We start from the raw sequence: 72089 nt of genomic DNA on the forward strand, positions 1-72089 counted from the left end.
TAGATCTAGAGCTTCAAAAGCCCAAAAACCAAAAACAGGAGAAAAATAGCTGAAAACTCAAAAAATACTGCGCTATTAAGATTTCAGATTCGATTGCAAGTTGTAGGGTTGAATTTAGCATTAGTTAGCTTAAAATTTGATCGCTGAGGTTTGTTAAAGGTTTCTGGAGCTATTTCAAGTTGGATTTGGGTTTGCTCGAGTCAATTTTTGGTCTGTTTTACTGGTTGTTTTTCATTGCTGGGATTTCGAGTTGAATTGCTGTTGTGACTTGCTATTCGCTCCTGTTAGCCTGTCAACTGCAGCTAATCACTCCTTCTCTTTGCTTTGCTTCATTTTCAGGTACTTGCTTGATCTCCAATAGCCAAAGGCTAAGGATACCTGTGATTGAAGTTTTAACTTAAAAGGGAAAGCTGATCTGAGTGTGCGATTGTTTACTGTCCTGTTTACTCATATGTATTGTGATAAGTAGAGTGATCTTCATATTTCATTCCTACATGTGTTTGTTTAGATTAAGCTTCTCACCTGTCTAAGTTTTTCAGTCAAGCATGGCTCTCTCATATGTAATTAAGTTAGGACTGCTCTGTTATGGGTTGATCTAGTTCGTATTCACAGTTTAGTTCATGAACTGTAGTTGAAGAATTCCTTTATTGACTGTTTCTGCTTTGTGAGAATTTTTAATTCCATGTTCAACTGTGAATTTATTAAAAACGCATTTCATATCTGAACTAAAAGAAACGTTGAATCTCCTTTAATCCCATTATGTCAAGTACCATTTTGTTTAGTTGAATATGAATAGAGTTTGTCAATTCAGTCGTTTAGCTGCTTGGTGATTATAATCCTGTTGGACCTTTAGCCATTGGAATATCTCTGCATTGTGATAATTTTGAACGTGAAAGAAGCCATCGAAAATAGCATAAGGCAGTAGGTTATACCTGCAATGATAATGAGGGGACCAAATATTTAAACCAGGCTGTTAGGAGGCCCAAACTTGATAATTGAACATATTGCAGAGACTTGGGCCTATAGAAATTAATCTCCTGTACAACTAAACCTTGGGCTAGTTCCTAAAAATCCAATGCAGGTCACCCTCTCACAAACTGCTATCGTCGCAGACTTGGGCCAAAGTTCAAGGCCCAAACGTGCTAGAGTCTAAAATTACTTTAAGACCATTAAGACTAATTTGTAAAAATGGGTTCTCGAGTTAAGTAGCGGGGTCAAATTAAGAGGTCTATCCCTCTTGTTTGAATCCGGACTTGAACTTGAAGCCCGAATTTTATAATATTAATTAACTAAGATTCTTTAGAGACCAAATTACGTAGAAATTTATAGCTTGTTCTAGGATGACCCTTAAATAAATGAGGTGTGCTCGCCAAACAAAATGCATACATTGCGGGGCCCAGATTAAATGCTTTATTAAAAATATTGTAGAAATTCGGGACATGCCATTTAGCGAATTTTCATGGCTTCCCGCAAAGTTAATAAGACGCTAGCCACTTTAGGCGCGCTTTTAATAATCTACCTTCTTAAACACGGGTGTGCATTTCATGCGACCCAAATCCAAATCCCAAAACCTTGAATAAGAGGTGTCAAGGATCCGGGTGCATTTCATGTGACGTGATCCAAAAACACGCTCATAAACGGCATTCACTTTCATAAAAATTAATTAAAGGCGGTTAAACAATTGTAAAAATTGCAATATAGGATAACGTGTATTAAAATTAGACTTTAGCCGAATATAACAGTTGAGCGACCGTGCTAGAACCACGAAACTCGGGAGTGCCTAACCCCTTCTCCCGGGTTAACAGAATTCCTTACCCGGATTTCTGGTTCGCGACTGTTAAACAGAGTCAACCCCTTTCCTCGATTCAGGATTCAAACCGGTGACTTGGGACACCATAAATCTCCCAAGTGGCGACTCTGAATCTCTTAATAAACGGATCCCGTTTCAATTGTCCTTTAACTGGAAAAACTCCTTTATTATATCCCTTCACGGGGTGTAGTAAGTAAAAAAGGAGGTGTGACAAATGTAATGCCAAAAGGTCGGTTTATTTCTTACCTTAAGGCCGCAATGATGATCAAGAAGGGGTGTATCTATCAATTAGTCCGGGTTACGGACACCGATGCCGAGGCACCTAGCCTTGAGTCCATGCAAGTTATGAATGAATTTCGGGATGTCTTTATAGATGAGCTCCCTGGATCCCACCAGACAGGGAGATTGATTTTGGAATTAATGTGATGCCAGGCACGCAACCTATAACAATTCCACCGTACAGAATGGCACCGGCAGAATTGAAAGAGCTAAAAGAACAATTGAAGGATTTTCTAGAGAAGGGTTTCATCCGGCCGGGTGTGTCACTATGGGGCGTACCGGTTTTATTTGTAAGGAAGAAAGATGGGTCGCTACGGATGTGTATTGACTACCGGCAACTTAACAAAGTCACAATCAAAAATAAATACCCTCTACCAAGGATAGATGATTTGTTTGATAAATTGCAAGGTGCTAAGTGTTTTTCAAAAATTGACTTGTGGTACCGGTATCATCAATTGACGATAAGAGAGCAGGATATTCCAAAAACCGCTTTTAGGACACGGTATGGGCACTTTGAGATTCTGGTGATGTCTTTTGGGCTAACAAATGCCCCGGTAGCTTTCATGGATCTTATGAACCGAGTCTTCAAGCCTTTTCTAGACTCCTTTGTGATAGTGTTCATTGACGATATTCTTGTGTATTCCCTAAGTTGGGAGGACCATGATGACAATCTCAGGGCTATTCTGCAGACTCTTCAACAACACCAATTCTATGCAAAATTTTTGGAATGTGAATTTTGGCTTGAATCTGTCACGTTCTTAGGTCCTATCGTCTCCAGGGGAGGAATTATGGTTGATCCTCAAAAGATTGCAGCAGTGAAGAATTGGCCTAGACCTACCACTCCAAAAGAGATTCGTAGTTTCTTGGGTTTGGCCAGGTACTGCGGAAGATTTGTGGAGGGATTTTCTACTCTTGCCTCTCCATTGACTAAATTGACGCAAAAAGCAGTTAAGTTCCAGTGGTCCGATGCTTGTGAAATGAGCTTCCAGGAATTGAAATCAAGATTGACTACAGCACCAGTATTAACCCTGCCAGAGGGTACAGAGGGATTTGTGGTGTATTGCGATGCTTGAAGGATCGGGCTTGGGTGTGTGCTAATGCAACACTGCAAGGTTATAGCCTACGCTTCTAGGCAACTCAAGAATCATGAAAAGAACTATCCAACCCATGACTTACAGCTTGCAGTAGTGGTGTTTGCACTAAAGTTTTGGCGACATTATTTTTATGGGGTCCATGTGGATGTATTTATGGACCACAAGAGCCTTCAATATATTTTCAAACAAAAGGAGTTGAATCTGAGACAGAGGAGATGGCTCGAGTTACTCATGGACTATGACATTGATATTCTCTGTCACCCGGGGAAGGCCAATGTTGTGGCAAATGCTCTTCGTCGGAAATCTATGGGAAGTTTTGCTCATTTGAAGGCGTATCAGAGGTCGTTGGCCAGGGAGGTTCACCAGTTGGCTAGTTTAGGAGTTCGTCCTGTGGACTCTAGCGAAGGGGGAGTGATCGTGCAGAATAGGGTTGGATCATCGCTTGTGGCAGAAGTGAAAGAGAAACAATTCAACGATCCGTTGTTATCACAACTGAAAGAGGGGATTCATAAACACAAAACCACAACTTTTTCCTTTGGCATGGATGATGGTACCCTACGGTACCAAGGCCGCCTATGTAGATATTGATGGTCTTTGGGAAAGGATCATGGCAGAAGCTCACACTTCCAGGTATTCCGTGCACCCAGGTTCTACAAAAATGTATCATGATCTCAAGGAAGTTTATTGGTGGAACAACATGAAAAGGGATGTGGCGGACTTTCTGGCAAAATGTTTGAACTATCAGTAAGTGAAAGCCGAACATCAAAGGCCCGGTGGATTGGCCCAAAACATATAAATTCCAATGTGGAAATGGGAAATGATCAACATGTATTTTGTGTAGGGTTACCGCGCACTCCGAGCAAGTTCGACTCAATTTTGGTAATCGTGGATCGACTCACGAAATCAGTGCACTTCTTGCCAGTCAAATCTACGCACACAGCGGAACAATATGCTCAGTTGTATATCAAAGAAATAGTCAGATTGCATGGCACTCCAGTCTAAATCATTTCGGATCAAGGGGCTCAGTTCACGGCCAACTTTTGGAAGAAATTTCAGCAAGGCTTGGGTACGGAGGTAAATCTTAGTACGGCTTTTAACCCTTAGACCGACGGGCAAGCGGAGCGGACTATTCAGACGCTCGAGTATATGTTGCTTGCTTGTGTTCCGTTTTGGCTATATGTCTCCTATGGGGCCATGGTTGGTGACGTTATGAATTATGTCATGTCTATGGATTGTGTATATGCTGTTAGGATATGTTTCTGGGGCTCTCTGACAGGTGGATAGGCCTAGTTACAATGGAAACTCTGGCAAAATTTTATGAAATTTAGGGTGAAATTTAGGGAGTTAGCCAAATTTGGGGCTGTTGATATTTTTTATGATGTGAAAAAGCTGAAGTTGCATAAGGTTGCTAATGAGCGAACCTTGATCCCCATTCGAGGAAGAATGATCCTAAGTGGGGGAGGATGTAAGGCCCCGTGAAATTTATACTCAAAAACCCGAAATCTCGTAGTGCCAAGTTAGGAATATGTGTTAGATCGTTCTGTGCATTAAAAAGTTAAGGAAAAATGCTTTTCAGAAAAGCGCATTTCACCGATCCATTATGCGGTCGCATAATAGCTATGCGGACCGCATAGTTGCCGCAGAGTAAGGGAGGATGTTGGTTAGTTTTGAGGTCAACTATGCGGCCAATTATGCGATCGCATAATCAATATGCGGGCCGCATAGTCATCGCATAACCTCCTTGGAATTTTGCGAGGGGCAGTTCTACGGTGCATTATGTGACCGCAGAACAGGTATGCAGACCACATTTTTGTCGCATACCCAGGTAGAATGTTCAAGTTTTTCAGTCCCTTTTGCGGGCCGCATATCAGTTATGCGGTCGCATATGTGATCACAGATTGTGTCGCTGCTCCTATTTTCTATGTTTAAAAACCCGACCCCATCTCATTAAAAATACCCTATTAGACTCCTTTACGCTATTTTAACTGCATTTAGAGTGAGAGATGGAGTTCTAGAGGGAGAAACTAATTCTCACCAAGTCACTACAATCCTTGCCCAAATCTTTGAAGATTATCAAGTAAAATTCCTAGGCCTTCATTCTAAAAGGTAAGAACTTGTGTCCTAACCTTGATTTCGAAATTCCCATTAAAATAAGTGATTAACAAGTGGGTTCATGGGTATAAGGATTGATTATCTTGCATGCATGAATGATAATAGGGTATGGGGAGATTGTGAGCTAAAAATGTAACAAATGGGGTGTAGGATGATAGAACCTCTCACAAAAAGATATTAAAATCACAATGCACACTTAGTGCTTGATAATATAATCAAATGAGCTAGAATCTTAATCATCTCTCTAATTTTTGGTTCAACTTGTAATTCTCATAAAATAGATCGAAGTTGCTAAGAGTTCCGAAATTTTGTATAAATGTAAGGAAAGCTCTATTGAGGTATGTATGGCTAAAACCCCCTCTTCATAGAAATTGAGCTCCTTTGGTGTCCATGCAAATGTTGTAAGACCGAAATTTGATTGATGTATTGATTGTTATTTCACATGAATCGGTGTTGCAAATATATACGTGAAAGGTGTGTCTCAATGTGTTCAATATACTATTCTTGGTAATTTAAGGATGTATGAAGAATGTGAACCATGTGTTGAAATGCCTAGACTTCAAGTCAAGTTTATACTGAGATTGTTATGCCAAACTATGTGAAATCTTCTCTATGCTTACAACTTGAATTGCTCTTGTATGTGCCTGTTATCCTAAATTGCAAGGTTAACATTGAAAGTGAAAGTGATGTGAAATGTGGGGAAAAAGAGCTTAGTTACGAAATGTGGCCTAGTGCCAAGTATGATGTGATAATTGTGGCCCCAAGAGCCTATGAATTGATATATGTGAAATAAAGATTGAAATGAGATGATTAATGAAAAAGGAACAACGTCTTGGTAAGACGGCATAGCCGATCGGGCCATGATCGGACGCCATGTCGCACACATGGTGGTATTGTGCTGATATTGATTCTGGAAAGTGAGAATTAGATTGTGATTGAGATACATGTCTCAAATGAGGCAACCTAGCCGATCGGGTCGTGATCGGACTCCGCGCATGAAAGAGGTGGTATTCTGAATGATGATGAATAGTATTAAATGCCCCAACCTAAATCTATGGAAATTATGTGAAAGTTATATGATCCTTTTATTTGACGATGTGGTGATCGTTTAAAGCTTTTGATTGATCCTTATGAATTCTTTATTCTTGTATGATAGTTCTTTCCAATGAGATGGTGTTTAGTTATACATACTAGTACTATTCCATGGTACTAACGTCCCTTTTGCCGGGGGCGCTACATCTTCGAATGGATGTAGGTGGCTCCATAGTAGAAAGTGTTGATCGTAGGTAGCGGAGAATCCTCCACTCTGCAACCTTGGTGAGCCCCTTTTCTTCCAGAGGTTATGCAGTATATATTTAGTTATAAATTTCCACTTTTTGAGGTATAGCCGGGGCTTTGTTGCCTGGTTTTATTAAATGTTCTTGACAAAACAGACATTTAATTATGTTAGTTAATTCATAATGCTGACAAATTAAGTTTTTGTTTTAGAGACAACCCTTAGTAGATAATATTAGTTCCCAATTTGGTTAACCAAAATTAAACCACATAAAAAGAAAGAAGAAAGGATGAACTGGGAAATTAAAACAACGCAGGAAGGGAAAAATGAAGGCACTTACTGAACTCACGCCCGATTTTATTTGACTTCCCAATTTGAATCACAAAGAGACATTAATCGACTGTTCTTTGTCAAGAACAGGCGAATAACATCGCCTTATGATAGAACCGACTCGAAACACTCCTAGACACTGGAGAGACGTCCTTGCATGAACGAGTTCTGCCTGTGACCTTTTGGGGTTGAAGATTGGATCTGACATTTGAGATGTTTCAACTGGATTTGACGAAGAACTGGGTTGAGATATGGGGAGAAAGGGTTACGATGAGTCCATGGTGTGATTTGGGTGGTGATTGAAGCTTTTTGTTTGGTAAAAAATGGCGGAACTCCGGGGCTGGTTAGGGTTGAATGAGGTAGATGGGGGAGGGTGAGAGACCGAATGGGGTTGTTTGTGTCTTAGGTTTAATATGGATTCTCGGACATCTTTATTTAATTAAGGTCGAACTTTGAGGGCCGTTGGATGATGAAGGATGAACGACTGGGATTGACTCACACTTTGAAGAACTCAAAAGGACGTAGTACTCCTATTACACTACGTCGTTTCGTGTGTCCTGGAGACTAGGGCCTTGGACCGGGTGGGGAATCGACTTGGGCCTGGGGATCATGGGTGGGAACATTTGGGTCCAAGCAATCAATTGAAATTGGCCCAACTACAAAATCTGATCTCTCTTTCTTTATTTTAATTTCCTTTTCCAAACTCTTTTTTTTTTCCGATTTTAAGACTAAAAATACATCTAAATTAATTCCTAAGACTCGATTAACCCTGAAACTAATTAAACGCATATGATAATCATCACAACTAATCAAATTAAAAGTAAAACTACTAGAATCAAGCATTAACTCCAAAAGTGCAAATTTTAACCATTTTTTTTATTCTCTTTTATGAACGACCTAATTACTAAGTAATTCTTAAAAATGCAAAATTAACTCTCAAATGCATATGCAAAACACTTTTTTTTTTGTATATGTTTTTCACTAATTTGAAATGCACAAACAAAAATGCAAACAATTAACGGAACATGCCACGAAATTCACAAAACAGCAAATAATAAAGAGACAATATTTTGTTTTTTTTATTGAAATTATGGGAGTAATTCATATAGGGCAAAAATCACGTGCTCACAGCTGCCCCTCTTTGCTCGAAAACACGAAGAGTTTGCGGGCAAAGATAAGTGAGCAAATACGAGCGATTTTTGCCTGTTTTGAAACTCCGTATGAAGCATTTTTTAAAAGTTCGACCGCACCCTGCTTCTGAGGTTGCCTACATATCCTTGGCTAAAAAGGAATCAGGTCAGTGTAGTTCGGGAAGGTTTGGTAGCTGGGACTACGATGAGTTGTGATTTCGTTGCTGTTGCTGTTGCTGCTGCTACTGCTCGCTGACTTCCTTATGACACCATGTCGAAATAAAAAGAAACTAGACTAAGCTATGAGCTATGAATTACAAAAGATCCTATCTATATCTTCAAGCTTGATCTTGTATTTCTTGTTGCCTTTTTGTATTGTATTCTTCCTGGCGACATTCTTTTGTTGCTACCTTGAATTGTGATACGAGATGTTTTGCCCTTTCTCCAGGTGGCTGCCTGACTGCTGACTACACTTTGAGATGTTTTCCTTTCTCCGCGTGATGCTTGACCGCTGAACTCGAATGTATTCCCTGCTCTCCAGGCAGGTTCCTGATTGCTGTATTGAACAGTATTCCTCTGTTCTTCAGGCGGGCTCCTGATTGCTGAAACTTGAAATGTATGCCTCTGTTCTCCAGGCGGGCTCCTGACTGCTAAAACTTGAAATGTGTGCCTCTGTTCTCCAGGCGGGCTCCTGACTTCTGAAACTTGAAAAGTATTCCCTTGTTCTCCAGGTGGGCTCCTGACTGCAACAAAATAAACAAACAAAGAAAATTTTCTACCCCAGTTTGGTAACTGGGTATAGCATTTTATCAAATATTAAAAATTAAAATCTAAAATTTGAATTGTACTTCCCTTGTTCTCCAGGTGGGCGCCTGATTGCTGAAGCTTGAAAAGTATTCCCTTGTTCTCCAGGTGGGCTCCTGATTGCTACAAAAATTCCCTTGTTCTCCAGGTGGGCTCCTGACTGCAACAAAATAAACAACAAAGAAAATTTCTCCCCATTTGGTGACCTAAGTTATATCTTCTAAAGGTATTACCCCTACTACATTTGTTATCTAATAGGTCTTAACTACTCCCCAATATCCAGGAGGGCCCTGACAACTTCTAGTTTAAAAAAACGTTACGGTCCCATTATTCAGGAGGGTCCTGACAACTCCTAATTAAATCCTATCTTAAATACGCAACTTTGAAACCAACTTATGTTCCTTGGGGTACATTTATGCTAAATTATGCTAATCATGATTGTTTTGAGATTTAAACTAAGTTCCATTTTCCAGGAGGGTCCTGAGAACTCCTAATTGGATCCTACTTCAAACATGCGACTTTGAAACCACTTATATTCCCTGAGGTATCTTTATGCTAAATTATGCTACTCATGATTGCTTAAAAAAAACTGGGTCCCATTTTCCAGGAGGGTCCTGAGAACTCCTAATTGGATCCTACTTCAAACATGCGACTTTGAAACCACTTATATTCCCTGAGGTATCTTTATGCTAAATTATGCTACTCATGATTGTTTAAAAAAAATTGGGTCCCATTTTCCAGGAGGGTCCTGAGAATTTATGGTCAAACCTGTTTTGTGCTTGCTTTTTCCCTAAGGAGGGTTTCTCCGAAACCAACGAAAACTTTCTGCCCCTGTTTCAATCAAAGAAAAATCTTGTCAATTTAAAAATGTGGTGGTTGGTTTGTGGCCTTGATTTTGAGGAGAAATGATTTAGGGTTAGGGGATTGGGGTTGGCCTCCGAGGGTTATGATTGAGATATGGAATATGGGTCGTTTGATCATTTAATCAACGACCCTGATAAATCGAGGATTTATGTTTAAGGAAATCAATTTGGGGAATATACGGGAACCGTTGGATCTTTGTGATCCAACGGCGAAGATAATATATGATAACAGGTCAAAATTAAAAGAGAACATAGGGATAATTGTGGAGCATCAATGGTTTGGATCAATGTCTCAGATCGTTTGCGTTTGTATTGTAAGTGGGATTAGAGAGTGACGTGGCGTGCTCTGATTGGTTTAGGCATAGGGACGCAGATCGCCAAGATGGAAAGAGAGGGGTGTCTGGACTGGGTCAATTCCGAATGGGCATGTGCGTTGGGCTATAATTGATTTAGGAAATAGCCACTTTGTATTTTAATTAGGAATTGCAAATGTAGCCTTTTAGTTTTTACCTACTACTAATTATTATAATTAATTATTTATAAAATACTTTGTCTCCTAAGTTATAACACTAATTTTTAACATACTAATCTAATTAATAACAATTTGGTAAATAATTCATTATATTAATTATAAAGCCTAGATGGTGTATTTTAGAAATTGCCTTTAATGATATTAAAAGTAATAATGTTTACCTTGAAAATGGTAATTGCAATTAAACTTTATTTTGTGGTTCTAAAAATACGTGATTTATTTTAATGCTAGGCTAACGGACATAAGGTGCGTTAGGGAACCTAAAGCAAATAAATCATAAAATCGGTTTACATTACCAGAGATTGGGTAAGGCTCGAAATAACCTTGAGGGGAAGGTGTTAGGATTAGGAGAATTAGTCTTACAAGCAAACAAAGCAATTTAGACAAGTAGATATTTTGTTTAAAACAAGGAGTAAAGGGGGTCCTAAGTTTTTTATCCTATAGGATCATTTTTGTGCAATAATTGGCAATCGTCCCCAAGTCGGGGTGCTACACATAGTAATAGCGCAGAGTTCATCGTATCCTTTACTACCCAATTACCCTTCCCTTAGTAGTTATATAAGCGATTATAATAAACGTACTCTATGCGTGCATTACCCGTCCCTTACTTATGGTCCTGGAGGTGTTTAAGACTTCTAATTAAGGTGGATCTAGACCTTCCTATAGTGCTTAAAGGAGAAAAATGTAATCGAAAAACAAAACACATAGGATTGTCAGATAAAGGGAACAGTTAAAAGCTCACATTTACCTCCATAAATAAGCAGGCAATTGCAAGTCTCAAATAACAGTATTTCAGGTACTTTAAAAGTCCTATAGCAGGATATCTAGGTGAGCACAAAGCAGAACATATGCAGTGTTTTTATTAAGGCGAGGCAGAAGGTACTTAATCAATTTGCCTACTGATTTTAGGACTTGCTGAATCTGGGCATTTCACAAACAGTCATATAAAGCACAATTTTATAATTATAAGATTTTAGTCGCCCTACGGGCTTGCCTAGGCGAGCATTAGAGATGTCCTATGAACATGATATCTAATCGTTAATCAAAACTGCAATAAACCAGTAAACAATTTTAAGCAGCCAGTTTGGTTCATTAGGTCCTATAGGCATGCTGTCTAGGTCTAGAAACTGATTTTAAACTTATAGACATGGTATCTAGATGCGGGAATTGATTTAAACCTTATAGGCATGATGTCTAGGTGTAGAAACTGATTTAAAACTATAGACATGGCATCTAAATGCAGAAATTGGTTTGAAAACCTTATAGACATGGTATCTAATTGCAAAAGTTGATTCGAACCATATTTGCACGCAGAAACTGATTTAAACCTTATTTGCATGATATATAGAATGCAGGACTGATTTTAAACTTATAGACATGGTATCTAAATGCACGGAAGTAAACAAACATCGCAGCAACCTATGGGCATAGTTTCCATAAGCACGAACTGATTTTAAACTCCATAGACATAGTATCTACCCATTCCCAACAAAATACATAAAAGAATCCCTCATAGTTTTAGTAATATCCCCAATATTTGTGTACAAAGTAATTATTATTACAAACCAAACATAAATAATGAATTACAGCTAAAACTATAGGGAGCCTGAGTAAGCCCAAACACTAAACTTGAAAAGCCAGGCCTTCAACTAAGTGTGCCAATATTCTCATAGTGCGCCCAATGGTATCCTGGTGTGTCAAAGTTCCCAAGGACCTCGGGGACCCCGAGCAATGGTCACACTAGAAAATCTTTAAGGAAACATTTTGGTAAGCAGTTTCTGGAGAGCCAGCCCCAGTGTGTCAATGTTCAGAGGAGTCTCATGGACTCCTAGGCAATGCTCACACTGGAGGGGCAGGACCCTAGGTGTTCTAAGAGTAGGAGTTGAAAGCAGTGTATTAAAATAGGAGACAATTTTGTTTTTAGAAATATAGTTTGGGTTTCAGAAGTGCATAGAAGTATATTATCAGATCACAAGAATAACAAGCATCACACACTTAGCAGGAGGAGCTCAGCCCTGAACTCCATCAATGAACAACAGATAAGACAAAGTTTCACATGGCCTTAATCCATTAGCTATTACTAGGTGATCATACAAGCAGATGTTGGCCATAAGGCGGCATACTGGGATCAGATAATCATACAGGAAGGCAATAAGGTTGAGAACATAGAAGTCATTAATCAATCAGGAATTTGTTAGGGATGAGTACTTAAAACAGGACAAGAAGAACATGGTAGTTGAGAAATAAATAGGCATAGGTCATATAAGCAAACATATAAGCATGATAAAAGTAAGACACACATAGGTTTATTTAAATATATGTAGACATGCTGAACACATAGGTTATACAGAAGTACACATGTTGATTACAAGGAAACACATAGGTTTAATAGCAGTAAACATGCTGATTAGGAACAATAAACATAAAACACAAAGATCTAATGAGGTAAAGTGGACATGCTGATAACAGGGCACATAGTTAAGTTGAATAGCAGTAAACATGCTAAGTAGGGAAACACATAGGTTTAGTTAAACAGAAGAAAGACATGCTGATTATAAGGAAACACATAGGTTTAATTGAATAGCAATAGTGGTGTAACGACCCGGCCGGTCAATTGCTGGCTTAAGTGTTGAAAAATGGTCCGTAGTCGGAACAGTGTGAAGACGACCTCGGAATGGAAATCCGATGGTTCCGTTAGCTCCGTTAGGTGATTCCAGGGTTGGGAGCGTGTTTGGAATGTATTTTGGAAGTCCGCAGCTCATTTAGGCTTGAAATGCCGAAGTTTGTATTTTTGAAGTTCCGTCCGATAGTGAGTTTTTGATCCGTGGGTCGGAACGGAATTTCGAAAGTTGCACTAGCTCTGTCATGTCATTTGGGATGTGTGTGCAAAATTTCAGGTCATTCGGACGTGTTTTGGTTAGGTTTTCGATCGAAATCGTATTTGGAAGAAATTTGAAGTTCTTAGGCTTGAATCTTGATTAAATCGGTTTCCGGTGTTGTTTTAGGTGTTTTAAGGATTGGTACAAGTTCGAATAAGGTATTAGGTGGTATTGGTGCTTTTGGTTGAGGTCCCGGGGGCCTCGGGATGATTTCGATTGGTTAACGGAGAAAATTTCTAAGTGTTGCAGCAGCTGGCTTCTGGTATTTGCTCTGCGGCCTGGGAACCGCAGAAGCGGAACCGCAGACGGCCTTGGACGCGCAGGTGGAGAAGGCGTTTTGAGTGGGTTTTGAAGAGAAAATAATTGGGTAACGTTTCTTTGATCCCTTTTTGTTATATTTCATCATTATATAGTTAAATACATCATTTTATCTATTTTCGCGCCCTAGCTTTAATTTTAATAGCGGAATCAGTTGTTGCAATATTATTTACGGTATGTAATCGAATTGAATAGATTTGGTCCATTTGGAGTCGGATACTCGTGGCAAAGGCGTGGTTTCTATTGATATCGAGCCGGTTCGAGGTAAGTGGCTTGTCTAACCTTGTGTGGGGGACCTTTCCCCTTAGAATTTTACTTGATAATTGAGTGCCTTGTGCGTGAGGTGACGAGCGCGTACTTGAGCCGATTGATGAAATCCCGTTTTTTTTTTACTTAAGCTATGGAAACTTAGTTCTTATCCTTATTTGCTTTGTTCTACTTGGAATTATGACTTATGCTAGATTAGGAAAAGCATGTTTAGCTGATTTGACTGCCTACTTGCTTAAATTATTTTGACTGCACTACATGAAACATGCTAGGCTAGTTCTATCTGTGTTTGTTTTTCGTACCTTATTCCTTGGTTTGTTTCTGGCTGTGATTGCGCATTTACATTGGGACTACGGATGTGGGATTCCAGTGGCTTCCCCTTGTTTGTTTACTTTGGGACTACGGGTTCGATTCCCGGGAGATCCCCCTGCACTTTACTTTGGGACTACGGGACGGTATCCCGGTAGATCCCCCTGCACATTGATGATTGGACTACAGGACGGTATCCCAGGAGATCCTCTGGTATTGGTACGTGAGTTGGACTACGGGACGGTATCCCGGGAGATCCACTGGACAGTTGAGGAAAGGGCTACAGGACGGTATCCTGGGAGACCCTCATTGGTATCTTCACACTGAGCTGTGTTTACTCTGTATTTTACTCTATCTTTGTAGTTAGTATTGCCTCGTTGACTTGCCTTATTACACCGCTGTATTTATTATTTCTGTCAGATTTACACACTGTTAATTATTGCTATTGTTATATTTTTGCCTCAGTAGGGCCCTGACCTTCCTCGTCACTTCCCAATCGAGGTTAGGCTTGGCACTTACTGAGTACCGCTGTGGTGTACTCATGCCCTTCCTACGCATGTATTTCATGTGCAGATCATCCAGGTACCTCTACTCAGGCGCACTATCAGTGAGGCAGGAAGATTTCGGAGACATCGAGGTAGATCTGCTGCGTCTGCAGACCGACGAGTCCCCCTCTTACTCTATCTTTAGTACTTAGTTTTCTCTCTTTCGGTTGTTAGATATTCTGGAGTTTTGGAGCCGTACTATATACTTCTGTAGCCAGTGTTGCCCGTGACTTTCCGGGTTTTGGGAATTGTCTTAGATTTGTGTTATCGAGTTGTACAAGTCGAGCGGTATTCAGTACAGTTTCCCTTAGATATTTAATTTGATTTTCTCTATTTTTCCGCGATTATTATGTTTCCGCAATAATAGGCTTACCTGGTCTTGGGGACCAGGTGCCGTCATGACATGTTCACGGTTGGTGAACTAAGGTCGTGACAAGTGTAGCCATACCAGTTAAGAGATAGAAATAGAAGAGTGAAGCAAACAGTGTCCGAAGGTCTAGCCGTGGCTTCCAGCCGGCTAGACAGTGCAACAAACAAAGAGTAGAAAAATTGTGATACAGTAAGAGAGCAAGAACTTTTGTGTGTCTTTCGATGTCTGTGTGCGTGTGTGTTAAATAAAAAGAATGAGGCTTATATATCATTGGTAGAGTAGAGTAAATAAGGTAAAGCAGTTTAAAGGTTTGCAAATAAGGCAAAGAAATAATCAGTCAATCAATTTAGGCATGATAGGACTAATCAGTAGGCAAAAATCATGGGATTATATAAAAAATAACTCAGAATTGAGGTCCAAATAAGGTAAGTGGTGTGTCTGATAGTCAATTAGAGCCAGAACACAAAAACCTGGCAGACAACAGTCAATTAGTCACGTAAATAAGGTAACACAAGTAAATTAGTGACCAATCCGGGGTTGGTAAATCAATCAGCCAAAAATTAAGCTTAGAAGGAACAATTAAGGCAAGTAGTACTAGTTAGGAGTCCCAAAATAAAGAAAGTAAATAAAATTACAGGAAGTAATCACCTCAATAAATAAAGCAAATTTCAAAATCCTAGGCTGTTTAGGTAATCAATCAATTATTCCGGAATATCGTCCAAATATTGAGGCGAGTAATGAAATAATAAACCAAACTAAAAACTAGAACACAATCATGAAAGAATCAGTGGAAAAAGATAATCAAACACATAGGATTTTTTAGAAAAGTTCCGCAGAAACAGACAAAGTGAAACCCTAGTTCTCAGAGAACATTAGGGTCGATTAATAATGAGAAAAACAGAAGATCTTCAAGGAAAATACCATGGAATCGAAATTATTTCATGTTCAAAGAGATCTGAACAACAAATAACAAGGAAGCAAAACCCTAATGTAGAGGGATACTAAAATCGATTAATCAATAAAGAGAACAAAAGATTTTTGAAAAGAAAACTACTGGATAAACTCAAAACCACTCTAGATCTACAAAGATCTAGACAGATTCATGTTGAAAAGATTCGGGTTTTGAGAAAAAGGGGCGAGGTAAAGGAAAATATAACCATAACCACAAAACCAACGATACTCATAGCATTGATGAACACAAGGCGCTGTCCATAAGGAATCGAAGAGGCTAGGTCGATTCTGAGTAGAACCTCTTCGAGGTTTCCTTAACAAAACAACAAGAATCGAACAACCAACATAAGGCATGGAAGGGGATTTATTAATAAAATAGATTTAAAAATAGCTAATTAAATGATAAAAAATGATTTTTATGCATGAAGGTGATTTAAAATAATTACTTAATATTATAAAAATGTAAAAAGTTATTTTTTGTATAGGTAATGTAATTATGCATAAGGATGGCCTATTATTGTAAAATGTGCAATTATTGTCTTAAAATGCAACTGTAACTGTAGAAAATACGATTATAAATATTTGAACACTTATACGAGTATAAATGATGAATTTAGATGACTAAATCATTGTAAAGTAATATGATGGATAATTATTGAATGTTTATATAATTAAAATGCAGAAATAAATTGATCTGAGGCCTTTAAAATTGTAGAAAAAATTGTAAAAACACTTTTGCATGTTTGTAAATGCATGTACAATATTTTGAAAGTATGTATGCATGTTTAAAAACATCTAAGGAATTTGAAAGTCGGGAGCCGATGGTCTCTGGTTGCCTACATCTGGACCCGGTGGTGAATGAAACCGATGGAGTTGTTATGGAAATGGTAGCCAGTTTCCGCAAAGGTTCTTTTGTGAAGGGTAATGTCGGATGGAGTAATGATTGTGTGTCTGGAGTGTAATGGATGTATTATAGGGCAGATATCTGAATGGTCACAGAGTAAGGTGGGTATTTGATCGGAATCAATTGTAATGGCAAAGTGAAAAGGGTATGAGCGGAAACCGGAGCGAATGTTTCTCCTTTTTGAAGAATGGTTACCCCCTGGATTACCTGCAAAACTCAAAATACTATGCATGCAAGTATATAGATTACTTCGAGAATTAAAACGCGATGCAAATTCCCTTTGGACTATGAAGGTTGTCTTTGGACGGTGAGGATGATGTTCTTAGACCATGACATCCTAGGCCATGAATTATAAGGCAGGAGATTCGCAGGCCATGAAATGATGTTCTCGGGCCATGAGGATAGTGCCTCTAAACCATGACACCTTTGAATAATGATGTGCAAGTATTGAGAGATCCTCAGGCCATGGCATGACGTCTTTAGGCTCTGAGGATGATGCCTTCGGACTATGACGCCTTTGGACAGGTTGGCTATATGTCAGCCCATGAAGTGTGGAGATATGATACTGAAAGTGATAACAAGACAAAGCTTAGTCTTGTGCGGAGTTTGGGGGCAGAGCTTAGCCCGAGGGAAGAAGATAGTGCCAAGTCTAGGATAGAGAAACATTTATGCAGGGAGGGACAATGCTTAGCCTTATGCAAATACAAAGGCAGGGCTTAGCCTCATGCAAGATTTGAGACAGGGCTTAGTCTCATGCAAAGAGAAGGGTGCTTAGCCTTATGCAAGAAGGGAGGAAGGGCTTAGCCTCGTGCATGATTTGAGACAGGGCTTAGTCTCATGCAAAGAGAAGGTAGTGCTTAGCCTTATGCAGGAAGGGAGGCATGGCTTAGCCTCGTGCAAGATTTCAGACAGGGCTTAGTCTCATGCAAAAAGGAGGGAGTGCTTAGCCTTATGCAAGAAGGGAGGCAGGGCTTAGCCTCATGCAAGATTTGAGACAGGGCTTAGTCTCATGCAAAGAGGAGGCAGTGCTTAGCCATATGCAAGAAGGGGGGCAGGGCTTAGCCTCATGCAGAGAGAAGGCAATGCTTAGCCTTATGTAAGAAGGGAGGCAGGGCTTAGCCTCATGCAAGTTTTGAGACAAGGCTTAGTCTCATGCAAAGAAAAGGCAGTGCTTCGCCTTATGCAAATGTGGAGGCAGGGCTTAGCCTCATGCGGAGAGAAGGCAATGCTTAGCCTTATGCAGTGAGCAAGTAGCAAATAGCAGTAGAAAATGTCTTAGGTGGAGAGACATTTACTTCTGGTGGCTTGATTGGTAGTGATTTTGATATGTGTACATTTGCGAATACTCTTCCCTGTTCGAGTTACCTTGGGTAACACTTGGCTGCTATAGGAATAAAGTTTTCGAAAATATGCAATTATTGGTGAAATAGAGTTATTTTAGTTTATTAAACATAGTGATTTTTAATATCAAGTAAATTAGATGAACTAATGACCGTAACACATTTCAGAGACTTTGCAGCTTTCTTGTATTAGAATTTTGAGGGTCCTCCTTAAAATTCTGCCTAGTTTGGTAAATGATCCTTCGGCCGTTTTACGTGCGATGAAACTTGCTGAACCTTCTCCGCAATTTTGAGAATCCTTCTCAAAATTCTGCCCCAGTTTCTTAACCAATTTATGACTATTTGGCATATGATAGCATTATCTTGACTTGCTCCGGAATTTTGACGGTCCTCCTCATAATTTTTCCTAGTTTTTGGTGCTAGGGGACAATGAAGATTTTATTACGATATGACCGAACCCACAGGGCTGCCTATGTATCCCCTCTTAAACGGGAATCAGGTCAAGCGTAGTTCAATTACATCATATGAAGGAATGTAAACAATCTAAACATAGTATCTCTTGATTGCGTCTGAATTGATTTGTTTTGGCAAGACTTCTCCGTCCATTTCTGCAAGCATGAGTGCTCCTCCTATTAGCACCTGGTGAACCATGTAAGGACCTTTCCAGTTAGGAGAGAATTTTCCTTTGGCTTCATCTTGATGCGGGAAGATCTTCTTCAGCACCAATTGTCCCGATGCGGATTGTCTTGGTTTGACCCTTTTGTTGAAAGCTCTGGACATTCTGTTCTGATAAAGCTGACCGTGACATACTGCGTTCATTCTTTTTCCGTCTATGAGGGTTCATTGCTCATAGCGACTCCTTATCCATTCTGCGTTGCTGAGTTCGGCTTCCTGTATGATCCTTAAAGATGGAATTTCTACCTCGGCTGGAATGACAACTTTGGTACCATAAACCAGTAAATAGGGGGTTGCCTCGGTTGATGTGCGGTACCCCAATAGGGTGAAGAGTAACTTCTCGTGCCACTGTTTGTGATTTCCTACCATCTTCCTCAGTATCTTCTTGATGTTCTTGTTGGCAGCTTCCACAGCTCCATTCATTTGAGGTCTGTATGATGTAGAGTTTTTGTGCTTGATTTTAAAGGTTTCACACATGGCTTTCCTCAGGTCACTATTGAGATTGGCGGAATTATCAGTGATAATGGACTCAGGAACTCCGAATCGGCAAACAATATGATCCTTCACAAAATCCGCGACAACTTTCTTGGTTACAGCTTTGTAAAATGCAACCTCTACCCATTTTTTGAAATAGTCGATGACCACCCAAATGAACTGGTGCCTGTTTGAAGTAGTAGGCTCGATCGGACCGATGATATACATTCCCCAATTAGCAAAAGGCCAAGGGGCACTTGTTGCATTGAGCTCGTTTGGTGGTACCTTTATCATGTCTGCATGTACCTGGCACTGGTGGCATTTCTGTACATACCGGATGCAATCCGTTTCCATGGTCATCCAAAAGTATCCGGCTCTAAGTATTTTCTTGGCTAGGACAAATCCATTCATATGTGGGCCACAAGTTCCGGCATGTACCTCCTTGAGCAGTCTAGAAGCTTCCTTTGTGTCAACACACCTTAACAGCCCCGGATCGAGAGTTCTTCTATTTAGGGTCCTTCCGCTTTGGAAGAAGTGATTGGACAGCCTCAGCAATGTGCATTTTTTCGTATGGTTTGCCTGCTCTAGATATTCTCCTCTCGCCAAATATTCTTTTATGTCGTGGAACCAAGGTTTTCCATCCATTTCTTCTTCAACATGAGCATAGTAAGCTGGCTGGTTATGGATTTTCACTGGGATGGGATCGATGAAATTCTTGTCTGGATGTTGTATCATTGATGACAAGGTGGCCAGTGCATCTGCGAACTCATTTTGAATTCTGGGCACATGTTTGAATTCTATCTTTGTGAATCTCTTCTTTAGTTCATGCACATGATACAAGTATGGCAGTGTCTTGGTGTTTTTCGTAGCCCATTCACCTTGAACCTGTTGTACCAGAAGATCTGAATCACCAATTACCAGCAGCTCTTGTATATTCATATCGATGGCCAGATTGAGCCCCATGATGCAAGCCTCGTATTCTTCCATGTTGTTGGTGCATGGATACCTAAGCTTCGTGGATACAAGGTAATGTTGACCTGTTTCGGATACCAAAACTGCTCCGATGCCCACTTGAAGTTTGCAGCCCCATCGAACAACATTCTCTAACCGTCGTAAGCTTCAACAATGTCCTGTCCTACGAATGATACTTCTTCATCAAGAAAATACATTCTCAAGGGTTCGTATTCTCCCCCCACTGGATTTTCGGCAAGATGGTCTACCAATGCTTGTCCTTTGACCGGTTTCTAAGTTACATAGACGATATCAAACTCACTTAATAGTATCTACTACTTGGCTAACTTCCCGGTTGGCATGGGCTTCTGAAAGATGTATTTCAGAGGGTCCATCCTGGATAGGACGTATGTGTTATAGGCACAAAAGTAATGCCTCAATCTTTGAGTTGTCCAGGTCAAAGCAAAGCAAGTGCATTCTAGCAGGAAGTATCATGCTTCATAAGGTGTGAACTTCTTACTCAAGTAGTATATGGCTTGTTCCTTTCTTCCTGTCTCGTCATGTTGTCCCAAAACACATCCGGAAGCTCCATCTAATACAGATAGATAGAGTAGCAAAGGTCTCCCAGGTTTCAAAAGCCTTCTGACAATCTTCTGTCCAACACGTTTCAGCGTCTTTCCTCAACATTTTGAAGATGGGTTCACATATAATGGTGGACTGTGCTATGAAGCGACTGATGCAGTTTAGACGTCCTAGGAAGCTCATCACGTCCTTCTTGCTCTTTGGTGGTGGTAATTTTTGAATAGCCTTAACTTTTGATGGTTCCAACTCGATTCCTCGGCGGCTGATAATGAATCCCAACAACTTTCCTGCAGGAACCCCGAATGCACATTTTGCGGGGTTCAGCTTTAGATTATACCTCCTTAACCTGTCAAAGAACATTCTCAAGTCTGCTATGTGATCCGCGACCCTCTTGGATTTGATGATGTCGTCGTCAACATACACCTCTATTTCCATATGTATCATATCATGGAAGATGGTTGTCTTGGCTCTCATGTAAGTAGCCCCAGTGTTCTTTAGACCAAATGGTATCATCTTGTAGCAGTATACCCCCCACGGTGTGATGAAATCAGTTTTCTCTGCGTCTTTTTCATCCATCCAGATATGGTGATAACCCGCGAAGCAATCTACAAAAGATTGGAGTTCATGCTTGGCGCAATTGTCGATCAGGATATGTATATTTGGCAGTGGAAATCGTCCTTGGGCTTCGGGGCACAATGTTGGCTAGCCAGGTTGGGTACTCAACTACCTTGAGGACCTTAGCTTTGATTTGCTTAGGGACTTCCTCCTTGATTTTCAGGCTCATATCTGGTTTGAACTTTCGGAGTTTCTGCTTTACTGGCAGACACACTGGATTGGTAGGCAACTTGTGAGCCACTATGGATGTGCTCATACCGGTCATGTCATCATATGATCATGCAAAGATATCCTCGTATTCCTTTAAGAAACGAATGTACTCCTCCTTCTCTGACAGTGATAAGTGAATGCTTACGCAAGTTTCCTTGACGGTTTCGGCGTCTCCCAAATTTATTGCTTCGGTCTCATCCAGGTTGGACTTAGGTTTATTCTCAAAGTTCTCAACCTCCTTGACAATTTCCTCAGGTATTTCATCCTCTTCTTCTGAGTCACTATCCTTATGTTGCGTTGTCTCATTACATGTCACAGTCATCGGTTCATCAGGAAAAGTAATAATAACGCTGTAGAAAGAAAATGTGAAAGATAATAATGAATAATAAATAGCAATGCATTGATTAAATTTTGAAAATATCCAAAACAAGTACGGCTCGATGAATCGAGCAATTATTTTGAAACAAAACGCATCTTTAAAACAAAATTACTGAAAACATCTGAAATGCCTAGCATGGCTGCAGAAATAAAATTACCAATCTCCACGGTCTGAATGGCGAGGCCTTCTTCCTCTTCCTCCTCAATTATCGCACTATAATCCATATCCTTGTCCTCTAGGAACAAATTCCTCATCCTAGGTAAGCCTTCTTCCTCTGCAGTTCCCCATATTGTATCAGCCTGGTGAAAAGTCTGACCCAGATGTGGCACTGGTTGCTCGAGAGGGTAATAAGGATCGCGCCATGGAGGCGACCAATCATTGTATTCCTGCCATGTGTATGGGTATCCCAGCCCGAAGGTTGTGCCATGACGTTTCAACTTTACCTTCTTAGTAATGCTCTGGAGTTCCTTCCCAAGCCCTTTGCCGGGTTCATACCCAGACCACTCTAGTATGCTTTCTATTTTGTTACTCCACCATTTGTCTTTCTCAACTGCATTGACATGTTCAATGTGGTGATAAGTTTCCCCTCCTATCCTTCTTCTATTCTCAATAACCGGGATAGTTTGTCTAGTTTAAATAGGGTTACTCCCATCTCCATCAATGACTACCTCCTGGTGGTTCCACTCGATCTTTACGGCCTGGTATAGTGTGAAAGCCACAGCCTCAGCGGCATGTATCCAAGGTCGACCCAATAGAAGATTATATGTAGCTGATATGTCAAGCACTTTGAATTCAACATTGAACCAAGTTGGCCCCATCTGCAAGCAATGGTTAATATCCCCAATCGTGGCCCTTTGAGACCCATGAAAGGCTTTCACGTTTATACTTCCTGCCCGTATCTCGTGGTAATCTTTGCCCAGTCTATTCAGAGTAGTTAAAGGACAAATGTTGAGACTCGATCCATTAGGACCCTAACAATGAATTTGTCTTTGAACTGTATCATGATATGCAGTGCCCAGTTGTGGCTTAACCCTTCAGGCGGTAGTTCATCCTTATGGAAGGTGATCTTATGACTTTCCAGCACTTGCCCTACCATGTTGGCCATTTCTTCACTGGTGATGTTGTTGGGCACGTAAGCTTCATTTAACATCTTCATTAAAGCACTCCTACATTTTTTTTTGAAGTTTGCATTAGAGATGATCGGAATGAGATTCCCTCGCCTGTACTTTCTTCCAGAACAGGTGGGTGTATAGTTCCTTCCCGTTCTAGTCATTCCTTGTGCGGCATCAGATTCTTCCATCTTTGATTTTCCCTTTCGCCTGGCTTCCGCAACATAGTCCCACGGTATGGCATTGGAAATGAAAGGAGGTGTGGTTGCTACTGTCACTATGAAAGGTGTGGCCACTTCTACATCAAATGGAATAGGTATGGCTGCAAGTGGTGCTACCTCTACCTCAAATGGAAGCGATGCAGTTACCTCAACTTCGATTGACGGCTGTATCTGTACCATAACAGGAGTGAGTGTGACTGCATGCTTAAAGTCATCACCTTCCCGAATAAGCCCGGTTGACCCCTCAGGATCCCATTCTTCATCTGTCCCTATCACATGTACCCCATCACCCCTATGATCTGGAAGAGGATTGTTGCGAACGTTGGGCGCAGCTTCCTTTTCCTGTATGACTTTGTTATCGATCAACGTCTGGATCTTATCTTTCAATGTACGACACTCGTCAATGGTGTGCCCCTTCATACCGAAATGTTATGCACAGGTTTTGATTAGGTTGACCTATTGAGATGAGTTCTCCATTGCCACAACATGAATAGGGGTGACATAACCAGCGGCCTTCAATCTTTCGTACAACTGGTCGATGGGTTTAGCAATAGCGGTGTATTGTCTGGGTGGTTTGCGACCAAAGTTAGGTCGAGGTTTCTGATAATTTGGACGAGTCGGAGGTGAATGACAGTAGGCTAGCTGGGTTTTATAAGTATGGTAGGCGGTGGCAGGTTGACAATATCTGGGAGATGAGGGTTGGTATATGGGTGGAGGTGTTTGGTATGTGAGCGGGGACTTTGGGACTTGAGCCACCACTACTGCCCCCACATCATTCTTCTTTGATATGCCACCCGTTTGTAATGCTTTGTTCGTGGCCTGCAGTGCCTCGAAATCTATCACCATCCCGCTTTTGGTACCCTCTTCAATCCTTTCTCCGAGTTTGATGATATTGGAGAACTTGGGATTCTCAATGGCCATTAGCCTTTCACAATACTGTGGGTCCTGTGCCCTGACGAAGAACTTATTCATCTGTTCCTCATCTAATGTTGGTCTTACCTTGGCTGCTTCTGACCTCCACCGAGTAGCATACTCGTGGAAAGTCTCAGTTGGCTTCTTATTTAGGTTCTACATATAGAAGACGTCTGGTGCATTCTCCGTATTGAACCTAAATCGGTCCATAATTTCTGATGCCATGCTCACCCAATTGGCTTAGTTCATAGGGTTCTAGCTTATGTACCAGGACAGGGCATCTCCGGTAAGACTTCTCATGAAGAGCTTTATTCGGATCCTTTCATTTTTTCCGCCCCCCACGAACTTGTCACAGTAAGTTCTCAGATGAACCTTGGGATCACCCGTTCCGTCAAACATTTGAACTTGGGAGGTTGTAACCCTCGGACAGTTCCACGTCTGGTGGTATGCATAAATCCTCGTAATTCAAACCTTCTATCCCTTTACCTCCTTCAACACCCTGAAATCGACTTGTCAATTTCTTGAGCTCCTCGGCCATGTTCTTGATGAGCAGGTCCTTCTCAGCGGATTCTGGTGTATATGAGATTGTTAGAGTGGAGTGAGGCATGGTTTCCATGTAAGGCCCCGGAATATTTCGCTAAGTAACCTGGGATCTCGTGGTGCCACGTAGGCTTATTATAATATTTTTTTTATATGCTATTGACATGGTGTACATCAATTGGATTTGGTAAATATGTGTTATAAGTCTTATGGTAAGTAATTTGGGGTCCAAGGAAAGACCTAAGTCTAAGAAAAATTGGAAAAGTTCATAATAGGCTAAAATTCCAAATGAGCTTGTACTAGTCCATACTTTGAACGATCATATCTAAATATGTATAAGGTTTTATGTGATGAATAACCTATCAAATGAAAGTTCTTCAAGTCTAGTTTCCAACGCTTCAAACCATTCGTCATTTGGACATTCCTACGCAAAGTTATGATCAAATTAGCAAAGGCTGGAAAATGCGATCCTGTGTCAAATCTGCGACCGCAAAACCTGTCGCATTTCTGACTTTGCGGTCGCATTTCTGTCGCAGACTGGGCCAGTGTCACCCAGTTTTGGGCGCCGATTTTGCGGTGCATTCTGCGGCCAGCATTCTCGTTTTGCGGTCGGTTCTGCTATAGCAGACCCGACATCGGAGGGTTAATTTTCTAATTTTTATAACCCGACCCCATTTCAATATATAGGCTTTGGGGTTCATTTTGGGGTCATTTCTTACTGATTTTAGAGAGAGATGAGAGCATATAGAGAGAGAAAGGAGAAGTCTAGCTTCATAATCATCCAAACCTTGCATCAACCTTCAAGAATCAAAGAGTCCATTCATAAGTTCTTCATCCAAGAGGTAAGATTCTATACATTAGGCTTTAATTTTGAGTTTGGGGTATGAGATGGGGTATGGAGCTATGATTGGGTGTAATACCATTATGTATACATGCACCATGACCTTTCTAATTCAATTTTGTTATGTCTCATATTAGATTGGAATTGCTAGAATTTCCGGAACGTTGTAGTAAATTAAGGAAAGCTTAAACGAGGTATGTATGGCTAAAACCTCGTCTTTTAGAAATTGAGCTCTATCGATGCTTGTGTAAATGTGGTAAGACTGAACTGTGGATTCTTGCTTTGATTGATACTTTACATGAATTGGTGTTGTGACCCTATATTTGTGAAAGATGCATTCCAATGTGATCAATGCGCTATTTTTGATAACTTGAAAGGTGCAAGGAATATGAATCATGTATTGAAATGCTTAGACAATAAATTGAGATTGAAGAATGTGAAGTATATGCTAAATGGCCTAGATTTCAAATCAAGTTTAAATTGTGATTAATGTGTCGAATCATGAGGATTCCTCTCTATGCTTACAACTTGAATTTCTCATGTGTACTTGACATCTTGAATTGAGTAGCTTGTTGTTGAGATTGATATTGATGCGAAATATGTGGAAAGAATATGAAATGTTGGAAAGAAGAGATTGAGTTATGAAATGTGGCCAAGTGCCAAGTATGATGTGATAATTGAGGCCCCAAGTGCCTATGAGTTGATATATGTGAAATAAAGATTGAAATGAGATGATTAATGAGAAAGGAACAACGCCTAGGTAAGGCGGCCTAGCCGATCGGGCCGTGGTCGGACACCATGCCGCACACATGGTGCTATTGTGCCGATATTGAATTCCGGAAATTGAGAATGATATTGTGATTGAGGTACATGTCTCAAATGAGGCAACCTAGCCGATCGGGTCGTGATCGGACTCCGCCCAAGAAAGCGGTGGTATTATGAATGATGATGAACAATATCAAGTTCCCCAAACTAAGTTATGGAAATTATGTGAAAGATTATATGGTTCGTTTATTTGATGATATGGTGATTGTTAAAGCTTTTGATTGACCTTTTTGATTTCTTTATTCTTGTTTGATAGTTCTTTCTAACTAGATGGTGTTTAGTTATACATACTAGTGCTATTCGATGGCACTAACGTCCCTTTTGCAGGGGGCACTACGTCTTTAAATTGATGTAGGTGTTCCTATAGCAGGCAGTGTTGGTCGCAGCTAGTGCCGCATCATCCTTTCAGCTGACTTGGTGAGCCCCACTTCATTTCGGGGATCTGTTTCATCTATTTGTCTTGTACGTTATATTTGAGGTATAGCCAGAGCCTTGTTACCGGCATTTCCATTTTACATTACTCTGAGTTATGTTTAGAGGCTCAATATGTAGAAACATTGATGTTTGGCAAAGATTTATAAAACTTGTAATATTTTGATAATTATGACTTAAGTTGCTAATGGAAATGAAATGAAAGTTGTTAATAAAATACTTACTAAATATGATTAATGGAGTCCATCTCCTATTAAATCATGAGGTTGGTTGGGTAGAATGAAACCTAACAGGCTTTCTCAGTCGGGTTTACACAGTTGAGCGCCGGTCGCGCTCCTCGGATTTTGGGGTTGATACCATAATCGCGAATTTGAAGCATGTAAGGAGGGATTGATCCCACCATTGAGTCCGAGGATTCAAGGACTTGTTAGGAGAATGTATTGAGTGTGGATGGATTGGTAAAACATATCGCTAAGAGGGGAGTGTCCTTGTCCCTATTGATGTCTCTGCACCACCAGATCATGTAGTATACCAGTATGTTACCTACGTACGTTAGGGATGTGGAGTCGGGGAGTATCGATTAAGCTATTGCCCTACCAACCTAAAGTCATTAAGGGAGTCAAATGAAAATTTCTACTCATTGTATATGTACATCCATATTGAAGAGTTCTCATAAACATGGTCTTAACAAGGTGTTGAATAACAAAACATTGCGTGTATCGACTCTTTGAACGAGATGCACTTTCGTGAATCTACTCTATTGTGAATTCTCTCATTTACATTCTTGTGGAATTAAGTTCTATGATTATGCCCTTGAATTGAGTTATAACTCTAAGATTGATACTTCCCACTTACTCTTCCTAAATTCTCACCAAGGGACTATATCCGATGAATTTTTTACAGAATCTTTTTATTTAATGGGACAAAATCTACTCGCTTGTGCCTATACATGCACCATCGTAAAATTTACCTATGTGGTGTCAAGTTCCATGCAAAGCATCCCAGCGTTGCGATCCTTCTCGAGTCACTCTTTTACTCAGTTGTGTATATGGCTTATATGGTTTGAACAGTCAATCTACTCTTTTGTGAATATCATCATGAAATCTTCTCACTGCCTAGTAACATAAGAGCATACCTTAACACCTATCACATGAGTGCATGTCAATCGAAGTGGTCACCATGTGCATAAAGTTTCTCTGAAAAATTGGGATCCTCACATCCCCATCATAGGAAAATATTGTGTTGCCATAACTTTCGTATCCACTTGGGACATCCCGCAGTAAGTAGCTCACTTTGTCCTAGTATTGTGGTTGCTCGTGGCATGGTCGTATATTGCAATTGGGAGTTAATATAGCAGAAGCATGTCCAGCTCATAACAAATGTTTACTTTCTCTTTACACCTCCATAACATGTGTTCATTGTGTTCTTTAGTTAGTGAATCCATTGTGCCAATTTCCCCACACTTGTTCGATAACCATGAGAGAACATATCCTTCCATGAGTCATGGTAGCACTTCCTTTCTCGTAAGGACCCCTACTAGGCTCTCCGTCAAGACCAAGCACACCTTTGGGGGTTATTATATTCTTTTATATTTAATTAGCATCTGGGTAGTTCTCAAGTTGAAATCCATGAAGAACTCATTATGAACATCTGCAAACCCTCCATGATTATTCTATACTATCTCATTGGGTTCTCATATCACTTCAAGTTCATCAAGGGTTGATAGCATGCCGCTATTATTGAAATTGAATGATCTCTTTCCGATAATGGATTTTCTACACTTGTGCTAGTCTAACGATCTGCTTATCAGTCTAACTCTCGCCGTTAGTTTTTGGGTTGACAAAGGAGAAATACACCTAGTAACACATTCATATGTCAAAGCCTTTCTCTCCATTAAGTCCTATAGCATCTCCCAATGTGGTTTGCAATAGCTGGTTGTGTAGAAGTGTGTTGTAGTGCTTCATTATGAAGTAGAGCTGCTAAACATAATTGGGTTTTAGAAATTCTGGAGTTATACATCACGTGACTTCATGCAGAGCCGTAATGGTTTTAAGTACTTTCTCGTCATTGTTAATGATTTTCTAGGACCACGAAGGCATATCTATTGGGTTTCAAAAAGTAATGATTTTTCCTTAAGGCTCAAGATTTAATTGCCATGATTTCAAACCACAGTGTATGTCCTTTTCAAAAGTCTTAAATGGGTCGAATTGAATGGGTTACGTGGCCTCCTTCTCACTCGACTTCTAGAATAATTGACTATATCATTTTCATGTGAGGGGAGTTTTGCTACCCTTGGTATTCCATCTCCTTGGGTGGATAGGAGTGTCATTTGTCTTTCTCCCCGGAGCATCATGTTAACCATTAGAACGCCTCTAACCAATACATGATTTCATCCCAACATTTAGATGTCCGAGCTATGTGGTTTTACTCGTGAAAGGGGTGAGATTAGATGCCTTCAGAATTTTTGCACATATCATGGGCATATTGATTTGAAAGACAAGTGTCCGTATCTTTAGTTCTCTCATATATGATCAACTATCAGGAAGTGTTAAACAGTCCGAAATGTGATAATCTCATAATTGTTCAACTTCTTTTCATCCTCATGGGCTTACGACATAGATTCCTTTTGTCAGCTAATGTCAGGAGTGTAATTCCACTTCATGTATTTTGAATCCCATATTGCATTCAAGTTACCAGAGCATGAATTGATTTTCCCTTCACCCTAGGGAACGACTGGGTCATGTACTTGAATAGTCCTCCTTAATGATTCCTATTGCCAATGTACTACTTACCCCTATGCCTTATTTGTGTAATAATTGACGCCGTCACAGTGATTAACCATGTCAGCATTGTTAGTTGTAACTTTCGTGTCCCTTAGCATATAACCTCAGAAAGTACTCTACTCAGCGCATTAATGGATTCCTGAATAACTCCAGCCTGATCTTGAACTCTGTTGTTCCTCATTGTATTAGATCCATTGGGTATTGTAAGTTCAGACGAGTCAAAGATGAAGCTTCAGAGTGTGATCACATGTATATTTGATAGGTAATTTTATGGTTAGTGTATGATAGCACATCTTAGAGTAATTGTTGAAGGTCATCAAGGGTTTAGTCTAAGTGTTCGCCTAGAGGTTTTGAGTTTGGAGGATGAGCAGGCTACTCTCAGTATCTTCCCGTGAAGATGTTACGTGAGTTGATAATAAAGGTTGCATAAGTGTATTCCACATTAGGCCGCACTAGGAGTATGAAGTGTCCGCATAGTTGTTCGCCATATATTTTGTGGATTCACATGTCTATGTCTAAGAAAGTATGCGGAGATCAATTGTGTATCATTCCGGTTGAAATTATTGAAGGTGAAGGCATGGTTTCCATGTAAGGCCCCGGAAAATTTCGCTAAGTAACCTGGGATCTCGTGGTGCCACGTAGGCTTATTATAATATTTTTATATGCTATTGACATGGTGTACATCAATTGGATTTGGTAAATATGTGTATAAGTCTTATGGTAAGTAATTTGGGGTCCAAGGAAAGGCCTAAGTCTAAGAAAACTTGGAAAAGTTCATAATAGGCTAAAATTCCAAATGAGCTTGCACTAGTCCATACTTTGAACGATCATATCTAAATATGTATAAGGTTTTATGTGATGAATAACCTATCAAATGAAATTTCTTTGAGTCTAGTTTCCAACGCTTCAAACCGTTCGTCATTTGGACATTCCTACGCAAAGTTATGATCAAATTACCAAAGGCTGGAAAATGCAATCCTGTGTCAAATCTGCGACCGCAAAACCTGTCGCATTTCTGACTTTGCGGTCGCATTTTTGTCGCAGACTGGGCCAGTGTAGCCCAGTTTTGGGTGCCGATTTTGCGGTGCATTATGCGGCCAGCATTCTCGTTTTGAGTCCGTTCTGCTATAGCAGACCCAACATCGGAGGGTTAATTTTCTAATTTTTATAACCCGACCCCATTTCAATGTATAGGCTTTGGGGTTCATTTTGGGGTCATTTCTTACTGATTGTTCTTCATCCAAGAGGTAAGATTGTATACATTAGGCTTTAATTTCGAGTTTAGGGTATGAGATGGGGTATGGAGGTATGATTCTTGGGTGTAATACCATTATTCAAATTAGGTTGTGGAAGATTTTTAACTAATTAAAGATTAGATTGAAACTAAGATGCTCAACTAGTATTTGATAAAATGCTCAAATGAGCTGAAACCATGAATACCTTTCTAATTTGTGTTCAATTTTGTTATTTCTCATATTAGATTGGAATTGCTAGAATTTTCGGAACGTTGTAGTAAATTAAGGAAAGCTTAAACGAGGTATGTAAGTTTTGTGGTTATGCCTTTCGATAAGATGGTGTAAGTAATTGGAAATGAACCAGGTATGTGATTGTGAATATGCTATGTGGTAAGAATTGTGAAACAACTGATGGAAGGAAATAGTAATTGATGCAATCGGAATAGCTGTGGTAATAACATGTATGGCTTGTCGTGGAAAATTATCGTTGTACATAAAATGCATATGAGTTGTTGAGTATGATGGAAATGGTATTGATGGTTATGGAGATTCGTTGTGAATTGTTGTTGTTATTCCTTGAGAATTGTTGTTGTTGTTCTTTGTGAATTTTGTTGTTGTTGTGTTGTTGGTGGGAGGTGATTGTCCGGTGGGATCGGGTTGCGTGCCGCAACACAAAATTATAAATTGTGGGTTGGGGTAATAAGGGTGGCCGAGGTAATAAGGGTGGCCGAGGTAATAAGGGTGGAAAGTGATCGAAATCACTATTGAAATGAAAAATATGAGAAAGTTGTGAAATCATTGATGTGAAAATGTTGAAGGGGAAATAGAGAGATTGTAAAATTGTTTGGCTTGATTGTTTCCTTTCATGTGTATTTGATTGTTGATTCCATTACTACTTGTTACTTGTGTGTTGTTTGAGTTTGCTTAGGGCAAGGTTTTTTGTTCATACATACCAGTACAATTCAAATGTACTGACGTCCCTTTTGCTGGGGGCGCTACATTCGTGTTATGATTGTAGGTGGATCCATCGCAGGTATTCCAGTCCACCGACAGTAGCTCCCCTCCACTTTCCGTCAGCTGTATTTGTGAGCCCCTTTCCTCTCGGGGCCCTGCGTGGCTCATGCCGCTTTTATTCCGGAGTCATGTTTTGGGTAATTGTGTAAGGCATAGCCGGAGCCTTGTTACCGGCAAGTATTGTATTATCCTTTGTATCCTTAGAGGCTCCGTAGACAGTAAATTTGGGTTACGAACTTATGTAAATATGTATTTTATATGTTGGGCGATGTAAGTTGTAAACCTCATTAAGTAACCATGTATGATATGTATGTTTTGTAAAAAAAGGTGTTTTAATTATAAATGGCTAATTCCTTGATTAATGAGCAATGAAAATACGGGGTAACACGTGGGATAGGAAAGGCACCCAGGTCCGCTTGACTGGGGCTACTCGGTCGGGCGCAGGTCATGTCCCTCGGTTTGGGGCGTCACATTCCACGTATATGGGGTTGTTTTGGTGAGTGCCAGGGATTTGGGTGTAGTGGTGATCATTGGTTGAATTTTGAGGATCGGGAATAGATTGTCGTGTGTTCTGAGGAGTCTGATAGGTAGTGGCTTGCGGGTACTGGATTGGTTGATGGTGGTGTTGTGGAGGAGTTCGTATTGTTAAAGGATTGGGATTTTGAGATGGAGTTGCATATTGATGGGGTGCGGGAGGATTTTGGTGATGCTGGTTTGGCGTATTTTGGGGAGGTTCTGGGTTTTTTGCTCTAAACGCAGAACCAACTCATTCTAGGCCGGAGTGCTTCGACCGTCTAAAGTTTCGATGTTCTCAACATTTTCTTTTTGAATGCCGCTCAAGTCATCCATCTTAGATTTCCCTTTTCTTTTCGTATTACTTGGAGGAGGAGGTGGTGGAGGGCCTCTAGATCTGGTGTGGTATGCTGATGATGCCAGTATGTGCGAACTAACCTTAGGGGATGGGAATAATAAAGAATAAAGAATAAAGAAAAACAAAAGGTAAACAAGTAAGTAGGATTCTGAAAATTTGCAGTATTTGAACACATATTGCCGAAATGTAAATTCGCGTCCTAGTTTGGGAGCCTTGTTGTGCCCGAGGTAGGCCTAGCGACAAATAGATTTGGGGAAATTCAGTACCAATAATTGCCTCATTTCATAAATGTAAAGATAGACGACCCAAAACGACACCAAATAAGATAAGTCACTAATGGCACTTGGCCTTATTACATTTGAAAATCAAGTAAACCTAATCTAATTGGTATCAGAAGGACCTTCTCCAGGCTGGATGCTCTTGTCCATCAGATCCCCCAGTTCGCGCAGGATCAGCAGTAAGAATGCCCTTGCCAAATGTCCTCATTCGTTCCCTTCAGCGTTATGGCAGTCAGTGACTCTCTTTCTTATTTTCCCTTCCAATTCCATCAGACTGTACTCCAGATATTCCAACCTTTCACTAGATTTAACAGTCCTCTCTTTCCACTCGTTGATCCTTTCCATATCAGCCTTATGCTTCCCCGTATGCTCGGTTTCAGATTCGCGGATTCTTTTGTGCAGTTTGTTATATTTCACCTGTGCTTCGGCAACTTTATCTATGACCCTGTTTCCCATACCAACTCTTGGCTCAAATATTCCCCCTATGTTATCATCCAACCATGAGGGGAAGAAGTACGCATGACCAGCATGATATCGATCTAGCTCGATAGTATCCTTTTCTACGATAATCTTCAAGTGCCACATGTGCCGTGCTTCATTTTTGTACGGAATGGCATCATCCTGAAAATCAACTACAAAGTGACTCATTTTAGCAACCCGTGGTATGACTTGCTCCTGCCTGTCTGTCTCATAACCCTAAGGTGAGCATAAGGGTATATGCCCCTCAACCCAATTAGCACCAAGTGTGGAACGTCCCTGGATCTGATAATGAACTCGTCGGTAGGGAACCATTCAAACATCCATTGAACCTGATCCTCGGTCAAATTGTTGAAAAATTGCACTCATCCTATAACATCCTTTGGTTGAGCAAACCTGTCCGGGAGATAGGTCATTTTCATGGGATGATGGAAGGCTATGTGATCATTCCATGGCCTTCGCGGAAACTCTTGATGGTGATGACCCTTTTGGAGATGTTCTAGTAGCCAAACTTGTAGCAACAGATTCCATCCTTCAAAGTATTTGTACCGTTTCTAGCAGCGCTCTAAGGCCCGGTAGATGTCTGCAATGATCATAGGGACAATGGTATATGTTTGTCCTTTGATCCCTTCCATCAAAGTTTTGGCCACCATGGCTAGTCTGGTGTGAATTCTATCCCCTTGGATCGGGAACACCAGCATACCCAAGAAACAAACGATGAACACAAAGACCCTGCGGTGAATCCAACCTAAGGAGGTGATGGAAAATTCATCATCAAATATACGGTAAGATCTGATGTGACCGTATCGTTCATAGAAGAAGTCCAAGGGTATGTAGGAGTTTTTCAGGTACTCCAAGTCATCATTCTTCTTTAACCCCATCATCTTAAGGAATCCCCAGGTAGTGCGATTTTCAGGCGCTAGTAAATCAGGGCTGTCCCAAGGTAGCCCAGCTAATCTCCCTATTTCTTCCAAGAGAGGGGTCATTTCTATGCTTCCAAAGCGGAACATGGCTCTTTCTTTGTCCCAGGGCGTCGATCAACATTTTGTTTGGCTAGAGGTCCAACAAAGAAGGCAAATTTCCTAAGACCCTTTTCACATGATTTTGGTCCCATGATGGAAAATCCCTCCACCAATCTAGCAATGGTGATGGTATGTTACTGACCATGCTGAACCGGGGGACTTCGTGCCTCATTTTCTGCAAAGAAAATATAGTTAGGCCCATTCCCCCTTCCGGATCCGACTATTTATACAACAATGATTAGCATATTGGCACTTATTTCTCCCAAATTAATGCACACAATCATGGTTGCGTCCGTTGGTATTATGGAAAACACGATGGACTTTTGGGCAAGTCTTGTCTTATAGGGTTATTATGTGGACAACATATTAACCCGACTAGATTTGACCATGATGCATGTACAATTAACTAGAGTAAGGTTTTTATAGAGGTCTAGACCGGTACTCTCAAGTGGACAAATTGAGAGGGAAAGGCACGGAGTCGTCGACTGCACTGCTGATCGACTAGTTTTACCGCAAATACGCCTTTCCACATTTAATGGGTGATATATATAGGAAGAGCGTAGACACTCATCAAGCGTTGCTATAGGATTGATTACGCACGAGTGGAATATGATGTTGAGCATGATTTATGCAATAATAAATAGCACGTTATCATGTATTTTCACGTTTGAAAATGATAAATACGACATTCAATAATTGAAAGGCAGTTAAGAAAGAAAACAAAGAGACACGTCAGTTTCTGTAGTAAAGGAAATTATAAATGCTTAAAAAACAGGCAATTAATTCAAATAAGGGGGAAGGGAAAGGGAGTGCATGTATTAGCAGGATAAAGTTGGAACAACTCATTTCCTTTTGAGAATTGGTATGGAATTTGAAGAGTCGCCACCTAACAGAATTAAGGTGCGTTAGGGCACCTAAAGCAAATAACTCATAAAATCGGTTTGCATTACTAGAGATTGGGTAAGGGCTCGAAATAACCTTGAGGGGAAGGTGTTAGGCACCCCTCGAGGTCCAACAACGGTGGGTCCTAGCCAAACTCGAATTATGTGAATTAGTCTTATAAGCAAACAAAGCAATTTAGACAAGTAGATATTTTGTATAAAACCAGGAGTAAAGGGGGTCCTAAGTTTTTTATCCTATAGGATCACTTCTGTGCAATACTTGGTAATCGTCCCCAAGTCGGGGTGCTACACATAGCTTTAGCGCACATGTCATCATATCCTTTACTACCCAATTACCCTTCCCTTGGTGGTTATATAAGTGTTTCTAATTAAAAGTACTCTATGCGTGCATTACCCGTCCCTTACTTATGGTTCTGGAGGTGCATAGGACTTCTAGTTATGGTAGATCTAGACCTTCATATAGTGCTTAAAGGAGAAAAATCTAAGCGACAAACAAAACACATAGGACTGTCAAATAAAGGGAACAGTTAAAAGCTCACATTTACCTTCACAAATAAGCAGGTAATTGCACGTCTTAAACAACAGTATTTTAGGCACATCAAAAGTCCTATAGCAGGATATCTAGGTGGGCACAAAGAAGAACATATGCAGTGTTTTTATTAAAGCGAGGCAGAAGGTACTTAATCAGTTTGCCTACTGATTTTAGGACTTGCTGAATCTGGGCATTTCACAAACAGTCAAACAAAGCACAATTTTATAATTTTAAGATTTTAGTCGCCCTACAGGCTTGCCTAGGCGAGGATGAGAGATGTCCTATGAACATGATATCTAATCGTTAATCAGAACCGCAATAAACCAGTAAACAATTTTAAGCAGGCAGTTTGGTTCATTAGGTCCTATAGGCATGATGTCTAGGTCTAGAAACTGATTTTAAACTTGTAGATGGTATCTAGATGCGGGAACTGATTTAAACCTTATAGGCATGCTGTCTAGGTGTAGAAGCTGATTTAAAACATATAGACATGGCATCTAAATGCAGAAATTGGTTTGAAAACCTTACAGACATGGTATCTAAATGCAGAAGTTGATTCGAACCTTATTTGCATGCAGCAACTGATTTAAACCTTATTTGCATGGTATCTAGAATGCAGGACTGATTTTAAACTTATAAACATGGTATCTAAATGCACATAAGTGAACAAACATCGCAACAACCTATAGGCATACTTTCTAAATGCAAGAACTGGTTTTAAACTCTATAGGCATGGTATCTAAATGCACGGAAGTAAACAAACATCGCAGCAACGTATAAGCATAGTTTCTAAATGCACGAACTGATTTTAAACTCCATAGGCATAGTATCTACCCGTTCCCAACAAAATACGTATAAGAATCCCTCCCAGTTTTACTAATATCCCCAATATCTATTTACAAAACAATTATTATTACAAACCAAACATAAATAATGAATTACAAAAGTGAGACTGCTAAAACTATAGGGAGCCTGAATAGGCCCGAACAGTAAGCCTGAAAAGCCAAGCCTTCAACCAAGTATGCAAATATTCTCATAGTGCACCTAATGGTATCCTGGTGTGTCAAAGTTCCCAAAGGCCTCAGGGACCCCGGGCAATGCTCACACCAGAAAATCTGTAAGGAATCATTTTGGTATGCAATTTTAGGAGAGCCATCCCGAGTGTGTCAAAGTTGAGAGGAGTCTCATGGACTCCTAGGCAATGCTCACACTGGAGGGGCAGGACCCTAGGTGTTCTATGAGAAGAAGTTGAAAGCAGTGTATTAAAATAAGAGACAATTTTGTTTTTAGAAAGATAATTTGGGTTTCAGAAGTGCATAGAAGTAGATTATCAAATCACAAGAATCACAAGGAGCACACACTTAGTAGGAGGAGCTCAGCCCTGAACTCCATCAATAAACAATAGATAAGGCAAAGTTTCACATGGCCTTAATCCATTAGCTATTATTAGGCGATCATACAGGCAGATGTTGGCCATAAGGCAACATATTGGGATCAGATAATCATACATGGAGGTAATAAGGTTGAGAACATAGAAATCATGAATCAATCAGGAATTTGTTAGGGATGAGTACTTAAAACAGGACAATAAGAACATGCTAGTTGAGAAATAAATAGGCATAGGTCATATAAGCAAACATGTAAGCAAGATGAAAGTAGGAGACACATAGGTTTATATAAACATAAGTAGACAGGCTGAATGCATAGGTTAAACAGAAGTAGACATGTTTATTGCAAGGAAACACATAGGTTTAATAGCAGTAAACATGTTGATTAGGAACAATAAACATAAAACACAGAGATATAATGAGGTAAAGTAGACATGCTGATAATAGGGCACATAGTTAAGTTGAATAGCAGTAAACATACTGAGTAGGGAAACACATAGGTTTAGTTAAACAGAAGAAAGACATGCTGATTATAAGGAAACACATAGGTTTAATTGAATAGCAATAGTGAAGGCATACCAGTTAAGAGATAGTAATAGAAGAGTGAAGCAAATAGGGTCCAAAGGTCTAGCCTTGGCTTCCAGCCGGCTAGACAGTGCAACAAACAAAGAGGAGAAAAATTGTGATAGGGGAAGAGAGCAAGAACTTTTGTGTGTCTTTCTATGTCTGTGTGCGTGTGTGTTAAAGAAAAAGAATCAGGCTTATATAGCATTGGTAGAGTAGAGTAAATAAGGTAAAGCAGTTTAAAGGTTTGCAAATAAGGCAAAGTAATAATCAGTCAATCAATTTAGGCATGACGGACTAATCAGTAGGAAACAATCATGGGATTATATAAAAAATTACTCAGAATTAAGGTCCAAATAAGGTAAGTGGTGAGTCTAATAGCCAATTAGAGTCAGAACACCAAAACCCGGTAGACAACAGGCAATTAGTCACGTAAATAAGGTAACATTAGTAAATTAGCGACCAATCTGGGGTTGGTAAATCAATCAGCCCAAAAATTAAGCTTAGTAGGAACAATTAAGGCAAGTAGTACTAGTTCAGAGTTCCAGAATAGTGAAAGTAAATAAAAATACAGGAAGTAATCACCTCAATAAACAAAGCAAATTTCAAAACCCAAGGCAGTTTAGGTAATCAATCAATTAGACAGGAATAGGGCAAATATTGAGGCGTCTAATGAAATAATCAATCAAACTAAAAATTGGAACACAGTCATGAAAGAATCAGTGGAAAAAGATAATCAAACACATAGGATTTTTTAGAAAAGTTCCACACAAACAGACGAAGTGAAACCCTAGTTCTCCAAGAACATTAGGGTCGATTAATAATGAGAAAAATAGAAGATCTTTAAGGAAAATACCATGGAAACTCAAAATCGTATCAGGTTCAAAGAGATCTGAACAGCAAATAACAATGTTTACCATGAAAATGGTAGTAACAATTAAATTTGATTATGAGGTTCTAAATATACGTGATCTATTTTTATGCTAGTTGTTACACGATGGCAGCGAACCAACGGTGAGATCGGGGGTCTCGAGCCGTCGGTTGCGAGGCCTCGGGTAGAGCTGGATGGCCGATTCGGGGCAGCCGAGAGGGGGATAACAGTTATGAGTGCTATGATGATGGCCCTTTATGATCAACGATAAGAAATAAATGAAGAACAATAAATAGAACACAATTAATGTAAGCAATAAATGGAAGTAAAAGCTTAAGAGAATATGTTAAAGAGTAGAGAGAATGTTCTTGTGGTTTAGTATTGAGCAACAGATCTCCCCAAATGACAAGGGTTCCCCTTTATATATGAGGGGGAACATAGTGCGAAAGCATTAATTACAAAGATATGGGGCAAGTATAGCTACTCAATGCCCTAATACGGGTCAGAGCTAGACCTCTAGGTTTTGTCATCTCTAGTCATACGCCTAGGGAACTTCCCACTGTTCTACCGTAACCATTGACTTGTGCTGCCTCGAGGTTGGACACCGATTTCCCCTCAGGATACATCTCGACCGTGGTCTCGAGCCTTTGGAAACCTTGCCCCTGAGGCGTTATAATGGCCAAAAATTGGACCCTCCAATTTTACCGTATACAGATAGTCCCCGCATTTCTTAGAGCGGAACGATAAGAAATGACTTTAATATCTATCTCTCTGAACTTCCCGCGATGATGTCATACTTATGACATCAGCCCTTGCGATAACTGAGGCATCCCGTCGGTTGATCTTTTCAGTGTCATTCAATACACTGTTGATTCTTGTTCTCCAAAGCGATAATTATCGTCGTCGATGCGGTTCCCAAAAAATGCATTGATTGCGCCTGCCGATACGTCTTTCAAGGGCATTAATGGGGCCGCCAGTTACGCTGCCGCCCCTATAAATGGAAGCCTCTTGGAACCATTTCCTCATTCAAGTGCCTTCCAATATTCTTCCACTCCTTTCCTTTCTTCGTACTCATCCATTGTTATCTCCCATGTTTGAGGCTCATGGCGTTAAGGTTACATGGTGGCGTTCTCATCAGTTAGGCCACAACCTTTTTTCAGGGGTTTCCCTCACCGAGCACAATCGTGCTGATCCGTCGTCATTGTTGTTTTTGTTGTTACTGTTGTCGTTGTTGGCTCGAGGTGAGGCCGTCGAGGAGGCGGTGCTCGAACATACTGCCGTCGAGCATAGATTAGACTCTTGGCTTTCATTGCATGTATTTTCTTTTTGCCTCTTTGTTTTTGTGTAAGGACCCCTCGTGGGCTTTGTAATCATGTGTAAGGACTCCTCGTGGGCTTTGTAACCATTGTATATGGAAAAGATGTTTCTCCAATTCGTCTCTGATTTATGCTTTAATTCTTTTCACCTGTATTTGCAAAGAATCTGAATGCGAATGTCGGGCCCGGGTGCAAGTATTTCTCCGGCTTTTGACTGATTTATCTGATTCCTTATGGAATCTTTTGCGCGCTCGAGAGGAAGTTTTCTCGGGTGTCTGAGAATAGAGATAGCCTGATCTGAAAACAAAAGTTATCCTTAATGCTTTATCTTGAGGTCCAGAGAATCGGGAGAGCTTAAGTTCTTCTTGGGTGAGGTCCCCGAGATCGGGTACCATCCCGAGATTTGCTGTGATATTAATGGCTTCTTGGAGCCTGTCTTCTTTTGATGAAGGTCCTCGAGATCAAGTACCATCTCAGGACTTGTAATGATATTAATGGCTTCTTGGAGCCTGTCTTCTTTTGATGGAAGTCCTCGATATCGGGTACCATCTCAGGACTTGCAATGATATAGTGGCTTCTTCGAGCCTATCTTCTTTTTTATGGAGGTCCTCAAGATCGGGTACCATCTCGGTACTTGGTTAATGCGGGGGTCGCTGACCTCAAAAACGTTGTATGTGGTGTCAAGTGTATGACATTGCTACGAAATGACCGAGGCGACTCTGTTGACACATTTTTCCAAAGAGAAAAATGTTTCAACCAGTATTTTTAATCGGCCTTTGTGGTAGGTGGGTAGTCGTTGTTTTTTCCATATATAGGGTTGCCTTCCCCCTTCTGATGATTCTGCTATTCTAAGTCGTTATACCTTCCTAGACGCTCGGGGTCATCGGGAGTATCTTTCAAGGTTGTTCCTTAGGATAGGGTTGTGCTTGATTTCGGTCAGAAATATCGGGTCACCTTAGCCCAGATTCATCCGTTATTTTGGAGGATAGTATTGATGATGAGGTTCTTTGCGGAGAGAGCGGGACTTGAATTCAGGCTCAGTCATCTTATCAGGCTACACCGGCCGTTTCACTATCGAGGTCTGCTAACCTTACGATGCCGATCCACCACACCCTTCATTGTTGATAACGAAGAAGACGGAGATCAGGAGTGGATGAGCTGATTCGTTCGAGTACGAACCGTTGATGTTATCCCCGTGGAGTTTTTTGCCATTCCCTGAGGAGTGGAATTTTAAACGTAAGTGGTATGCTCGTACCTTCGTAGCTTTGCTTATGGTATGGATAGGTTCTGTAAATGCGTCTTCCTTTCCTTTTCTGCAGCAATTACATGGACGTCGTGCAAGGTCACCGACCTGACGAACTGGGCTCGAAAGCTGGCGACTTGCTCAACTTACAATGAGCGTAGGTGGCGAGTTTTGTCTTAAGGGCAGATGGGAGGCCAAACACCATGGTACGCTGTGTGATTTTCTCCTTAAGGGCGTTTTCTTTTTGCGCGTACAAACCCAATCATCATAGGCGTCGGGGAATCCTTTGAAGCGAGACCGTGAGCTCTTAGAGGGGGAGAAGAAATGCCAGCTCCTGGGCTTCAGAGCGATAAGAATGAGCAAAAGAGGCTTTCGCACGGTGGCAGTGCTTACAACAAGATGATTGCGGGCCGGAAGCTCGGCGAGGATATGTATTCCCCCATTGAAGGTACTTCGAGGGGTGCCCGAGACAAGGAGTCGGATGGAGCCAGAATAGTAGATGTGTGCTCAACCTTCGAGGAAGCTCAGCCGCTCTCTCTCGAGGTGAGTTTTTTGCCGTCCGTGTTGATTTTATAGTCTTGCAATTTTACTCTCTTGTCGAGCTTCTCTTTCATAGGCTTTTGACAAGCTCAAGTCCGAGCTGCTTCATCGTGAGGCCATGCTACGCAAAGTCGTGGACAGGGAGAAGTCCATCAGGCTTCTTTGTGGTGAGAGAAAAGATGAGCTGGCACGCTTACGGTATGAGGCGAGTCGGAGCTTGAATTATGAGAGATACCTGAAGGGGCAGATAGTTTTTGTTCCGTGTGAGTGTGTGTTCCTTATTTTAGCTCTTGAGTCTAATGTTTCGTTTATTGCAGTTGTAGAAAAAGATGGAGGACCTGGAGCGCCTTCGGAATTAAGTTGGCCGAGCCAAGCGTGAGTATGATGAGTTAAAGACTCAGGCGAAGGTTCAGGCTTCAACGGGGAAGGGTGCTCTGGCTAAAGCCTCCGCTTTAGAGGTTTAGCTTTTCTTAGCTCGTGATAATAGCTTGGTTCGAACAGATATGATTACGAAGCTCGAGTCTGATCTTTTGTAGGTAAAGGACGAGGTTGTGGATGGCCGGGATGAAGCCGTAATGAGCCGAACTAAGGCTGACCGGAAGGTGGCGGTCTATTTAAAGGATGCTACCGAAGCTCAAGCTGAGCTAGGAAAGACTCTTGACCGCGAGGAAAGGAGCAAGGAATATGCTCGGTGTAAATCTCGAAGGAAAACCCTCGAGGAGATCCGTGCTAGGGGCTTTGGCCTCTCGGAAGAGGTGAAGCGGGCGAGGGCGCACGAACGTGGTGCTCGGTTACTTCTGTCCAACACCGAGGATAGCGAAGATGAGGTCGACAGATCATAGTCCCCAAGGGGGGCGTAGATTTTACTTTCTGATTTTGTATATAGTACTTTCAAAGTATGTTTGTAAATGGAGCTTGTAATTTCTCGCGTATATGTATGAAAGGAAGCCTCATGGTTTCATTCCTCCTGCATTTATTTTTGCCTTGAATTTAGCCAGATGAATTCGTCTTTGAGTTAGAAGGAATCCTTAGTTTCATAGTATAGCCCTGAGGCTCATTGGGCTGGTCTGTAGGCTCTTACGTGCTCGGTCAATACGACCTTTTAGTGTAAGCCAGCGTTCGGGCTCTTATGCTTTTGCTCTTAGGCATGTTTGGTCAATTGTTTTGGGTTCAGTCTTCGAGTCGCGTATCAGCTCGAGCTCATTCGACCCTCAAGATTTTTTTTTGAATTTCAAGCTAGCGATATTGGCTTTTACGCTTTAGATCAATGCGACCGTTTGTGTGGGAATATGGATCTTACGCTTTGGGTCGATGTGACCCTTTGTGTGAGCTGGCAATAATGTCTCCTACGCTTTGGGTCAATGCGACCTTTAGTACAGGCTTTATTTTTCCCTCGTGGAGAAGCTCTTTTGCCTATGTCGAGGGTAGCCTGTTTAACCGGTTCTTTTCGAAGTAGGTTCGAAGTAATTGAAGGCGTGTGATTTTGTAGCGATGGTCGGGCATCCCCGAGTCGTGAGTTACCGTAGCATTTGTGTTTGCGGAGCCATTTTTAGTCCCGAGTGAAGTAGTTTTGGCATCTATATTGAGGGTATGCCTTTTAGGGGTCTTACAAGTCCGATAAATAGCCGCAACTTTGAGATCGGGTTTATGGCTTTAGTAAGGTCTTACAAGCTTGACATGCCCTTGAGGTCTTACAGTTTGGATACTTGGTACAAGTATGGTTCATGCCTTGCTTGAGGTCTTACAGATATTGTAACTTGGCACAGGTGTGGTTCATGCCTTGCTCGAGGTCTTACAGATGTTGTCGTTGCCTTTTGTAGGTCTTACTAGACCGAGGCTGCCCGCTTGGGGTCTTATGGCCTTGGGTTTTTGGTAAGTGGCGATTGGTGATAGTCCTCTAGTTATCGAGGGTTCCTTGGCTCAGGAGCCATTACTTGTGAACTTGGTATTGCCTCAATGAGGGTTTACAATTTCGGAGTTTCCGACCCGGAAGCCGTTCAATTTTTGTGATTTTGATGCCAGTCCCCAAGTGTTCGGGGGCGCTTTTGGATTTGGAGCCATTTTGGGATTTTGGTGTTGCCTCGTTCAGGGCTTATGAGTTTGGAGCTCCGACCTAGAGGTCATTCAGGCAGTCCCGGAGTGTTCGGGATGTTATTAACAGAGGAGCCAATTTTGCAATAATATCGAGCTTCTTTGAAACGCTAAATGCTTTTTGAAATTATTCTTCGATTGCTTGGTGCAAGCATACATGTCTTTGCTGTTGAGGGTTCGATTATTTTATGCGGGCACGGTTCGTTTGACCGTTTGGCCCGGTACATTGTTTTTCCTATCGAGACCCTGTTCAGCATATCTTGGCTTCTTCGAGAAAATGATCTTCCAGGGGGATGCCCCCCATTTTTTGAGGTTGATTGAAAGAGAACCCTTGAATACTTGTTGAGTTTTCCTTAGATATCATATAGGTGTTGCCTCATTAAAAACCTTGCCCCGGTAAAACCCTTCTCGGGATAAGAAACCCAATCGAAGGAAAAGAGTGCAACGCATGCTTTTGAAACCTAAAGGCCTTCGAGTTGGGAAGCGTTTTGGCTGTTTCGATCGGATACCTGCACTTAGGTTAGTGGAAGACGTAATTGAAAAAATGAAGGTAATCATACCTTAGTGCTGATGGCGCTTCGGCCCCTGATATGTTTCGATCGTTTGTCACGAGGACGCGATACGGTCCTTTGCTTTGTTCGGTTCGGACTTGGCCGAGAGTGTAGCTTTCTATCGCTATTTTACTGTTTGATAACCTTTCGGCTCCTTCAAGGGTGGAGGCACTGGTGTCGGCGTTACATCGTGTACTGCAAACATTTCCCTTTCCGCATGTTGTTCCCCATAGACGGTTTTAATACCCTCCTTTGTCGGGAATTTCATCATTTGATGGAAGGTGAATTGTACTGCTTTCAGGTAGTGTATCCATGGCCTTCTGAGTAAGGTGTTGTACCTCATGTCTCCTTTGATGACTTGGAATTTGGCATTTTGGGTTGTGCCGGCCACATGGACTGGGAGGGTGATTTCCCCTTTTGTTATTTCGCTCGCCATATTGAATCCGTTGAGGACTCGAGAGGTGGGAACCATTTGGTCGAGTAGCCCGAGCTGCTCTACCACTCTCGACCTGATAGTGTTGGCCGAGCTACCTGGATCCATGAGTACACGTTTAATTTGAAATGTATTTACAAGGAAAGAGATTACCATTGCATCGTTGTGAGGTTGAGACAAGGTCTCAATGTCCTCGTCATTGAATGTGAGGGCATCATCGGGTATGTAACCTCGAGTTTGCTTTCTATGGTGATGGACATTTTTGTTCTTCTGATCGTGGGTTCATGTGGTTCGTCGATGCCTCCCAAGATCATGTGGATGACATGCTGTGGCTCACTTGTTTCGTTCTTCTTTATCGCCTCGCTTTCCCGGAGCTGATTTTTGGCCCGGTCGCTGAGGAATTCTCGGAGGTGACCTTTGCTTAGTAGTCAGGCTACTTCCTGGAGCCGATGGCAATCTTCGGTTATGTGGCCATACTTGTTGTGAAATTCACACACTAAGTTATGATTTCTTTGCGTATGATCCGATTGTACAGGCTTGGGCCACCTGGCGTCTCTGATTTTACTGACGGCGAACACGATGTCTAATACGTCGACATTGAAGTTATATTCCGACAAGCAAGGTGCCTCTGTTGGTCCTGTGTGCGTATCAAATCCGGCTCTGTTGACTAGTCCCTGAGGATTCTGTCCTCAATCCATCCTTCGATCATTACGGGGTATATTGCGCCTTGGGGTGTTTCTCCTATCTTTGGTGTGTGGCTGGTACCTTTCTTTGTTGGCTTTGGCTCCTTCGCCAGAATCCTGCTTGGGTATACCGAGCCCGAGAGGGCTCCTAGTTGGTTGTCCTCGACCCTGATTTTCGACTGGCATCGGTTGTAAACGTCCGACCTGGTCACGGCGAGATATTCAACCAGATTTTGTTTCAGCTGCTTCTACGCCACCGAGCTTCATTCATTCAGACCTTGAGTGAAGGCCTGCTTTTCCCAGTCGTCGGAAACTGGTGGTAGTTCCATTCGTTCCATTTGAAAGCGAGATACGAACTCTTGCAGCATCTCATTCTCCCTCTGCTTAATCTTGAAGACGTCGGATTTCCTTGTTGCTACTTTGATGGCACCAGCATGTGCCTTAATGAAAGAATCTGCCAGCATGGCAAATGAATCTACCGAGTTTGGGGCCAGGTTGTGATACCACATCATTGCCCCTTTGGAAAGCGTTTCCCCAAACTTTTTCAACAGCACGGACTCGATCTCATCGTCCCTCAGGTTGTTGCCTTTCACCGCATCGGTGTAAGCAGTAACATGCTCGTTGGGGTCCGAAGTTCCGTTATACTTCGGAAGGTCAGGCATTCTGATCTTCATTGTAATGGGTTTCTAGGACGCAACCTGTGGGAACGGCTTTTGTACGAACTTCTTTGAATCCACACCTTTTAAGATCGGGGGTGCGCCCGAAATTTGGTCGACCCTGTAGTTGTAGGTCTTGACCTTCTTGTCGTTGGCCTGTATCTTCTTCTCACCCGATTCGATCCTCCTCGTGAGGTCCTCGAGCATCTTTATGATGGCGGGGTCGGCTGCCGACCCGTTGTTGCTTGATCTCTGGTACCTGCTCGGCTGGGGGAGCCGTCCCCGGTGCTACCGTGCTAGGAGTTCTCTGGTGACTTTGCAGCTAAGCAATAGCCAGCTATTGTGCCTGCAATATTTCAAAAATAACGTGAAGGCTAATCTCTCGTTCTTCCCTAGCTGGGGTTTTCTAGGCTTTTTGTTGGTCTCCTTGGTGTATGCTCCAGTTGGTATGGGAGCTTATTTCGACGTTTTGAGCGTGCGTGAAACCGCGTCCATGAGAATCGGTTCCGGTGCATTCTCAGGGATTCGTGGTGGTACACCAACACCCGGGACGTCAACACCATTTTCTCCATGGTCTTCAAGGTTGACGTTTTCACGTGCGTTTACTGAGTTAGACATTTTGACATAAAATCAAAGATCTTGGACAAGAAAAAGTTTGAAAGATAACTTGCGTTATGTGGTTAAACCAGCAAGAAAATAATCACAAATCACTATTATTTTTAGCCCCACGGTGGGCGCCAAACTGTTTACCGTGAAAATGGTAGTAACAAGTAAATTTGGTTACGAGGTTCTAAAAATACGTGATCTATTTTTATGCTAGTTGTTACACGATGGATGCCAAGTAAAAAGTTAGAAATCAGGGTTATAGCTTAGAAACGATACGATAGTCGAACCAAACGATTGAGATCGGGGGTCTCGAGCCATCGGTTCTGTGGCCTCGAGGTCGAGCTGGATGGCCGACTCGGGGCATTCGAGAGGGGAATAACAGCTATGAGAGCTATGATGATGGCCCTTTATGATCAATGATAAGCAGTAAACGAAGAACAATAAATAGAACATAATGAATGTAAGCAATAAATGGAAGTAAAAGCTTAAGAGAATATGTTAGAGAGCAGAGAAAATGTTCTTATGTATTTAGTATTGAGCAACAGATCTCCCCAAATGACAAGGGTTCCCCTTTACATATGAGGGGAACATAGTAGGAAAATATTAATTACAAAGATATGGGGCAGGTAAAGCTACTCAATGCCCTGATATGGGTCAGAGCTAGACCTCTAGGTTTTGTCAGCCCTAGTCGTGCACATAGGGAAGTTCCCACTGTTCTACCGTAACCATTGACTTGTGCTGCCTCGAGGTTGGACACCGATGTCCCCTCGGGATACATCTCGATCGTGGTCTCGAGCCTTTGGAAACCTTGCTCACGAGGCGTTGTAATGGCCGAAAATTGGACCCTCTGATTTTGCCTTATACAAATAAGGAATCAAAACCCTAATGTAGAGGGATACTAAAATCGATTAATAAATAAAGAGACAAGAGCTTTTTAAAAAGAAAACTACTGGATAAACTCAAAAACACTCCAGATGTATAAAGATCTGGACAGATTCATGTTGAAAAGAAATCTAACCACAGCCACAAAACAAACGATACTCATTGCATTGATGAACACAAGGCAGTGTTCATAAGGAATTGAAGAGGCTAGGTCGATTCTGAGTCGAACCTTTTCGAGGTTTCCTCAACAAAACAACAAGAATCGAACATCCAACAGAAGTAAGAGGCTGGCAAGGGCCGGAAATTACAAGGGAACCCCATGGAAGGGGTAAGAATCAAGACGCTAGAGGTGAGTAGGGATAAAGCTAATTAAATTATAAAAAAAAAATTATGCATGAAGGTGATTTAAAATAATTAGTTAATATTGTAAAAATGTAAAAAGTTAGTTTCTGTATAGGTAATGTAATTATGCATAATGATGGACTATTATTGCAAAATGTGCCATTATAGTCATAAAATGAAACTGTAATTGTAGAAAATGCGATTAAAAATATTTGAACACTTATATGAGTATAAATGATGAATTTAGTTGACTAAATCATTGTAAAGTAATATGAGGGATAAGTATTGAATATTTATGTAATTAAAATGCAGAAATAAATTGATTTGAGGCCTTTAAAAATTATAGAAAAATTTTTAAAAACACTTGTGCATGTTTGTAAATGCATGTACAATATTTTGAAAGTATGTATGCATGTTTAACAACATACGAGGGAAAAATTGGGTATCAACAAGCGATAGATGCTAAGTGTGAGTTAGAAAAGTGAGATAGGAGCTTGAAGACAGAGTGTAATGCAAACCGAATGGCTGTGAATCGGGGCCTCGAGCTAGCCTAAGCGAGGCCTCGAGGTCGAGCTGATGAGCTCGATCGGGGATGATCGATGAGGGACTAACAGTTCTGGGAGCCTTGATGGTGGCTCTTTATGATCAATGACGAGTAATAAATAAAGAAACAATCAATGAAACACAATAACTATAAGTTATAAATCAAAGGAAAGACAATGGAGAATGTTTTAAGTTAGAGAGCAGAGAATGTTCTTGTTCTTGTATTGAATATCATGTGCGGAAGAAATGACAAGGGTCCCCTTTATATAGGAGGGGGAATCTCAACATAGTACAGGTGCATTTATTACAAAGATACGCGACTGATCTAGCCATTTATTAGAAAGACCTGCGGCTGGTACAACTATATAGTGTCACTGTACGGACTTGTACTATTCTCGTAGAGCTGGTCAGCTCTAACCATGTGTTTTGGGAATTTCTCACCGGTCCATCATAGCCATTGATTTGCACTGCCCCGAGGTCTAACTTAGGGAACCCTCAGGGTCGAACCTCGAGCCTACGAAACATTATAATAATCATAAAATTGGACTCTCCCGATTTTAGCCGTATAGAGATAGTCCCCGCGTTTCTTAGAGTGAAAAGATAAGAAACAATCTTGACCTCGAGTTTCTCGAACCCCTCGTGATGACGTCATGCTCATGACGTAAGCATTCCATGTGACTGAAAACATCCAATCGGTTCATCTCCTTAGAAGCATTGATTATACCGTCATTTCATTTTTTTCAAAAGGCGTTCATTGCGCCATCAATCCGTTTCCCCAAAAGCATTGATTGTGTTGTTGATTCATTTCCCCAAAGGCATTGATTGCATCGTCGATTACGTTTACTATATCTCTATAAATGGAGGGTTGGGTTGCTTGAGCCAAGGCTTCACTCAATTTTTCTTCAATATCTTGTGGCCCTTTCCCTGTTCTGAATCCTCCTCCACACTCCTAGTTTTACGATTCAAATTCGTGATCATATGGTCATACGACAGCAACTTTATCAGTCATGCCATGGCTCTTTTTCAAAGAAAATTAGCACTGAGTTAGATTACACTGAGTTGTTGTTGTTGTTGGCTCTAAATAATGAGGGAAGGTCCTCAAATTCTTCCCGTATCAGAAGATATGTGGACCGTGAACCGTTGTTCATTTCTCTTAATTTTCAACCTGGTGTGGCGCCTCATTCCTTTTGCTTTCCCTGGAGTGAGGTGGCATCATCTACTAACTTTTGCATCCCACACCGGTGCAATGTCTCAAGAAGTGGCTTCATAATAGTAGTGCTGTTGAGACAGATACTCGCCAAATTTTTCACCAAGCTACAATTTTCCTAGCTTGTTAAAAGCTTTTGTTCTTTGATATGTTATAGCTGCTTCGGAGGAGATTCTCGAAGATATCACTCTGAAGTTCGAAATGGTGTCCCCGAGGAAACGGTTCTCGCAGATGTCACTCCAAAAGATATACCTCGAAGTAGATTCGGCCTTGTAGCTGTTGTTCTTTGCTTCTTTGTTCCTGTGTAAGGACCCGTCGTGGGTGTTTGTAATCGTCGTTTATTAATGCAAAAGTTTCTTTAATTTGCCGTGGACTTGTGTCGAACCCCATTTTGTCTGCGTTAAAAAACCCAAGTGTATGACTTTGTCGATCGGTCCAAATACTGGACCCGGACATAGTAATCCCTTTGGTTCTCCATTGGTTAATATGATATTTCCTGAAACTCTTTGTCATCCCTCGAACTAAGCCTGTATTTGTCTGATACAAACTTAAGTCACCGGGACATCCAAGTCTGAATTGAGGTCCCGATTTTCTTTAAAGCTTATCCGTTTTAGGCCTCGTTGATAGTCCTTGTGGGAGAGTTTTCTTGGACTTAAAATGAAGATATCCCTAAGGCGTTGTAGATAGTCCCTGGGCGAGGGTACAATCGATCTTAGGTAGCCTTTGTGCTTAACAGTCGAGCGAGCATTGGCTCGGACTCGAAGTAGAGATAGAGGAAACTTGCTCGAACTCAGGTGGCCCTCGGGCTTAATAATCGAACGAGCGCTTGCTCGTCCAAGTTTTCATCTTCTTTCCCTTGCTTTACAATAGTTATGGCTGCTACGCTCAAATCCGTTCACCAAGAAGAGGAGAGTTCCGCCTCTGTTTCCCGCCAGGGCGGTGGTACACCGCTGGCATCCGGTGAGCTAACCTCGAGATGCTTTGTCTCAAGGAGGGACTTTACGTTAGAGAGACCTCCCAATGTTCAGGGCCCTTGGGAGCATGGTCGAGGTTCATCTCATTAATAGGAGAGGAACACCTTGATGCAGTTAGGAGAGATTATGGACAGGGAGAAAAGACGGTATTGTAGGTACTTTCCCCGGAGGAGAGCATCATGGCTCATATGGAGGGGTTTCTGAACGTATACACGTACCCCTTTACATTGGGCCCTCTCGACAGAGTCGTGCTCGAGTTTTGTAGAAGATATTGGCTTACCCTGGCACAGGTTCCCCCGTCGTTTTGGAGGATAGTGTTGATGATAAGGTTCTATGCAAATAAAGCCAGGCTCGAGTTCACCCTCAGCCATCTCATTAGATTGTATCGGCCCTTGCATTACAGAGGCCTAATTATAGTACGACGTCGATCCACCTGGCCCTTTGATGCCAGCAACGAGGGCCGGTACGCTGTGATTTTGTCATCTTTGTTCATAGTGGAGGCACGCGTTTCAATTTCTGCATCCCTTGGTTGCCATACGAGCCCTTGGCTCGGAAACTGGCAGCTTGCTCGACCTACGATGAGAGATAGTACTGTGTGATTCTTCTCTCTAAGGAATATTTCCCTCTATGTTTCCTAACTTCTGTACTGCAGGCGTTGGAGAATTTTTTGAGGTGAGACCATGCTCTCAAAAGCGCAAGGAATGCTTGGCAAGCAAGGAGATTTGCAGTGAGGCAGGGTCTGCCCGGAGGCGAAAAGGAGACGCAACTGTTGAGGTAGATCATGTCCTATCGGCCGACGGCACTGCCAACATCGAATCTGTCGAAGGTACTTCGAGGGTGTTGGCCCCTGGCGGTCGACTGGGGCCAATGACATTAGGCCAGTAGATGCGCGCTCAACTTTTGAGGAGGCTCAGTGGCTCTGTTCTGAGGTGAGCTCTGGTGGAGTCAAGCCTGGACTATGAAGCCGCCTCGAGAGAAGGCGGGGGGCATGTTTTCTCTTCTATCCTCGGAGATTAATATTTTGATGCTTTTAGAGACCTGGAACGCCTTTGGGGCGAAGTTGGTCAGGCAGTACGAGGTAATGAGCTAAAGGCTCAGATAGATGCCCAAGTTGCGGCCAAGAAGAATGCTTTGGCTGAGGTTTCTTCCCTCGAGGTGCAACTTCAGAATGCTCGTGAAAACACCTCGGTCCAGACGAGCAGGATTGTAAGGCTCGAGTCTGACCATTTGAAGATAAAGGCCGAGGTCGTGGACGCCCGAGCTGAGGCTGAAGAGATTCGACCTAAGGCTGATAAGATATTTAAAGACCTGATGCTCGAGCTGAGTTGAGAGGGGCTTCCGATCGGGAGAGCAGAAGCAATGAATATGTCCGACACAGATCCCGGAGGGAAACCCTCGAGGAGATCCATGCTAGGGGATTCGATCTCTCGGAAGAGATAGAGCAGGCCAAGGCGGATGAACACGACGCCAAGTTCCTTGTATCCGATGCCGAAGATAATGAGGAAGAGGCCGATGGAGCTGTAGTCCCCGAGGGGAAAGTAGACTAGGCTTTTCACTATAGCACATATACACATAAAAAGAAACCTTTTGGTTTACGCCATTCATGAATTTCCCATTGCTTGTGTATGCCTTTCTTTTGTTTTGAATTCTTGTCAATGATTTGCCAGATGAATTGGATTTCGATAAAAAACCCTTAGGTTTACAATCGGCCCTGGGGCTCATTGGTTTGGCCCGTAAGCTCTTACGCATTGGGTCGGTACGACCTCTAGTGTAAGCTGGCTCTTAGGCTCTTACGTGTTGGGTCGGTACGACCTCTAGTGTAGGCTGGCGCTTAGGCTCTTACGTGTTGGGTCGTACGACCTCTAGTGTAAATTGGCTCTTAGGCTCTTACGCATTGGGTCGGTACAACCTCTAATATGGGCTGGTGACTGGGCTCTTATGCCTTGGGCCGGTACGACCTCTAATATGGGCAGGCGACTGGGCTCTTACGCCTTGGGCCGGTACGACCTCTAATATGGGCTGGAGAGTGGGCTCTTACACCTTGGGTCGGTACAACCTCTAATATGGGCTGGCGACTGGGATCTTACTCCTTGGGTCGGTACGAGCTCTAATATGGGATGGCGCCTGTAAGTTTATGGCGACGGCGGGGCGTCCAAGAGTCGTGTTAGTTTGGTCAGAGCCTTATGGCTATAGTCACTGTGTTTGGCTGTAGCCTTTTAGTCCCCGAGTGAGGTAGCCTCAGCGTCTATATCGAGGGTATGCCCTTTTAGGGGTCGTACAAGTTCGAATATATAGCCTTGACTTTAGGATCGGGATTATGCCTTTTGTAAAGTCTTATAAATTTGGACATGCCTTGCTTGAGGTCTTACAGATAGGTTACTTGATACAAGCATAATTCATGCCTTGTTTGAGGTCTTACAGATAAGTTACTTGGTACAAGTATAATTCATGCCTTGCTTGAGGTCTTACAGATTTGGTATTGCCACATGGAGGGCTTTCGGGCTCGAGGTTGACCGCTTGGGGTCTTATAGCCTCGAGTTTTTTGGTAGCTCGATGGGGTGACAGTCGGCGGCAGTACCCGAGACATCGAAAGTTTTGGCTCTAGAGTTGTTCTTTTTAAACTTGATGTTGCCTCATTGAGGGCTTATGAGCTTGATGTTTCTGTCCCGGGGGTCTTACGGCTTCAAGTTTTTAATGTCACTCCCTGAGTGTTCGGGAAATTTCTGGTCCTGGGGCCATTTCTTGTAAAAATAGCAAACTTCTTTGAAGCGCGAAGTGTTTTGATGTAAAAGATACTCCTTTGATTACTGGGTACAAGTATATATGTTTTCGTCGTCAAGGGTTTGATTATTCTATGAAAACACGGTTCATTTGACTGTTTGTTCCGATACATCATTCTTCTATCGAGTCCCTCTTTGGCTCATCTTGATTTCTCCGGAGATGTGACCTCCTGGAGGGATGCCCCTCAGTATTCGAGGTTGATTGGAGAGAAGCCTTGAATATTTGCTAAGTTCTCCTTAGGTAGCATATAGATGTTGCCTCGTTAAAAACCTTGCTGGTAAAACCCTTCTTAGGATAAAATCTGATCGAAGGAAAAGAGTGCAACACATGCTTTAAAACCTAAGGTCTTCGAGCTGCAAGGTGCTTTGATTTTTCTAACCGGACACCTGCACACAGGTTAGTATGAAACGTAAATAAAAACGGGCGGTTATACCTTGGTAGTAATGGCGTTTTGAGCCTCGATATGCTTCCCGGCTCGCTCCAGGGACGCGGTACGGTCCTTTGCTCATTCACTCGGGTGCAGCCGAGAATTTAGCTTGTGATTGTTACTTTGCTGTTTGCTTGTTCTTTGGCTTCTTCGATGTTGAAGGTGTCAGTGCCGGTGCCACGTCGTGCACCACGAACATCTCTCTTGTTGCATGTTGCTCCCCGTATACCGTTTTTATTCTATCCTTCATTGGAAACTTCATCATCTGATGAAGGGTTGATGGTACGGCTCTCATGCAGTGTATCCATGGCCTTCCGAGCAAGGCATTGTACGTGATGTTTCCTTCGATGACATGAAACTTGACATTTTGGGTTGTGCCAACCACGTTGATCGGGAGGGTGATCTCCCCTTTCGTTGTTTCGCTCGCCATGTTGAATCCATTGAGGTCTCGAGTGGCGGGCACGATCTGGTCGAGCAGTCTAAGCTGCTCTACCACCCTCTACCTGATAATGTTGGCACGATTACCAATGCGTCGTTATGAGGCTAAGACAGGGCCTCGATGCCCTCTTCGCTGAATGTGAAGGCGTCCTCGGGTATGTATCCTCGAGTCCCTTTTTCCCTGGTGATGGATATTTTTGTTCATTTGACAATGCGTTCCTACAGGATGTTGACTCCTTCAACAATCATGTGGATGAAATGTTGCGGCTCTTCTATTTCATTTTTCTTGTTCGCCTCTCTTTATCGAAATTGATTTTTGGCTCGGTCGCTGAGGAACTCTAGAAGGTGCTATTTGCTGATTAGTCGGGCTGCTTCTTCTCGGAGTTGTCTGCAATCTTCGGTCCTATGACCGTGTGTTCCATGAAACTCGCACATCAGGTTAGGGTTCCTTTGTGACGGATCTGATAGTATGGGTTTTGGCCACCTGGTATCTTTGATTTTACCTATGGCCAATACGATGTCCGAAATATCAATGTTGAAGTTGTACTCAGATAATCGGGGTGCCTCCGTCGGTCCTTCATGTCTGTCAAATCTGTCTCTGCTCACGAGTCCCCGAAGATTATGACCTCGATCTTCCCTTCGGTCGTTTCGGGGTATATTATGCCTTGGGACGTTTCTTTGATCTTCAATGTACGGTTGGTACCTTTCCTTGTTTGGCCTTGGTTCCTTTGCCAGGAGCCTACTAGGATATATTGAGCCCGAGGGGGCTCCTAGTTGGTCATCCTCGACCCTAATCTTTGATTGGTACCGGTTATGGATATCCACCCAAGTCATGACGGGATATTCAACAAAGTTTTGCTTTAGCTGTTTCGAAGCTATCGAGCTTCGTTCGTTCAAACCTTGGGTGAAGGCCTGCACTGCCCAATCATCGGAGACCGGTGGTAATTCCAGTCGCTCCATTTGAAAGCGAGATACAAACTCCCGTAGCATCTCGTTTTCTCTCTGTTTGATTTTGAAGACATCGGATTTCCTTGTAGCCATCTTGATGGCACTGGAATGTGCCTTTATAAAAGAATCTGCCAGCATGGCAAATGAGTCTATCAAATTCAGGGATAGGTTGTGATACCACATCATGGCCCCTTTTGAAAGTGTTTCGCTGAATTTTTTCACCAGGACGGATTCAATCTCGTCGTCCTTCAGGTCATTTCCCTTTACAGCACAAGTGTAGGTAGTGATGTGCTCGTTGGGGTCCGAGGTTCCGTTGTACTTCGGGAGAGCGGGCATTTTCAATTTTTTCGGGATGGGCTTTGGAGCAACGCTCGATGGGAATGACCTTTGTACGAATTTCTTTGAATATACACCCTTTAAAATTGGGGGTGCGCCCGGGATCTGATCGACCCTTGAATTGTAGGTCTCCACCTTTTTGTCGCTAGCTTCTATCTTCTTTTCGCCCGATTAGTCCTTTTTGCGAGGTCCTCGAGCATCTTCATAATAGCGGGGTCGGCTGCTGACCCGTTGTTGCTCGATCTTTCCGGTACTTATTCGGCTTGAGGAGTCATTTTCGGTGCTGCTGTGCTTGGGGTTTTTTGTGCTTTGCAGTTGAGCGATCGCCAGCTGTTGTGCTTGAAAATTTTCAATAATGACATGAAGGATAACCTCTCGTTCCTCCCGAGCTGGGGTTCTCTGAGCTTCTTATTGGTTTTCTTGGCATATACTCCTATTAGTGTGAGAGCTTATATCGACGTGTTGGGCGTTGCGTGAGCCCACATCCACGGGGATTGGTTCTGGTGCGTCCTCAGGGTTTCGCAGCGGTACACCGATGCCTGGAACAGCTACACCATTCTCTCCATGATCCTCAGGACCATTGTTTTCATGTGCAGTCACGGAGTTGGACATTCTGACCTGAAATCAAAGATTCTTGGACAATTTTTAGATAAGAGAGGCCGGGCTGAGAAACAATATAAGTATGCCGTACTTTCATCCTCATATTTACACCACAATATAATTAAGGTGATTTTATCATATTTTTATAAATTTATTTGATATTTTTAACCTAAATGGCATAAAATTGCAATTATAGCCTATATTACGACAAATAGCATTTTGCAACTATAAAATTACTCCCAATATTTTTTAAATCAATGTTATATATTATTAATCATTTCAGTGCTTTCAATTTGTTTTTAAAATCATTTTGACCATTATTAATAAAAGTTCTTAATTGACCCAATTCCAGGCCCAATTCCGGACCAGTCAACCCAATCGCCTAACCCGTTTAAAGCCCCCAATCACAGCCGTTGATTACTTATACTACCAACCCAACCCTAAATTCATTTCCCTCTACTCGCCGCCCTTGAATCCCCTTCCTCTCCCATTCTCTCTGCAAACCCTAGTTGCCGCTACCCAAACTAACCCTAATCCCTTTGATTCTCGCCGGAATCCATGGCTTTTCAGGCCAACGAAATCCCCAATAAAATACCAAGCCTACCCGGTACCTCTTCTCACATATCAACCTACCCCTAATTACCACCAAGCATCTCTCACTATCACCCGACCATGTCCTAACTTCGACCGTAGACCCCCCAAGCAATACACCGCCATCGTCGAACCAATCGACTAGCTATATGAAAGACTCAAAGCAGCCGGTTACGTCACCCCAATCCCTGCCACAACTCCAGAAAACCCATCCCAATGGGTCAATCCGAACAAAACCTGTGCATACCATTCCGCCATGCAAGGGCATACCATTGATGAGTGCCGATATCTGAAGGATAAAATTCAAGCTTTAATTGATAACAAGATCATCGTGGCAAAGGAGCCTACTCCTTATGTTCGCAACAATCCCTTGCCTGATCATAAGGGTGGAGGTGTGCATATGATCGAGGTAGAAGATCATTGGGACCCCAAAGGGTCAATTAAATTGATTGCCGAAGGTGACGAGCCCAAGAAACCAACAGTCACACTGAATCCAATCGTAGTCCAGATCCAGCCCTCTTGGGATGCTGAAGAAAACATGTTCGTGCCTCTCGAGTTTGAAACATCGTCATCCACAAGGACCGCAGAACCAATTGAGGTGGAGTTTGGGTCTCCAAAGGCACCTGCACCATTTGAAGTTGCTGTATTACCTCCCAAAATGAGGGTGCCCATTCCTGTAGAAATGTCAGCCATAACACCTTTCCATACACAGGCCATTCCTTGGGATTACACCACCGAGGCAAGAAGGAAGGGGAATATTAGGTCTGGAGAAGCAGTTGCAGCACAAGGTATGACCAGAACCGGCAGGGTATATACTCCGGAGCACTTAGTTGAATCAAGTAAGCAGTCCTCTGGACGGCCTATTGAAACTGGGCCCGATGATCTTTGGAGGAAGATACAGGCCAAAGAATACTCAGTTATTGATCAGCTAAATAAGACACCAGCGCAGATCTCCATCCTAGCTCTACTGCAAAGCTCTGATGCACATAAGAACGCCTTGATGAAGACACTGAGTGAGGCATATGTACCCAGCAACATAACTAGAGGAGAAATGGCGAACATGGTAGGGAAGATATTGGAGAGGCATAAAATCACTTTCCACGAGGATGAGTTGCCCCCAGAAGGGTTAAGCCACAACAAAGCGTTGCACATCACTGTGCAATGTGAAGACTATTTCATCACCAGGACTTTGATTGACGGAGGGTCCAGCCTCAATATTTGTCCATTGGTGACCCTCAGAACATTGGGGAAGAGTCTACATGAAATCAAGGATGGGGCTATCAAAGCTTTTGATGGTTCCCAAAGGTCCACTATTGGGGAGATCAGTTTATGTCTGTAAATGGGACCAACTTGGTTCGACGTCGATTTTCAAGTGATAGACATCCCAACATCCTACAACTTACTGCTGGGACAACCTTGGATCCATGCCGCCGGAGCTGTAGCATCAACCCTGCACCAGGCAGTGAAGTTCGAGTGGAATCACCAAGAGGTGATTATTCATGGCGACGCTAGTAACCCCATATACAGTCGCCAGACCATCCCAGCGATTAGAGGAAGAGGGAAGTTAGGTGGAGAAATATACCATCACATCGAGCGAGTCAACGCTGTGGAAAAAGATAAGTGGTGGGATAACAAGATAGAAAGTATGCTAAATTGGAGCGGGTATGAACCTGGCAAAGGGCTCGGGAAAAACCTCCAGGGAATTACCAAGCCTATCAAACTGAAGAAGCATGGCACCACCTTCGGATTAGGGTATGGATATAAAGCGCCCCATAGCGCGGCCCTTACTATCCGCTGGAGTACCCGATACCTCGCCTGGAGCAGACTTTCCAGCCAGCAGATGTCATATATGGGTCAGAAGAAGAGGAAGCATTAGCAGTAATGAGGAACTTGTTCCTGGAGGATGATAATATGGACTGTTGTGTAATTTTCGGGGAGGAGGGGGGACAATTATGGAATTTATCAACGTATTTCAGTTTTTTATAAATCCCGCTCTTATTATTTTCTCTATCATTTACTTTATTTACACAGCATTACTATTACTTATCTTGATGAACCGGCGATTGTGACTTGCGACGAGGCAACGGAACAAACGGATACAGACTCAGGAGAGGATGATATACCAGAAGAGGTTGTTAAAGAGGTTGAGAACTTTGAGAATAGGCCTAAGTCTAACTTGGACGAAACTGAGGTTGTCAACTTGTGAAACACAAATAATGTCAATGAAACGTGCATCAGTGTTCACCTGTCACCATCAGAAAAAGAAGAGTACACGAAATTCTTAAAAGAATATGAGGACGTATTTGCCTGGTCGTATGATGATATGACCGGTCTCAGTACATCTATTGTTACTCACAAACTGCCAACAGATCCGACATGTCCACCAGTAAAGCAGAGGCTCAAAAAGTTCAAGCCATACATGAGTTTGAAAATCAAGGAAGAAGTTACCAAACAAGTCAAAGCCAAGGTCCTCAGAGTAGTGGAATATCCAACATGGTTGGCCAACATTGTGCCAGTGCCAAAGAAGGATGGGAAGGTCAGGGTCTGTGTTGACTACCGGGACCTCAACCGGGCCAGTCCGAAAGACGACTTCCCCTTACCGAACATACACATCCTGATTGACAATTGCGCCAAGCACGAGCTGCAGTCATTCGTTGATTGTTTTGCTGGGTATCATCAGATATGGATGGACGAAGAAGACGCGGAGAAAATGGCTTTCATTATGTCGTGGGGGGATGTATTGTTACAAGATGATGTCGTTTGGATTAAAGAATGCTGGGGCCACCTACATGAGGGACATGACTACTATTTTCCATGACATGATTCACAAAGAGATCGAGGTGTATGTAGACGATGTCATCATTAAATCCAAGAAAGCCACTGACCACATGGAAGATCTGAGGATGTTCTTCAACAGATTTAGAAGGTAGAACCTGAAACTGAATCCCGCCAAATGTGCATTTGGGGTTCCTGCCGGAAAATTGCTTGGGTTCATCGTAAGTCGACGAGGAATAGAACGGGACCCGTCAAAGGTTAAGGCCATTCAAGAATTGTCGCCGCCAAAGAGCAAGAAAGAGGTTATGAGTTTCTTGAGAAGACTCAACTACATCAGCCGGTTCATAGCCCAGTCTAATGTCATTTGTGAACCAATCTTTAAAATGTCGAAGAAGGACGCCGCCACCAGGTGGACTAATGAATGCCAAAAAGCTTTCGACAGGATCAAGGAATACCTATCAACACCACCAGTTTTGGTCCCGCCCGAGATGGGTAGACCTTTACTACTCTACATCGTAGTATTATATGGTGCCTTCGGTTGCGTTCTGGGGCAACTCCCTATATGTTGGTTTATGGTACTGAGGCAGTCATCCCAGCCTGGCAAGGCCGACATGGTTCACCGGGTCCTAACAGGAGGAGCCCTTATACTCGCAGAAATGGATGGAGAAGTCTGGCCAAAGCCAATTAATTCAGATGCAGTCAAGCGTTATTATATGTAATCATTATAATTTCTGTATGATTAAATTTGAACTACGCCTGACCTGATTCACGTTTAAGAGGGGATACGATTAAAATTTCATTTTCCCCGATATTGGAAACTGGTGCAGAATTTTGAGGAGGACCCTCAAAATTCCGAAGCTGACTCTCAACCATTCATCGCACACAACCGTCAGAGGCACAGCCCAGTAAATTGGGGCAGAATTTTGAGGAGGACCCTCAAAATTACAGAACAAAAGAGGTCGCAATGTCCTGAACCGCGTCGCAGTCGTCGGCTCATCTAAAAGAAAATCATTTTAAATTATGTAATTAGATCATATTTTTACTAAATCATGCATGGCTACTATCAAAATTGCTTTATTTAGCGATGCTACCCCAATGAAAGCAAGAGCTGAGTAGGACAAGCGAAGTCCACGGGAAGTCGAACTAACCTTCCCACTTTACAAAACTCACGATTTTTCTTTGGATGCAGGCACCCGAGACATAAAGTCATCAGATACAATTATATACTCATACTTTTTTAGGAATACAACTCTCAGAATCATCACCTATTTACAAGTGCTACCCACGCACGGCATCCCCAGCAGCCACAATGACGCAATCAGCTATCAGCTATCATCTCTCAGCTAAGAAATTCCATTATACCTCCACCTTTATTTCATACATTGCATAAGGCTACTCTTCTACCTTTCGAGGTTAAGCACTACCTCCACCTGCATTTCTTGCATTGCATAAGGCTGCCTTTCTACCTTCCGAGACTAAACATTGTCTCCACCTGCATTTCTTGCATTGCATAAGGCTACCTTTCTGCCTTCCGAGACTAAGCACTGTCTCCACCTGCATTTCTTGCATTGCATAAGGCTACCTTTCTGCCTTCCGAGACTAAGCACTGTCTCCACCTGCATTTCTTGTATTGCATAAGGCTACTATTGTGCCTTCCGAGGTTAAGCACTACCTCCACCTGCATTTCTTGCATTGCATAAGGCTACCTTTCTGCCTTCCGAGTAAGCACTCCACCGCTTTCTTGCATTGCATAAGGCTACCTTTCTTCCTTCCAAGACCAAGCATTGTCTCCACCTACATTGCATAAGGCTACCTTTCTGCCTTCCGAGAGACTAAGCACTGTCTCCATCTGCATTTCCCTGCATTGCATAGGGTTACTTTTCTGCCTTTCGAGGTTAAGCTCTACCTCCATCTATATTGGCTGAAATATCGCCACCTCTTATTTACATCGGCTGAAATATCGCCAGATTGTCCAAAGGCGTCATTGTTCGGAGGCACCATTTTCATAGCCCGAGAACATCATTTTATAGCCTACGAATCCTTTATTATACGCTCCATGGCCCAGGACGTCATGGTCTGAGGACGTCATCCTACCCGTCCGAAGACAGCATTCATGGTCCAACGAGAACTTGCATCACGTTTAAGATTATGCACGATATGTTTGTATTGCTCATTTGCAGGTACACCAGCTGGCAACGGCCATCACAGCAGGAGCGATCTCGCTCCGGTTCCCGCAGCCCATCGATCCCCTGACTAGCCTTCCCAACCTAAACATTGCGTACGTCCTTTTCAAAACCCCCATCGGCATATTCAGCCGATGTATCCCGAACTACATATGACCTAATTCCTGTAAGACCAGGGATATGTAGGCAGCTCAGGAGCTAGAGCTCGATCAAAACCTTTTCAAGTCGTCTCTTTCGGTCAATTGGTCATCATATCTTTACCCGACAACTCTTTCATCCTTCCCGGGTAAAGAGGGGCAGCTATTGATACCCAATTTTTCCCTATCTATTTTTATACTCAAAATATTCTCAAAATAGCATGTACATGCATATATAAGTATGCCCAAGAATTTTGACATTTTTTTCTAATTTTAAAGCTTTTTAAAATCATTTTATTATTTGTTTTAGCAGTACAAATATATTCAAAACTATTATTTTGGTGAGTAATTTATTTCCATCCTCATATTTACACCACAATATAATTAAGGTGATTTTATCATATTTTTATAAATTTATTTGATATTTTTAAAGCTAATGGCAAAAAATTGCAATTATAGCCTATATTACGATTAATAGCATTTTACAATTATAAAATTATTCCCGTATTTCTAGATTACCTTAATTGCTTGCCGGAATCCATGGCTTCTCAGGCCATGGTGTAACACATCCTTTTTACCCACCCGAAGGGGTATAAGAGAGTTTTTCCAATCAAAGTGACATTATTCGAAATGAGATTAATTATTGATCAGAGTCGCCACTTGGAATAAATTATGGTGTCCCAAGTCACCGGTTTATTTTAGATCCCAAATCGAGGAAGTTTTTATTTTAAAGAGTCTGCGAACCAGAAATTCTAGATAAGGAATTCTGTTAAACCGGGAGAAGGTGTTAGGCATTCCCGGGCTCCGTGATTCTAGCACGGTCGCTTAGTGAATATTACTTGGCTTAAATTGTTTAACTACTCATTTTTAAGACCTATGTGCATTTATCTTTTTACCGCTTTTAAATTACTTGAATACTCGTACTTAAAGAATTATCGAGTTATGCGTACGTATACTCGTGTGGTTTGGCATGTCAAGAGACATGTCACGCGTACGTGTACACAATCACAACACTTAGTTTATTTAAGAAAAAAAAAAGCTTGGTCAAAGTCGCGCGGACGTGTACCTTGATTTATTTTGAAAATCATAATTATGTCACGCGAACGTGTACCCAATCACGATTAAGTCGTGCCTAAAGTTGCCTAGCGTTTTAAATTACTTATTTCATAGGTTCGGATTATTGTGATGCTCAGGAGTTATGAAAGTATTTTATTTAGTACTTAGCACAAATCAAGAGAGGATTATTGAATGATTAATAAAATTATTATAAGTCAGTTAAACAACGTTAGAAATTAATTCAACCAAATGATAAAACTAACTAAAATTGAATAGTTTATTTTGATAAGGAAAACAAACATTACAATACCAAACCTTAGGACCCAAATATGTTACTGTTACTATCACGTTTTCTTCATCATTTTTTTAAATTCAATCGAGGTCCATTTACAAAATTTTTTTAAATTCAATCGAGGTCCATTTACAAACCAAAATCCCAGATTTAAAGTAATCCATTTACAAACCAAAATCCCAGACACCTTGGTTTGTCTAATATTAATCTGGGATTTGTCTAATCCATTTACAAACCAAAAAATAAACTATCTCAAATAAAAACAATGAAAGAAATGAGATAAAAATTTAAAGTATCAATATTAGACACCTTAAAGAAATATTTACAGTAAAATAGAATAAATTACAGGTAGTTCGAGTGAAAGAAAAGTGATGGAGTCTTTGATGGAGAGTCGAGCGAAGTTCCGTCGAGGTCCGTATCTAAGAGTTACAAAATTCCTATCTAAATGCCATCTGGAGTCTTGTATTGATTCTTGACTTGCTTACTTCATTGACTTTAGACTGAAACTTGATGCTCTCGATATAAAAGACTATGAAATATTCTCGCATGCTTATTTCTTGATTAGATGATGGGAAGATGGATCTTGAGACCCTATGTCTCTGTATACATTATGTCCAAGCTGGTTGCTGCTGGTATTGAGATCGATTTTTTTTTAACTCCAGTGAGTTATTGAAAACACATGAAACTATCTTTGCTATTGCAAAATAATGAAATAAAAAGAAAACATGCATTTTTTAAATAATAGGGGATGGCGTACCCTGTGTTAACAAGAAGGAAGGCAACTAGGGGGATGTAGTACCCTGTGTTGACAATAAGATAAGGCTCGTGGCACTCTGAGATTCTACTAGGGGATGTCGTACCCTATGTAGGTAGAAAGTAATGCGACCAAGGGATGTAGTACTACCATGTGTCGGCAATAAGATGAGGCTCGTGGCACTCTGAGATGCTACTAGGGAATGGCGTACCCTATGTTTGCAACAAGAAGTGCAACCAGGGGATATAGTACCCTTGTTGGAATAAGATGAGGCTCTGGCACTCTGAAATGCTACTAGGGGATGTCGTACCCTATGTAGAAAATAATGTGGAGAGAACGAGTTTAGAACAAGAGGTGTCCCTTTCAGGGAACAGAAATACGGACTTATATGGGAGTACATGCAGACTTCAATAAACATGACATGCCTTTTGGACTGGATGCATGATCTGTATAAACCATCCGATTCTCAGAAACTCATCACAAATTTTGACTTGAAACCGCGAAACCTTGCTCATGATTGTGTTAACGCCATGGCTGTGTGAATCCTCTTTTCGATCAACAGTGCCCTTTATGGGTTTTCACTAGCTGATCTCTCTCATTTCTCTTCTCGCCATCGTCTTATAGTGCCCTTTGCGAGTTTTCACAAATAAGACTCTCTTATTTTTATTTTCTCTACTCACCATCGCCCTACAGTGCCAACGAGGGTTTCACCGCATGTGACACTGCCATGGTGGCCTCCGACCAATCACTTTCCATCAATCAAAGACAATGTTCCAATCGGGTCTTGACTCAATTTTCACCTCGATCTCGGCTTTAAGAATGATCCGAAGGGAAGAAATTTAAACTTCTACTGGTATCACGGCTTCAGTGCCATAAACCAATCAAGTAAGGGCAGCTTCATTTGAATTTGATTTAGGCTTACGGATTAAAATATGCATTTACAGAACTGAAAAGAGAATAAGAAAGGTGACAAGATTAAGAAAAAAGACATTCATGGATGTTGAAATTTTGATTTCATTTATTTGAATATTTAAAAAAAATAGAAGGGTTTACATCAAAATGTAAGATAGTAAAGTAAAAACATTCGGTTGACACACTGAAATAACTCGAAAGGCAGAAAAACCGTCTGATAGGTGTCAAATTCCCAATCATAAATCATCCCGGGCAGGCAATGTCCTATTGCTCAGATCTGATAAAGTCAACCCCATATTTGCCTTCATTTTTTATTTTTTAACGTCAACTTGCCTACTTGCCTTTTTGTGACCTTGGATCAACAACAGTGGTGCTTCTTTATTGCTTTTATTTCAAAACAACAAGCATGTTTGAATAAACACTCTCTCTTCTTCTATTTTTTCTTTTTTTTAACCTCAGGAATAGGATGACACTTTTTGAAAAATTCAGGCTTATTTCGATAATCTTTTTGGGGTGAATACCAAGTTTTTTTTTATATATATAGGGTCAACATGCACAAGCCGAATCAAACATAATGCATAAGTAGCACATAAGATGCATCAGGGTGGTCTTGCAATTCTCGGGTACACCTGTCCTAGACGGACCCAACCCCTGTGTCGAGTCCCCAAAGTCAAATGCACATGATGCAAACAAACGTTCCTACTAGGGATCCGGCATGAGGCTATGTTATTCTAGGTTTAAATCCTAGGGGGAGTGTTTTAGACCTGGCTTACCAAGCGGACAGCTCGAGCCAAGGTGGGGGCAATGTACCGGGAGCACAAAAGTTTACCCGGCCTAGTTACTTGATCCAGCCCGTTCTAGTTGGATGACTTCACGTGTGCACCATAAATTCAGAAGACACAGAAGGGAGCCATAAGAAGACAGTTTAATACAATTCAAATAATATCAAAGCGGTAAATAAGCGGCAATTAGCATATTAGGCCCAAAAGCACAGTAATAACATCAAATTAATAAATCCAAGTATAGATCACATTACAAGCTCAAATTCTAAACCCTGAACATCAGTTTTGGGTTATATTCCCTAGCAGAGTCGCAATAGCTATCACACCTCCTTTTTACCCACCCGAAGGGGTATAAGAGAGTTTTTCCAATCAAAGTGACATTATTCGAAATGGGATTAATTATTGATCGGAGTTGCCACTTGGAATAAATTATGGTGTCCCAAGTCACCGGTTTATTTTAGATCCCAAATCGAGGAAGATTTATTTTAAAGAGTCTGCGAACCAGAAATTCTAGATAAGAATTAAACAAACAAAGAAAATTTTCTGCCCCAGTTTGGTAACTGGGTATAGCATTTTATCAAATATTAAAAATTAAAAGCTAAAATTTGAATTGTACTTCCCTTGTTCTCCAGGTGGGCGTCTGATTGTTGAAGCTTGAAAAGTATTCCCTTGTTCTCCAGGTGGGNAAAATATATATATATATATATATATATATATATATATATATATATATATATATATATATTTAAATATAGGAACAAAATATAAACTCTAAGAATATGCAATTTTTTTATAGCTTTTAATCTTTCTCAAATAAAAACAATGAAAGAAATGAGATAAAAATTTAAAGTATCAATATTAGACACCTTAAAGAAATATTTACAGTAAAATAGAATAAAATTTGGGTGTGGTCGAAAATTAGTTGTTCACACATGGAAACCTCATACTCACCCCCCATTGCTCCTATATGCCTGGTATTCGAAGGTTTGAGGCTAGACCTCAAAGGTCTCCACTCAGATCTCCGCCGACTTGAGATTTCCGGCCATCTCCGGCCTGGCTCCGGCATATCATAGCCTCTTGAGCCTGTGTCCAGCCTTATCCGACTAAGATCGGACCTTTTCCAAGCCATTCTCATTCTAGGGTTCACCTGAAACCCTAGATATTCGAGGTTTTTCTCCAATTCTCCTCAGATCTGTGTGTATTCATGTTCTATTTTGAGTTCTTGAAGGATTTCCCCAATTTTTCTTTTAAAAATTTTTTACTTTCAAAGTCACTTCTTTCTGATTTAGGGTTTCTGATAAATGCTTAAGTGTTTTTCCGACTTTTCTTTTCCCTTTCTTTGTGTATGTTTGTCTCTAGTATGTTCTTATGTTCTTTTTTTACACATGTTCTTCTACTATGTTTGCTATATTTTGTTCTTCCTTCTACCATGTTTCTATGCTATGTTTTCACATGTTTTCCCACTATGTTCGACTATTTGCCTTCCACTATGATCTCGCCTACTGTATTTTCCTACCATTTTCATTAAGTGTTCTTATTATTTTTTTTACCTTTTAAGTTTCCTCTAGAATACCTGCCTAAACATGTTTTCCTCTACTGTTTCTTTTACTCTCATTATGTTTCGAATTAAGTTCCTTACTCTGTTTACTTTGAACTTTCTACTGTATTTGCTTGTTCCCTCATTTTTGTCTTCTTTGCATCTGATTCAAGTCAAAACCCTAGGATTTCGGGGTTTATGGCAAGTTTGGTCTTGTGTGTTTAGACCAGGGTTCTGTTTGAGCCTTAGACTCTCTCAAACTCACTTTGGATCCATGTATTGAGTTCGAACCCTTTTGTGTATGACTCTGGACTCTTCTATACTAGACTTTCAATGTTTATACGTGTCTGCATGTTTTTATATGTGACGAACCTTTCTTCAAAAGGCTTTCCAACTTGTGATTGAATCAGAATCTTTTTTTTGGGTTAATTGATTGTTACTGCTTCTTTTTAATTAAGAGCCTCTCTTTACCTTTTTTCTGACTTGGTTCATTCATGCAAAATTTTCGACTCATGATTGCTTGGCTGTCAATTGATTTCCTTTCCTTAATTTGCACAACTGTGTACTGTCAAACCCTTTCCTTAAATAACTAGTATGTATTTACCCTTCTTGCACTACTTTGAAAAGTGTTTAATTAACCTCTATCCTTATTTACTTTGCCCGTTTGAAAGAATCCCTTAATTAAAGGGAAACCTTGTGTAATTGATATTCAAACTATTTTCTTACCTATTTCAGCTTCTTTTTTGCACTATAAATACATGACTCTATAACACAAAGAACACACGATGGGAATAATCCTCCACACACGATTAAGCACACAAAAATCATAACTCTCTTCTAAACTTATACTTTTGCTTCTTGACTACACTTTGGCTTTCATAAGGCTACTGTTTCTTCTTACTTGCTTCTTTGAACTGGTATGTCCTAAAATTAATTTCAGTATCTTTCTAATGTGTTTGTTTACAGTCCCTGTATCCATGCCTGCTTTCAATCCTCTGCAAAGTTAATTTTGAAGTACCTACATGTTTTTGCCAGCTCTTTATTTGCTTTTTGCTGCTAGAATGAACAATTGCTCCCATACCCCATTCCCCTATGTGTGCTGAGTTAAGGTATGGCCTGACAGCATCCCAATTGTTGTCCAGGGCTGAACCTGACCTTTAATAAGGTCTTAACTCCCCAATTCTAAGGCTGACAGGCTGGTCAGGGGTGTGCCAGCATCCCAATTGCTGGGCATGACCACCAGCCTGCCATGGCCCCCTCCCTAATTCCCCTCAATTGCACTTACAGTAACTACTAGTCTCTAAGTTCTGCCCCCCTCCTATGAGCCTTGCCTTGGGACCTTGAGTTCCCTCTGAACTTGGACATTTTAGGGCTGGCCCTTCCACACTGCACTATAATCTGATTTCCGCAATGATATTTGGGGTGTGAGCATTACCTGGAACTCTTGAAGTTCCCTAGAACTTTGACACATCCCAAATAAGATAAGGCTTCGAAAAATTCGATCCTAGAAATTGGTTTATCTCATATTATTAGACTCTGAGTCTGGATTAGGCTGATTAGATGTAGATGTAATCACTGATAATTTTTATTCTTTCCTCTGATCCATTTGGTCAGTAATAATTTTTGTAATAACTACTGGGGGTGTATGGTGAAAGGGATGGGATTGAATGCATGAAAAGGGGTAGATACCATATTTTAGGATATTTACTTTCAAAAATTCAGCATCTCATGTAGATACCATATTTTAGGGATATTTACTTTCAAAATTCAGCATCTCATGTAGATACCATGTTTTAGGGTATTTACTTTCAAAATTCAGCATCTCATATAGATGGTATGTTTGTAGAACTTACTACTTTCAAACCTCTGCATCTCACATAGATACCATGCTCATAGATTTTCTGCATAAATACCATGCCCATAAATCGTTGCTAAACTCTGCGTATCATATAGATAATATGCCTATAGGACTTCCTGCATTTTGCATATGCATCTCTCACTAGGCAAATCTGCTTATAGGATTCAAAATAACCAATTGCATTTAGATGACCTGCCCATAGGATCTCTGCATGACAATAACAACGATAAAATCAGTAACGCCTAGAAAGCATGCCTATAGGAGCTATCAACTAAATCTGAATCGCCCACTCGCTCCTAAGTCTAAAATTAGTGTTAATTTGTTTAAACACTCGCAGAGCTTACAACCAACAATTCTTTTTTTTGCAATCAGTTTATTCCTCCGTCCCTGAATTAATAGATATCATGCCTATAGGTCCCGTTTAACACATAGGCAAAAGGTTAAGTAATTAATCAACTATGTCAGTCTTCGACAACTACATCTAAGCAGGACTAATTCGGACTCCCTATCTGGGAAATATGTGGTAAATCAACCTATCCTACGCTTTAATTTAGTTCAGACCAAATCTAGTATGTGTAAGACATGCTAAACAATTTGTTTTAAAATGAGGAGGCCTGTTTGAGCCCTCAATTGCTACTTGTTCCCCTTTTGTTGCATTATGTGTTTTGACTGTCGCCCTAGATTTTTATCCTTTTAAACTCTGAAAAGCCAAGCTCCCTCCCCTTTAGGATTAGTAGTCCCAAATGCCTCCGGGACTGATAGGTGGGATGGGTAATAGCATGCAGTAGGTAACGATACCATTCCGCGCTTAACACCTTAACGGTGTGGGAAGGGTAGACATGGAGATGATGCTCACGCGATAACACCATGCGTATGATTGGCTACCGGTGTTGTGTGGGTGATCCATGTGTTTTACAAACCTAGGACCCCTTTCCATTATATAACTTTGTTATTATCAATAAAACTCTGTCTTTCGTTTCAGTCACCAAATTCTTCCTCAACTTCTTGCACTATTCTTTTAAAATTTATGTTCACTCACTTTTTTGTTTAATTTTCTGCACTTGGACATTCCTTTAAACAAGTTGTGAGACCACCTAGATCTTAATGTCAAACATGCTTGTCAACCATTATACATACCTACTTGCAATCTTTATGTGGAATTATTTGTATGCTCGTTTGTATTTAAAGTCACAACATAGCATGGCCGGGAACCACACTAGTGGATCTTGAGGGGTGCCTAACACCTTCCCCTCGAGATAATTTCTAGCCCTTACCCGAACTCTGGTTTTCCAACTCAAAACTCGTGGTGTCCTAATGCACTTAATCATTAGGTGGTGACTCTTCAAATCCAAAAACCCAACTCCCAAACCGGAATAGAGTTGTCTTCCCAAATGTCGTAAACCCGATTTCGCGAGAAAAAGAGGGCGTCGACAAAGACAATGGAGAATGTTTAAGTTAGAGAGCAGAGAATGTTCTTGTTCTTGTATTGAATATCATGTGCGCAAGAAATGACAAGGGTCCCCTTTATATAGGAGGGGGAATCCCAACATAGTACATGTGCATTTATTACAAAGATACGCGACTGGTACAACTATTTATTACAAAGATCTGCGGCTGGTACAACCATTTAATATCATTGTATTGACTTGTACTATTCACGTAGACCTCGTCATCTCTAACCATGTATTTTGGGAATTTCTCGCCAGTCCATCATAGCCACCAATTTGCACTGCCCCGAGGTCGAACATAGGGAACCCTCAGGGTCGAACCTCGAGCATTTCCTCGAGCCTTCTGGAGATGGGCTATGGGACGTCATAATAATCATAAAATTGGACTCTCCGATTTTAGCCGTATACAAGTAAGTACTTTTATTATTACATAATATTAGTACTAGGTTATTAATTTCAAAACTAATACCTAATCAATTTTGTAAAATATGTATTTATTGATAGAAAATAATTTCAAAACATACATTGTAAATATTTAAGTATACATAAATAATTTTAAAAGGGAGAGTCAAAATTGGCCATCAACAACTGCCTCTCATTGACCGGAGAGGATGAAAGTGTTTTCGGGCAATGAAATTGAACCAAATCCAATTTTTTCCAAACTTTAGGCATGCATTGTAAGAGTGGCACGATGATTATGATTTGCAAGATTTAGAGAATTCTTAGGAGGAAATTTAGGGAATCGGGCCGAATTCTGGCTTTGAATTGCTTACATACCTCAAGCTTCACAAGGATCAAGCCTCATGTAGTTCTGGAGTGAGGATTTTGAGGGACCAATACTCGCAGGAATTGCCCTAGTATCAAATTATGACAATACCAGGAGACGGGGGATTGGATAGTCAACATAGCTTGAATTTTTTGGCTCGATTTGAAGGATTTGAATATTTGGAGTTCCACTGGTCGTTTTTGGTCTAAACATGGATCCTTGGCCACTAATGAGTTCGTTGCCCCTCATAGCATTGTATTTTGGGTTGCTGCTTAGGAAGAGTTCTGCATTGCAGTATTTGTTCCTGCAAAAATAAAATACACAGAAACCCATATATTGCAATGCATAATATATTATGATGTAATGTAAATGCTGCAGAAATGATGGTGTTTGGCTACCGGCGAGCCGTTATTTGGGATTGGGATGATGGGATACTTAAACTTGACTCTATTTGTTAGCCGAGTTGTATACCGTTCCGCAGTTGTTGGAGCATTGAATGTGTCTTCGCTTGTTGGGAGAGCTTGACTTGTAGAGTGCATCTCCGCTTGTTACGAGAGCTTTGCATAGAGAAAATGTCTCCACTTG

Source organism: Nicotiana attenuata, unplaced genomic scaffold (assembly GCF_001879085.1).
Source record: "Nicotiana attenuata strain UT unplaced genomic scaffold, NIATTr2, whole genome shotgun sequence".
Classification (NCBI taxonomy): domain Eukaryota; kingdom Viridiplantae; phylum Streptophyta; class Magnoliopsida; order Solanales; family Solanaceae; genus Nicotiana; species Nicotiana attenuata.